General features: G+C 35.2%; 6 protein-coding genes across 9 annotated transcripts; 2 read left to right on the top strand and 4 right to left on the bottom strand.

Moving 5' to 3' along the window:
* Window positions 1-28,499: 28,499 nt before the first annotated feature.
* Window positions 28,500-31,640, bottom strand: LOC108470702 (pentatricopeptide repeat-containing protein At4g32430, mitochondrial). Its single transcript, XM_017772137.2, has one exon. It carries the CDS (start codon window positions 31,328-31,330, stop codon window positions 29,033-29,035), a length of 2,298 nt encoding a protein of 765 aa, XP_017627626.1. The 5' UTR covers window positions 31,331-31,640; the 3' UTR covers window positions 28,500-29,032.
* A 4,045-nt stretch (window positions 31,641-35,685) lies between these two features.
* LOC108474055 (uncharacterized) lies at window positions 35,686-36,312 on the top strand. Its single transcript, XM_017775944.1, has one exon. It carries the CDS (start codon window positions 35,686-35,688, stop codon window positions 36,310-36,312), a length of 627 nt encoding a protein of 208 aa, XP_017631433.1.
* Window positions 36,313-43,052: 6,740 nt separating this feature from the next.
* Window positions 43,053-50,767, bottom strand: LOC108467696 (uncharacterized). Of its 3 annotated transcripts, none has more exons than XM_053030446.1 (18): window positions 50,415-50,764; window positions 49,810-49,999; window positions 49,537-49,724; window positions 49,327-49,434; window positions 48,556-48,620; window positions 47,547-47,652; window positions 47,075-47,158; window positions 46,609-46,755; window positions 46,398-46,526; window positions 45,414-45,481; window positions 45,069-45,102; window positions 44,899-44,983; window positions 44,434-44,501; window positions 44,241-44,354; window positions 44,102-44,137; window positions 43,924-44,010; window positions 43,545-43,636; window positions 43,053-43,426 (listed from the first exon to the last, which is right to left on the bottom strand). In XM_053030446.1, exons 1-18 carry the CDS (start codon window positions 50,571-50,573, stop codon window positions 43,330-43,332), a joined length of 1,857 nt encoding a protein of 618 aa, XP_052886406.1. In that variant the 5' UTR covers window positions 50,574-50,764; the 3' UTR covers window positions 43,053-43,329. The 3 variants fall into 3 exon arrangements, 2 of the variants coding, with proteins under 2 accessions (XP_052886406.1, XP_017623920.1); XM_017768431.2 differs by having other exon boundaries at window positions 49,810-49,927; window positions 50,415-50,760; XR_008285521.1 differs by lacking the exons at window positions 43,053-43,426; window positions 43,545-43,636 and having other exon boundaries at window positions 44,241-44,322; window positions 50,415-50,767.
* Window positions 50,768-50,815: 48 nt separating this feature from the next.
* Window positions 50,816-51,921, top strand: LOC108451766 (uncharacterized). 2 transcript variants are annotated; one of them, XM_017749441.2, is made up of 2 exons: window positions 50,816-51,017; window positions 51,339-51,921. In XM_017749441.2, exon 2 carries the CDS (start codon window positions 51,342-51,344, stop codon window positions 51,768-51,770), a length of 429 nt encoding a protein of 142 aa, XP_017604930.1. In that variant the 5' UTR covers window positions 50,816-51,017; window positions 51,339-51,341; the 3' UTR covers window positions 51,771-51,921. The 2 variants fall into 2 exon arrangements, with proteins under 2 accessions (XP_017604930.1, XP_017604920.1); XM_017749431.2 differs by having other exon boundaries at window positions 50,849-51,017; window positions 51,329-51,921.
* A 116-nt stretch (window positions 51,922-52,037) lies between these two features.
* LOC108451762 (serine/threonine protein phosphatase 2A 59 kDa regulatory subunit B' gamma isoform-like) lies at window positions 52,038-57,128 on the bottom strand. Its single transcript, XM_017749417.2, has 2 exons — window positions 55,192-57,128; window positions 52,038-52,915 (listed from the first exon to the last, which is right to left on the bottom strand). The coding sequence occupies exons 1-2, from the start codon at window positions 56,434-56,436 to the stop codon at window positions 52,526-52,528; spliced, it is 1,635 nt and encodes a 544-aa protein (XP_017604906.1). The 5' UTR covers window positions 56,437-57,128; the 3' UTR covers window positions 52,038-52,525.
* Window positions 57,129-57,957: 829 nt separating this feature from the next.
* LOC108466186 (chromatin remodeling protein EBS-like) lies at window positions 57,958-62,367 on the bottom strand. Its single transcript, XM_017766541.2, has 5 exons — window positions 62,073-62,367; window positions 61,557-61,899; window positions 61,369-61,437; window positions 58,936-59,074; window positions 57,958-58,493 (listed from the first exon to the last, which is right to left on the bottom strand). The coding sequence occupies exons 1-5, from the start codon at window positions 62,143-62,145 to the stop codon at window positions 58,467-58,469; spliced, it is 651 nt and encodes a 216-aa protein (XP_017622030.1). The 5' UTR covers window positions 62,146-62,367; the 3' UTR covers window positions 57,958-58,466.
* Window positions 62,368-72,089: the final 9,722 nt, after the last annotated feature.

The following is a 72,089-nucleotide window of genomic DNA, read 5'->3' as shown; positions in this document are numbered from 1 at the left end:
TGGCAAAGCCACTGATACGGTACTTCTTCCAAATCAGAAACCCTAACCCATGTAGTATGTCGTGTCATAAATATTACGTGTATGCAGTATGTCATACTCAAAACCAGTGATATAAATGTCATACACACATCAATTAACCTACCACTAGGGGGTACAATGGTCATTACATCAATTAGGGGTAAAATAATAATTTTACCCTTTAAGGGTATTTTGGTTATTTTGTCTATTTTGGAGTCTCGATGCAAATAACGACCTCACTGAAGGTCTATAGTCACTTCGAGCATCACAGGTAGCCTAAATGGTCATAACGGTGTAGATGGGCCCAAGGCTAATTACTCGGCCCAAGTGTTCCCACACGCTCGTGTGGCCCAGTTAGCCCAAAGTTAATTATGGCTATGTGATCTACATAGCCCAGTCTAATATTTATCACTTATTGTGAATTTAATCTGTATGGGGCCCACGAGCCCATTGGGCCTATACAGCCTATTTCTGCCCAACGTGGCCTATAACGGCCCAAGTCTACAGAAAAGCTCGTGGTGGCCTTTACAGTCTACCGCCCATGACTTGTGCACTCGGTTTACCCCACGAGCGATCTCATGCTCGTGAGGCCTCAAATGCCGAAGTTTCGGCATTTCAGCTTTTCGGTTTTTGCCAATTCCCAGTCAGATAAGGGTGTGGATACACACCTTTTCGGCTTTTAACAATACAGAATGGTGTATGGTTACACACCTGTTCGTGAAAGCCTACGAACACCCCTTGAGCACCAACCTACAAGCATCGAGATACTACGTTACTCACTTCCCAAAGACAATACTCAACTTATACCAAAACCAACATATCACCATATATTACCTTGATCGAACGAGAAGAGGTTTTCCACTTGAACTGATACCCAAGACTAGAAGCGATTTCCTCTTCTCCAAAACCCTGTATTTGCAAACACTTTTAATAGACTATAGTATACATACAAGTGCTGAAGTAAGGGCACAGTCACTTACCGAGATTAAAAGAGAACTAATCAGCCAAGGCACTTCCAATGCATAAGAGTGTAATATACCGCCTAACACCACTAGAATATTTGAGAACGGAACAAGGGGAGTAGCACACGGTCAGAGGAAGTAAAGAAGAAGAGAATAGAAAATAAGTGAAAGATAAAGGAAAAAGGGATGGATTCGGCCTAGATTGAGACAAGGGAGGAAAAAACGAAATGATCAATAGAACTCAAAGAATGAAAAGGTTCGGCTATAGAGAAGCAAACCGATAGCACTTATGGGAGAAAAAAAAAATGAAAGGTTAGAGGAAAAGAGTAATGTGATTAGGCAAAAAGTAAAAAAAATAAAATTGAGAATAGGGATTTCGACACTAAGAACTTACACTAATCAAATCCCGAAAGAGCACGAAAGGTAACTTGCGAAATTGGCACTAGGGAGAAAAGAAGCCAGAAACACCAAAAATAATAAAACCCGAAATGACAAAGAGGAAATTTGGCACCCATTCACTCACCAATTGTCGAAAATGCACACCAATGGGCCCTTAGCCGAATTTGCATACTCCAAATCCCCCAATCGGCTACAACTCTCCCTAATTTGAATTCCTTGACTTTCTCCTAAAATCTCTCCCCTTATCCCTCGTTGATTTACTCCTTGAATCACGCCTCATCACTCTCCACAACTCTTCCATCATAATTTAACTGTAACACAACCACTGGTCGAAACCAACTGTAAAATAAATACCCCAATTGTGTTGCTCCACGCTCGAACCTCAAACCTTGAACACCATTTCACATGCCACTACCACTGAGCCACAGGCTCTTTTTGTGACATCAATCAGTCGTAATAAAATATAAGCCCTATATACCAACGTCTAGATTCACTTAAGAGCAAAAATTAAAATTCCTGCAAAAGCCAGGACTTGAACCCAGGTTTCTCAGACATTCCCTAATTTACCCAAATCATCCAACCACTCAGTCAAACATGCAATTTTGTCAAATAACTCAAAATTACAAACCCCTTATTTTTAGGGTGTTACAACTCTACCCCCTAAAAGAAATTTCGGCCTCAAAATTTACCTGGTCAGAATAAGTGAGGGTATTGCTATCACATCGCCTCTTCAGGCTACCACGTGACTTCCTTTGAACTGTGATTACACCAAAGCACCTTAACTAATGGAACAAATTTCTTTCTCAGTACTTTGATGTCACAATCCAATATTTACACTGGTTCTTCCTTTAAAGTCAAATCAGAATTAACCTCAATTTTTTTAACTGGCACAATATGCATGGGATCAGAGCGGTAACGCCTCAGTATGGAGACATGGAATATATCATGAATCCTATCTAAGTCTGGAGGCAACTCAAACTGATAGGCAACTAGTCCTACTCGCTTCAAAATCCAGTAAGGCCCGATAAACCTAGGGCTAAGTTTATCCTTCCGTCCAAATCTCAGAATTTTCTTCCATGGTGAGACCTTTAGAAAGACATAATCCCCCACAGAGTACTTGATCTCTTTACTCTTGAAGTCTGCATAAGACTTCTGCTTATCAAATGCCTCATTTAACCGATCTCGAATTAACTTTACCTTTTCTTCAGTATCAGAAACTAACTCGGACCCCAAAACTCGTCGCTCACCTAGTTCTGTCCAACAGGTAGGAGTACGACACCTACACCATATAATGCCTCGTACGGTGCCATCTGAATATTGGACTGATAACTGTTGTTGTAAGTGAACTCTGCCAACGATAAATAGTCCCCCCAGCTACCTCAAAAATCCAATACATAACATCTTAACATGTCCTCCAGTATCTGAATCACCCTCTCAGACTGAATATCTGTCTGAGGATGGAACGCAATACTGAAGTCCAACCTTGTACCCAGAGCCTTGTGTAACTTCTTCCAGAATTGAGATGTAAATCTAAGATCTCTTTCCGAAATGATAGAAACTGCTACCCCATGCAGTCTCATAATCTCAGCCACATATAATTTAACCAACTTCTACAACGAATAATCCGTGTGAACCGGTATAACGTGGGCAGATTTAGTCAATTGGTCTATAATAACCCATACAGAATCCTTCTTAGTCAGCGTTAAGGGTAGCCCACTTACAAAATCTATGGCTACCCTTTCCCACTTCCAAAGTGGAATCTTTATTGGCTGTTGTAGCCCAGAAGGCAGTTGATGCTCAACCTTAACTTGCTGGCATGTCAAGCACTTACCCACGAAATCAGTAACCTTGTACTTAAAGCCTGGCCACCAGTATAGCTCACTAAGATCTCGATATAACTTATTTCCACCAAGATGCATGGCATACGGACTACTATGCACTTCTTGCAGTATAGATTGCCTCAAACTAGCATCCATCGGTATACAAACTCTCCCACAGAAACACAGTACTCCCTCACTATTCAGACCAAAATCCATAGTCTCTCCATTCTCAGCTAATCGGAAACGAGGAACCAATGACTCATCCAACAACTATTTCTCCTTAATTTGATCAGTCCAGGTCGGTCTCACTTGAAGCTCAGCCAACAAGCTACCATCATCAAACAGGCTGAGACGAGCAAACATTACTCGTAAATTAGATACAACTCTACGGCTCAGCGCGTCAGCTACCATGTTAGCCTTACTAGGGTGATACTCAATGGAACAATCATAATACTTAAGCAATTCTATCCACCTTCGTTGCCTAAGGTTCAACTCCTTCTGAGTAAGGAGGTACTTGAGGCTTTTATGATCTGTCTAAATAATAGTCTTCTCACCGTATAAGTAATGCCTCCAAATCTTCAGTGCGAAAACCACCGCAATAACTCCAAGTCGTGAGTGGGGTAATTCGCCTCGTGAGGCTTAAGCTGACTAGATGCATAAGCAACCACCTTACCCTCTTGCATCAACACACATCCCAATCCAATGTGCAACGCATCACTATAGACAGTGAATTCCTTCCCAGACTCTACTTATTTTAAAACAGGGACCTCAGTCAGAACTTTCTTTAGTTTCTTAAAACTCTCTTGCTGCTTATCAGTCCAATTAAACAGTAACCTTTTACGCAGTAGCTTAGTCAAAGGTGCAGCAATCAATGAAAACCCCTGAACAAAATGTCTGTAATACCCAGCCAAACCCAAAAAACTTCAAATCTTAGATACCGTCTTTGGTGGTTTCCAATCCAATACGGCTTCAATTTTTTGAGGATCAGCCCTAATCCCCTCAGCAGATACCACGTGACCCAGAAACGTCATTTCTCATAGCCAGAACTCATACTTGCTGAACTTTGCGTAAAGCTACTTTTCCCTTAGAATCTGCAAAACAATTCGAAGATGTGTATCAGGATCCACATTGGTTCTTGAATACACCAAGATGTCTTCTATAAACACAACTACGAACCGATCCAGATAGGGCTAAAATACTCGGTTCATCAAATCCATGAAAGCTGTTGGTGCATTCGTCAACCTAAACGATATCACTAGAAACTCGTAGTGACCATAACTAGTCCTAAACGTAGTATTATACACATCAGCCTCCTTAACCTTTAGCTGATGGTACCCAAAGGTTGATGGTACCTAGATCAAATATCTATCTTGGAGAAAACTAAAGCTCCTTAGAACTGATCAAACAAATCATATATCCTCGGTAAAGGGTACTTGTTCTTGATAGTCAGTTTATTCAATTACCGATAATCGATGTACATACGCATGGATCCATCCTTCTTCTTCACAAACAACACTGCACTATCCATAGAGATACACTCTGTCGAATGAATCCTCGGTCTATTAGCTCTTGGATTTGAGCCTTTAACTCTACCAGCTCCTTCGGTGCCATTCTATAAGGGCGATGAACACCGGTACAATTCCAAGTAAGGGCTCAATACCAAATTCAACCTCATGGTTTGAAGGCAACCTAGGAAGCTCTTCAGGAAATACATCCGAAAACTCCTTAACAGTTCTGACATCTTCAACAGAAGGACTTTTAGAATTAAAAATGCTGACATAAGCTAAAAACGTCTCGCAGCCCTTGCAAACCAGTTTCCCGGCCCTTAATGCTAAAACTACGTTAGACAGATAATCTCTTCACTCCCTTATCACAGTCTCCTCGTCATCCTCAGTGGACTTTAACACCATACGCTTAGCAGTGCAATCCAATTTCCCACGATGTTTCACTAGCCAATCCATGCTGAATATAATATTGAATTCTCCAAACGGCAATTCCATCAAATCCGCCGAAAAGACAACCCCTTGGACCTCTAGGGGCACGTCTCTGTACAAATTATTCACCCTAACCGACTGTCCCAGTGGACTCAACACATTCATCTCACTAACAGTATTTTCAAACTGAATACCCAGCGTCTCAGACACAGTTCATGCAACATATGAGTGTGTAGACCCAATGTCAATTAAAGTAGTGTATGGTACATTATAAATCAGGAACGTACCAGTTATGACATCGGGGGTGCCACCATTCTTTCAGCGACGAGCAGCAGAGACCAAGGCTGGCTGTCTCACTTCATTGTTACCGGCACCTCTGCCTGGTACTCCACGGTCTCACCCCAAACTATTTCCATCCCTGGCCTATCCACAGCCTCTCGATGGCTGCTGACCACCTCTCCCTGACTGAATTTGGCCCTGACCTGCAGCTTGCAACTGAATAGACCTCTGAGTACAATTTTTAACCTGATGATCCGTAGCATACACCGGAAGCACGCCCCAGCTCGTTTCCAACACCCACCCTGGTGAGCTCTTCCACAATCAGCATAAGGCTATGGTCTTGCAGCAATAACAAAAACTTTTTGGACTGGCCCATCAAATCTAGCCCTCTTTATAGGCCTTCCAAAAGAACCCAAGGGTTCAAAATCCCTCTTATTTCTGCCCCTATCTTTCTCGCGGTTCTGGCGCTTAGAGCGTTTCACATCCTCAAAAATTTTCGCCTTTTCTATAAGGGCAACAAAGTCTCGCTCCCTCTGCGGAGCTATCAACACACGTAACTCATCTCGGAAGCCATTCTCAAACCGTACACAGCGTTCATACTCAGTTGCGACTATCCTACGAGCATACCGACTCAACCATAGAAACTCTGCCTCATACTCTGCCACCGTCTTATTCCCCTAGGTCAAGTTCAAAAATTTCTTCCTCCAGGTGTCCATATAACTTGCGCCCACATACTTCTCTGAAAAGGCTGCTATGAAGAAATCCCATGTCAAATGGTCGGCCTGTGTACCTTCTCTCATGGTGAGCCACCATTGGTAGGCCTCATCTCGTAGTAAAGACACTGCTCCCTTTAATTTTTGCTCTATAGTATAGTCAAGGTCGTCCATTATCCACTCGGTAGCCTCCAACCAATTTCAGCCACATTTGGGGCTACACTAGAAACACCCTTGAAAATTTTCACTCTATTAGACCGGAGTCGCTCAGAAATTGACCCCCGACCCACTGATCCAGTACTCGCTCCAGCAACCCTTTCAAGAACACGTAGCATTGCTTGAGATAGAGCATCACCCCTAGCTGCTCAGTCATGAGACCCTGTCTCAGTTATTGGTGAGGCTGGTGCCTCCCTAGCAGGCATGTAACCCGATACTAAAGACCTAGCTCTAGCACTTCATCGGCCTCTACCGCGGCCTCGTATACCCCTTCCGCGAGTACCTCTTATGTTTATTTCGATAGTGAATTATCAGTTTTAAAGTCTTATGAATTAGTTATAATTTCAGTAATTATTAACAATATGTTATGAACGGCAGTAATTAGGGTTTGTTTCCGCAGAACAGAATCTTACTACAGTTTCAGTCTTCTATAGTCTCAATTTACCCTACTTAAAGAGTTTCAGTGTAGTCCTACTACCTACAGTAGTCCCTCAATAATACATTTCAGTATATAGCAATATACAGTGTCAGAAAACTTACAGATTTGATGTCGGAGACTCAGTGGGCCACGTTTCCAATCACAACGTTTAAAATTCAAATTTTCAGAAACCCATTCCATAGCCGAGTTTTGTAAACCTGACTCTGATACCACTAAATGTAACACCCTAAACCCAGCCTAGACGTTATGGCCGAATCAGGCGTGCCACATCGAAGAGTCTTTTAAAAACTGATCTTTTTGGTAAAATTCGTTTCTGAGTTTAATTCCTTTTATTGTTACTTAAAAAAATAGTTCTTGCCTTTACCAATTTATTTGACTTTGGTACATTTATACAACTTAAATCATAGAAGTATTTCAAAAACTTTTTTATTGAAAGCTCCTGTTCCTTAGAAAATTGTGACGATTTGAAAACTCGTGTTTTCCTAGACTAGCAGTTTATTATAGAAATTTAAAAGTCCAATTAAAACTTAAAACCACCAATGGCCTTATTACATAATCAAAACCCCAAAATGAAACTTAAATAAATAAATTTAAAAGTAGAACATTCGTAATCATGTGGCCACTTCCAAGTCTCTCGCTGCACCAAACCGTTTAAGGATGGGGATTACCTGCACAGTTAAAAGAAAAAGTGAGTTTACGAAAACTCAGTGTGTAATCCCTTATCAGTCAGACAGTAATAGCATGCAATAACAGTCTAAGCCTTAGCCCTATACAATAACAGTATGCGCCTAAGCCCAATTCAGTATCAGTATAGTGCAGTCATGTAACCCACCCCAATCCAACCAACACACCACTCGTACCAACCAACACACTATGTGGGGATTAAATTGATCCACCCAACCAACACACCAATATCGTAGCAAAGCTGCTAAGAGTAACACAGTAATGCTGCTAATAACAGTAAACGTGGCAAGCCACCAGAGCAGTATCTACGTGGCAAAGCCACTAATACGGTACTTCCTTCAAATCAGAAAACCTATCCTATGCAGTATATCATGTCATAAATATTACGTGTATGCAGTATATCATACTCAAAACCGGTCATATAAATGTCATACACATATCAATTAACCTACCACTAGGGGTACAATGGTTATTACGTCGATTAGGGGTAAAATAGTAATTTTACCCTTTAGGGGTATTTTGGTTATTTTGTCTATTTTGGGGCCTCGGTACAAATAATGACCTCTTTGAAGGTCTATAGTCTCTTAGAGTGTCACAGATAGCCTAAATGGTCATAATGGTGAAAATGAGCCCAATGCCCATTACTCAGCCTAAGTGGGCCCACACGCTCATGTGGCCCATTTAGCCCAAAGTCAATTACGGCTCTGTGACCTACATAGCCTAATCCAATAGTTATCATTTATCATGGATTTAATTTGTATAGGGCCCACGAGCCCATTAGGCCCACACGACCCATTTCGGCCCAACATGGCCTATAACGGCCCAAGTCCACGGAAAAGCTCATGGTGGCCTTTACAGTCTACTGCCCATGATTTTTGGGATCGATTTGCCCCATGAGCTATCGCACGCTCCTGAGGCCTCAAATGCCAAAGTTTCGGCATTTCGACTTTTCAGCTTTTACCGATTCCCAGTCAGATAAGGGTGTGGATACACACCTTTTCGGCTTTTGACAGTACAGAATGGTGTATGGTTACACACCTTTTCACAAAAGTCTACGAACATCCCTTGAGCACCAACCTACAAGTATTGAGATACTACGTTACTCACTTCCCAAAGACAATACTAAACTTATACCAAAACCAATATATCACCATTGTGATTTCCTCTTCTCCAAAACCCTATATTTCCAAACACCATTAACGGACTATAGTATACATACACGTGCTGAAGTAAGGGCACAGTCACTTACCGAGATTAAAAGAGAACTAATCGGCCAAGGTACTTCCAGAGCACAAGAGTGTAATATTTGGCCTAACACCACTAGAATATTTGAGAAAGGAACAAAGGGAGTAGCATTCGATCAAAGGAAGTAAAGAAGAAGAGAATAGAAAAAAGTGAAAGATAAAGGAAAAAAGGATGGATTCGGCCTAGATTGAGACAATGGAGGAAGGAAGAAAATGATCAATAGAACTCAAAAAATGAAACAGGAAAGGTTTGGCTATAGAGAGGCAAACTGATAGCACAAAGGTTTGGCTATAGAGAGGCAAACTGATAGCACTATGGGAAAAAAGAAAATGAAAGGTTAGAGGAAAAGAGTAATGTAATTCGACAAAAAGTAGAATAAAAGAAATTGAGAATAAGGACTTCGACACTAAGAACTTACACTAATCAAATCCCAAAAGAGCATGAAAGGTAACTTGTAAAATCGGCATTAGGGAGAAAAGAAGCCAGAAATGCCAAAAATAACAAAAACTCAAAATGACATAGAGGAAATTCAGCATCCATTCACTAACCAATTGTCGAAAATGCACATCAAGGGACCTCTAGCCGAATTTGCATATTCCAAATCCCCCAATCGGCTACAACTCTCCCTAATTTAAATTCCTTGACTTTCTCCTAAAATCTCTCCCCTTATCCCTCATTGATTTACTCTTTGAATCACTCCTCATCACTTTCCACAACTCCTCCATCAAAATTTTACTATAACACAACCACTGGCTGAAACCAACTGCAAAATAAATACCCCAATTGTGCTGCTGCATGCTCGAACCTCAAACCTTGAACACCATTCCACACGCTACCACTGGGACACAGGCTTTTTTTGTGACTTCAATCAGTCGTAATAAAATATAAGCCCTCCATACCAATGTCCAGATTCACTTAAGAGCAAAAATTAAAATTTCTGCAAAAGTCAGGACTTGAACCCAGCTTCTCAGACACTCCTTAAGTCACCCATATCATCTAACCACTCAATCAAACATGCAGTTTTGTCAGATAACACAAAATTACAAACCCCCTATTTTTAGGGCGTTACACTATTTGATTTTTACGATTCAACGGGCATTCTGATAAACGAACGACTATGTGAATATGTATCCAATTCAAGTACGTTTGAAATGTAGATCATTTTTTAGAATGAAAAGTAAGTATATGTGCATTTGTGGACATATGATATATGTATGAATTATTATTATGAGAATGAGATGTGTTATATGTAACTGAATTATGATCAAATGAGCTATATAAGACATATGGATATGTGATTGTATTTTTCCATGAGCTACATGAATAAATTGGTTTAGAATTGTGTTATGTGATAAGTTTATTTGTTTATGGCTTACTAAGCTTTTAAAAGCTTATTTTGCGTGTTTTTCAATTGTTTTATAGATTATCAAAGCTACCGGAAGCTCAAGGATCGTCGAGGATCATCATCACACTATCGAACTCTATTTTGGTACCTTTTGAAAATATGAATATTGAAGTATGGCATGTATAGGCTAGAAGTATTTGAATATGATTTGTGAAGTGTATATCATGCCATGTGATATGGCTAGATTAAAGTTGCTATTTGGTTTGGTTTCTGGTATATAAGTTGTGTTAAGAAATGGTATGTTTTGAACTGCATAATTGACCTAGTAAGAAATGGTCAATTTGGTAAGTTAGTTATTTGAATTAGTTATGGAAATGGTATGATTTTGATATGAAAAATGGATGTGAAAAACTGGGATAATAACATGTATGAATGAATGAGTTTGATATGTGATTTTGGTATGTTTTAGTTTGAATGATAAGGATGATATTGGTTGGTGATTATATGACATGAAGGATGTATGTTTTGTGATTGAAATTGATTGAAATTATGGTGTAATTGTGTTTTAATTTATTACTTGTAGGGATGACCATTAAGGGTGGCAAATTGGCTTTGCAAATAGCTTATTTTTTTCCACACGGGCAGAGACACAGGCGTGTATCTCAGCCGTGTGAGACACACGGTCATGTTACATGACCATGTGTCCCTTGGGGTAGTCCTACAATTAAAAGTCAATCTTGAGCACGGCTTAGACACACGGGCATGTCTACTGGCCGTGCGAGTGGCACATAGGCTGGCACATGGGCATGTGGTTGACCGTGTGGCCAAGTTAGTAACCTCTCTAATTTTTACACGGCCTAGTACACGGGCGTGTCTTGTGGCCGTATGGATAAGTCAGAATGTATGCCTGGTTTTGCCACGGCCTAGACACACAGGCGTGTCTAATGCCGTGTGAGGCACACGGTCTGTTCACACGGGCGTGTGACCTCTGTAACTTTGAAAAAATTGTTAAGTTTTGGAAAAATTTTGTATGTGCTCGGTTTAGTCTTGACCCTTCTTAAAGCATGTTTAAGGTCTCGTTGACCTTAGAAAGGGACTTTATGATGATGTTTGACTATGATGCTATGATGTGTGGATGATGTATGTGAAGTGATAATAAAATGTTTCGATATGTCCGGTAATACCTATTAACCCTAATCCGGCGACAGATACAGGTTAAGGGTGTTATATTTGGTTAGTATCAGAGCTACAGTTTAGTCAATTCTAGAACTAACGCAGCGTATGTGAGTCTAGCTATACATGCCATATTTATAAACTGCGATAGTGTGATGAATCTTGACAGTTAAAAATGTGTTTTTATATTGTAATTGGATCTCAAACGAGCAGTAGCTGACGATGTTGAGAGTAATACATCTGCTCCCGCTCAAGGGGCAGTGCAATCTGATTCTAGACCTGTTATTAGTAGCCACAAGGGAAAGGCTAAGTAAGCCTTTTACCAAATGATGAATGATTGGTTCACTCAGTATATTAGAACCAATCCGGCTGTTCCATAACTTTCACCCCCGCTTAATTCTTCACAAGTCCCTGTCATGCCACAAGTTGTAAATCTGATTCAGTTGAGTAAGCCACCAGTTGATAAAATTAGAAAGTATGGGGCTGAAGAGTTTTGAGGTACTACTGATGATGATGCTGAGAGAGATGAGTTTTGGCTCAAGAATACAATACGGGTGTTTGATAAAATGTCATGTACTCCCGATGAATGCCTTAAATGTGTTGTTTTGCTTCTGAGAGATACGACGTATCATTGGTGGAAAACGTTGATATCAGTGGTTCCGAAAGAACAAGTCACTTGAGAGTTCTTTCAGACTGAGTTTAGAAAAAAGTATAACAGTCAAAGATTCATCAATCAGAAAGGCAAAGAGTTTCTTGAGTTGAAACAGGGCCATATGTCTGTTATGGAATATGAGCGAGAATTCGTGAGATTGAGCCAGTATGCACGACAATGTGTCTCAACTGAAGCAATTATGTGTAAGAGATTCGAGGATGGCTTGAATGAAGACATCAAATTGTTAGTCGGGATTTTAAAAATAAAAGAGTTTGTTGTGCTTGTTGAACAAGCATGTAAAGCTTAAGAACTCGGGAAAGAGAAAAGAAAAGCCGATTTAGAAGCTAGAGACGTATAAAAAAGATCATCGAATAAGTCATTTCATTCGACATCAAAGAAATTCTAAGATGATTACAGCCGTTCAAAGGCTAATGTGGGACATTTGAGTAGAGATCATACTAGATCACATTCGAGCTTCAGAGCTCGAGCTACTTCTATTGCAAGTGTTGGTAATGTCCGATCCGAACAAACTGAGTGTAGACACTGTGGTAAAAGAAATTTGGGAAGTTGTAGATTGAATGACCAAGCTTGTTTTAGATGTAGATCCTTAGATCACTTTATCCGTGAATGTCTTGAGTCTATAGAGCAAGAGATTGTGCAAAATCTAAGGTCAAGTGGCAATACAGCTCGAGGTAAACCACTTAGAAACATGGGTAATGTGAGTGGCACACAAAGAATGACTAAAGACACTGCTGTTAGATCTGAGGCTCGAGCACCAGCCAGAGCTTATGCTATTCGCGCTCGCGAGGAAGCTTCATCTCTAGATGTTATTACTGGTACTTTCACTCTTTATGATACTTCTGTGATTGCATTGATTGATCCTGGATCAACTTATTCTTATGTATGTGGGACTTTAGTAAACAGTAAGACTTTGCCTATAGAGTCTACTGAATTTGTGATTAGAGTATCGAACCCCTTAGGCAGATGTGTTCTGGTTGATAAAGTATGCAAGAACTGTCTGTTGATGATTCGAGATAATTACTTTCTGGCTGATTTGATGTTATTACCATTTGACGAATTTGATATAGTTTTGGGTATAGATTGGTTAACACTGCATGATGCGATAGTGAACTGTAAACGAAAGACGATTGACTTGAGATGTCAGAATAATGAGATAATTCGGATTGTGTCTAATGATTTGAGTGGTTTGCCAGCAGTGATTTCTTCGATGTTAGCTCAGAAATATATGAGAAAGAGGTGTGAAGCTTATTTTGCTTATGTGCTTGACACTAAAGTGATCGAAAAGAATATTAAATCAGTACCTGTTGTTTGTGAGTTTCCTGACGTGTTTCCTGAAGAATTACCAAGATTACCTCTGATACGAGAAGTTGAGTTTGGTATTGAGTTAGTGCCGGGAACTACTCCGATATCAATAGCTCCATATAGAATGGCTCCGATCGAGTTAAAAGAATTAAAGTCTCAGTTGCAAGAGTTGACTGATAGAGGATTCACAAGAACGAATTTCTCACCTTGGGGTGCTCCCGTTCTGTTTGTAAAAAAGAAAAATGGCATGATGAGAATGTGTATAGATTATCGTCAATTAAATAAAGTGACTATTAAGAAAAAAATATCTCTGTCCAGATTTGACGATTTGTTTGATCAGTTGAAAGGAGCTACCGTATTTTCAAAGATAGATTTGAGATCGGGTTACTATCAGTTACGAGTTAAAGACTCTGATGTGCCAAATACTGCTTTCTGAACAAGGAACGAACACTATGAGTTTTTAGTTATGCCTTTCGGATTAACGAATGCACCTGTTGTTTTTATGGATTTGATGAACAAAATTTTTAGACCATATTTAGATCGATTTGTAGTTGTGTTTATAGATGACATCTTGATATATTCTCATAATGAATCCAAGTGTACCGAACATCTGAGAATAGTGCTACAGACTTTGCGTGATAAGAAATTGTATGCAAAGTTTAGAAAATGTGAATTATGGTTATGAGAATTCAATTTTCTAGGACATGTTGTGTCAGCATCTGGTATCCGAGTTGATCCAAGCAAGATTTCATCTATTTTGGATTAGAAGCCTCCGAGAAATATTTCTGAAGTCTGCAGTTTTCTAGGACTTGCTGGTTATTACCGACAGTTCATAAAAGGCTTTTCTATGATTGCGACTTCGTTGACGAAATTGCTTCAGAAAGATGTGAAATTTGAATGGTCTAAAAAGTTTCAGAAAAGCTTTGATCAGTTAAAAGCCCTATTGGCTGAAGCTCTAGTGTTAGTACAATCAGAATCGAGTAAAGAATTTGTGATTTATAGTGATGCATCATTGAACGGTTTAGGTTGTGTTTTGATGTAAGAAGGCAAAGTTATAGCCTATGCTTCAAGACAGTTAAAGTCGCATGAAAAGAATTATCTGACACATGACCTTGAATTAGTTGCGATTGTGTTCACTTTGAAGATTTAGCGTCACTATCTATTTGGTGAGAAATGTCACGTGTTTTCAAATCATAAAAGCCTAAAATATCTGATGCCTCAGAAAGATTTGAATCTGCAACAGATAAGATGGCTAGAACTGTTAAAAGACTACGAACTTATTATTGATTATCATCTAGGAAAAGCAAATGTTATTGCTGATGCTTTGAGTCAGAAATCATTGTTTACATTACGTGCGATGAATACTCATTTAGTTCTGTCTGATGATAGTTCGATATTAGCCGAATTGAAAGAGACACCGTTATTTATTAGCATATTTACGAAGCTCAGAAGGTTGATAATGAGATTATAGCAAAACAAGCTCAATGTGATTTGGATTCTGATTCTAAATATTGAATTGACAATGATGATTGTCTGAGATTCCGAGGTTAGATTTGTGTTCCGAGAAATTCAGAGTTGATTCAGATGATTTTGAACAAAGCTCATAACAGTCATTTATTAGTACATCCGGGTAGTACAAAATATATAATGATTTGAAACAGCATTACTGGTAGTCTGGAATGAAAAGAGATATCTCTGACTTTGTTTCAAAATGTTTGATCTATCAACAAATTAAAGCTGAACATCAAGTGCCATCTGGTTTGTTACAACCGATTATGATTCCGGAGTGGAAATGGGATAGAATAACAATGGATTTTGTTTCGGATTTACCCTTATCTCCAAGAAAGAAGGATGCAATTTGAGTTATAGTTGATAGATTGACAAAATAAGCTCATTTCGTTCCGGTTCGAACAGATTACTCGCTTGATAAATTAGCTAAGTTATACATTTCTGAAATTGTGAGATTGCACGGGGTTCCAAAGTCTATTGTGTCAGATAGAGATTCGAGATTCACTTCTCAATTTTGGAAGAAACTGCAAGAGGCTTTAGGTACGAAATTGCACTTCAGTACTGCTTTTCACCCGCAGGCAGAAAGTCAATCTAAGCGGATTATTCAAATACTCGAGGATATGTTGAGATGTTGCATTCTTGAGTTTGAAGGTTCTGGGAACAGTTTTTGCCATTGATTGAATTCGCTTGTAATAATAGTTTTCAATCGAGTATTAAAATGGCACCTTTCAAAGCATTGTATGGTTGGAAATGCCATACACCTTTGTATTGGACTGAGCTCAGCGAGAATAAGATTCATGGGGTTGATTTGATAAAAGAGACTAGACAGAAAGTAAAAACAATCCAAGATAGTCTGAAAGCAACTTCCGATCGTCAGAAATCATATGCAGATTTGAAACGAAAAGATATTGAATTTAAGATTGGTGACAAAGTGTTTCTGAAAGTATCTCCATGGAAAAAAGTACTTCGATTCGATAGAAACGATAAATTAAGTCCGAAGTTCATTCAACCGTTTGAAATCATAGAGCGTGTTGGGCCAGTTGCGTATAGATTACTATTGCTACCTGAGCTAGCAAAGATCCACAATTTATTTCATGTATCGATGCTTCGACGATACAGATCTGACCCATCGCATGTAATTACTCCGTCCAAAATAGAAATTCAATCTGATATGACTTATGAAGAAGAACCGATCTGTATTTTAGCTCGCGAGGTTAAAGAACTGCGAAATAAGAAAATTCCGTTAGTAAAAGTAATATGGCATCAAAACGATGTTAAAGAGGCTATGTGGGAGCCCGAAAATGCTATGAGACAGTAATATCGAATCTGTTAAACGGTAAGATTTTCGGGGACAAAAATCCCTAAGGGGGGAGAGTTGTAATAGTCCGGTTTAAACTCTAGTTGGAATAGTGGTTTTGGAACCACAAATTTGATTTAGAAAAATATTTTAATATTATTTTTCATGCTTATAATATGCGAATTAATAGGTGTGGAAGTTTCGTATAAAAATTTGATCGTTTGTGTGCCTAATTTTGATAAAAGGACCTAATTGCGTAATATGCAAAAGTTGCATTCTATATGTTAAAAGTGTCTATTTGTTATGGCTTTTTAATTATGAGGTCCTTATGTTGTGAATAGACCATTTTAAGCTTGAATGGACCATTATGGGCATGTATTAATGAGTTTTCATGAATTAACATAAAGGTTAAAATTGGAAATTGATATTTATGTTAATATTAACAAAGAAAAAGCCAAAATTCATGCATTATCATCTTGGTTTGCTGAAATTGAAAAGAAAAGAAAGCATAAAAGCTTGCTAGGGTTCGGCTATGGTTTTGGCTTAATTAAGGTATGTGTTTTTTATCGATTTTTGATAATTTCTATGTTTTTATAATCATTATCAAGTGTTTATCAAGCCTATGTCTCAATTTAATAAATTGATGAAGATTTTGAGTTGAGCCATTGATGAAATTGTGCCATGATGTTAATTGATGAAAAATGAAAGACATGTGTTAGATTAATATGTTTTGTATTTGAATTTTTGATGAATTTGAGTAATTTGGGTTAAATTGTGAAAATGAGATTTTGAGGAACTAAAATGTGAAATAAATGAAAGATATGGGCATATATGGACTACATGACTATTCGGCCAAGTATGTGTATAAGGAAATTTTGTGTATTTTGTGATTTTGTTAATTAGGGACTAAAATGTCAAAATATGGTAATATGAGGGCTAATTTGTAAAATTCCTTAAATATATGTTTTTGAATTGAATAGAATGAGTTGTGAATAAAGGAGTTAAATTTGAATGTTTATAGATCAAGGACCAAAGAAAACAAAATTAGATCGGGGAAAATCGAAAGTAGTTAAATAGCTGTTTATTTTCGTTCATTCCTGTACGAGGTAAGTCTATATACAAATAAATGTGTTTTGAATTGAATTTTTATTTTTTATATGCTATTGAATAGTGATGAATGGCTATTTGAGTTGAATATGAGAAATCCAAGAAAGTTTCGATAATGTGGCGACGTCCGAAAAGTCCCGTACGAACCATATGAATAGTTAGGATACATATGTCATAACATAGGATTCTGATATGTAATTTCGTGTAAGACCACGTCTGGGATGTTGGTATCGATTTGAGATTTACGAGTAAGACCATGTCTGAGACACCGGCATCGTATTTGATTTCGTGTATGACCTTGTTTGGGATAGTGGCATCGATATTTGATTGCATGTAAGACCACGTCTGGGATGTTGGCATTGTATGAACTTTTCAAGCTGTCCGCGTATCCTATTTGATTTTGTTCGGTTCAACGGGCATTCCAAAAAATGAATGACTATGTGAATGTGTATCCAATTCAGGTACGTTTGAAATGTAGATCATTTTTGAAAATGAAGGGTAAGTATATGTACATTTGTGGACATATGATATATGTTTGCATTATTATTATGAGAATGAGATGTGTTATATGTAAGTGAATTATGACTAAATGTGCCCTATGAGACATATGGATAAGTGATTGTATTTTCCCATAAGCTACATGAATGAATTGGTTTAGAATTGTGTTATGTGATAAGTTTATTTGTATATGGCTTACGAAGCTTTTGAAAGCTTACTTTACGTGTTTTTCAATTGTTTTATAGATTATCGAAGCTACCGAAAGCTCGGGGATCGTCGAGGATCATCACCACACTATCGAACTCTATTTTGGTACCTTTTGAAAATGTGAATATTCAAGTATGGCATGTATAGGCTAGAAGTATTTGAATATGATTTGTGAAGTGTATATCATGCCATGTGATATGGCTAGATTAAAGTTGCTATTTGGTTTGGTTTTTGGTATATAAGTTGTGTTAAGAAATGGTACGTTTTGAAGTGCATAATTGGCCTAGTGAGAAATGGTCAATTTGGTAAGTTAGTTATTTGAATTAGTTATGGAAATGGTATGATTTTGATATGAAAAATGGATGTGAAAAATTGGGATAATGACATGTATGAATAATAAGTTTGGTATGTGATTTTGGTATATTTTGGTTTGGATGATAAGGATTATATTGGTTGGTGATTATATGACATGAAGGATGTATGTTTTGTGATTGAAATTGGTTTAAATTATGGTGCAATTGTGCTTTGATTTTGGACATGTAGGGATGACCATTAAGGGTGGCAAATTGGCTTTGCAAATAGCCTATTTGTAACACCCCGAACCCGAGACCATCGCCGGTGTCGGACGCAAGGGGTTAACGAGCTAAATCCTCTTAAAGCACCGACCAATTTGGCATTTCCAGACAGGCTGGAAAACTGTGTCACTGTCGCCTTAAAAATCATATCTCGAGTTTCAAAACTCGGAAACTGGTTCCGTAAATTTTCCCTGAATTTAGACTCATATATCCTTCCATGGATTTATTTCTAGGATTTTTGGTCGGGCCAATTGGTACAGTTTATTAGTTAAAGTCACCCATATTACAGGGATCGACTGCTCTGACCTTCGCGCGTTACAAATTGAATATCTCTCTGTACAGGGCTTTAATACTGATTCCATTTGTTTCTAATGAAACTAGACTCAAAATGGAATCTGCACATATAAGGCATGACTTCTAATTCTTTCTGGATGATTTATAGTAAATTTTTAAAGTCACGACAGGGGACCCAGAAACCGTTCTGGCCCTGTCTCACAATAACTTTAATAACTCTTAACATGTAACTTCTATGACTGTTTCGTTTCTTCCATATGAATGTAGACTCATCAAGGTTCAATTACATAACTTATTCACTATTTAATACCATTCCTACAAATTTTGGTGATTTTTCAAAACCACACCACTGCTGCTGCCAGCATCTGTTTTCAAGGTAACCTTTACTAATTTCATGATTTCCACGATTCAATTGGCCCTTATTGCATACATAGCACAAAGTGTGATCATGATTAACCATTCCAATGGCTAATCTTTTCAAAACAATTCCATACCCCATAATTATCATCATACAAACGATTATAGAATCATACTAAAACGTATATAAGCCATTTTCGCATGGCTATCCAAGCTTACACAAAACCGAAAGGTACATGACTTCAACAATAGGGTAGTCCTATACATGCCATTTCAAAGTTCAACCAAAATTATACCAAAATGGAGGCTTTGATAGTGTAGATGACTTCGACTTTAATGATCCCGAATCCGATCGCTAACGAGCAAAATCTATAAAACAGAGAAACAAAGGAACGGAGTAAGCAATTTGTGCTTAGTAAGTTTGAGCCATAATTTACACACAACCAAAGTATAGCATTCAAGTAGCTAAACAATAATTCATATGCACAATTTCTCAATGACATGCTTACTACACAATCCCAACTCTTATATTCATACACAAATAACGGCTTAGTTAAGGCCGATAACTCGTTTATCATTGGAGCAAATATTCATACGCACTTACTCCTAGTGTGCAAAGCACACACAACACATACCTTGTTGTTGGGAATTTCACAAGTGCATTAACTGAAAATTTTCCAGCAAGCTTATAATTTTCAAATCACATACCTTGAGTTTAACGGATATAGCTACTGTTCAAACGCCTTGGGACATAGCCCGTTATGGTAACCCGCACAAAGGCCTTCGGACTTAACCCGGATATCACAATTTGCACAATTGCCTTGGGCTTAGCCCGGATATCATAACTCTCCCAATTGTCTTGGGCTTAGCCCGATATCATAACTTCGCACAATTGCCTTGGGCTTAGCCCGGATATCACTCGAACATTCATACACATCTTTGTTTCAATTTCATAACACAACTTTTATGCACAATTCACTTAGCAAAAATATCATTTCGGCTCAATGGCCACATACAAAGGCACAATTTCGATTGCTTATTACTTCATTCAATCGAATCAAAATCTAAGTTTCGATACTCGAAAACTTACCTTGGAGATTATCGAGCGCTTCCAACGGCTATTCAATCACCTTTTCTTTTCCTTTATTGGAGCTAGTTCCCCTTTGCTCTTGAGCTTAATGTTAACAAATAAATTGATTTAATTGTTTTGAATATCAAAAGGGGAATCCAAGGTACTTAGCCCTTATAAGGCCGCACACACTTACATCCACATACTTAAGCTCAATAATTATAACATAGCATCAAGCACTCATATGGCCGATTATACTTAGTCATACTTGCATAAATCAACAATAAATTTGAGATTTTCACACCATATAAGTACTAGGCGAATATACATGCAAGTTTCACAAACATTCTTCAACCATTTCTTCTTTAAACAAACATATTTATCATTTACTTCATAACCAAATCATCATGTGCAAACACATATATACATATAGGTGCAAGGCAATTTCAAGGTGTTCATAACCATCCAAAACACAAATTTTAACTAACATGCAAGAAACATAAACCATGCTCATGAGCATGCCATGGCGAATACCTCACACACCATACTCCTTTTAAATTTTTGGTCATGGTTAAACAAAGGACTCAATGCCCTACTCAAGAATACTAAAAGAAATTTCAAGAGTAGTCAATCCATCATTGCATGCATCATCATCAAGCTTCACATTTAGCATGCAATGGCTTTATCACAATATCAACTTTGACCAAATACCACTTCCATGGCATAACAAGGATTTGAACCATGGCTAACATGAACATCAAGTTGGCAACTAAAACATGCATGAATCTCATGACACAACCTCATACATACCTTAATCTTGATGCAAGTTTAGCCAAATCTCCTTCTAGATCTCTTCTAAACAAAGAAAATGAAGCAAAAATCTCTTCTTCCTCTTAGTATTTTCGGCCAAAAAGGAGAGAACAAGGATGAACAAAATTTTTTTTGTTTTCTTTCTTAGTTGCACGGCAATGGGGGGGGAATGCTACACTCTCACACACATTTTTTTTTGTTTCTCTTCCCACATCTAATTATTAATCATTTCTTTCATGCTCCATTAACAAAACATGTTTCAACATGTTTTCTTTGCCCATAAACCATGTCATGGCCGCCACCACCTATAAAGGGGAATTTGACATGCAAGTCCATTGTTTTGCATGCATGCTTTAATTAGTCATCACACATTTCCCTATCGTACTTTCAAAGTTCACTACTAAGTCCTTTCTAGTGGAATTCACCTTTATAACACTAAATCAATCATCAAAAATGTCACACATGAGCACACACATATTATAGGCATCAAAATAAATTTTAAATTATTTTTATGCCTCGGTTTTGTGGTCCCGAAACCACATTCCGACTAGGGTCAATTTTGGGCTGTCACACTATTTTTGTCCACAAGGGCGTGTGTCTCAGACGCGTGTGACACACAGTCATATTACACGGCCGTGTGTTCCCAAGGGTAGTCCTTCAATTAAAAGTCAGTCTTGAGCACGGCCTAGACACACGGGTTCATCTACTGGCAGTGCGAGTGGCACACGGGCTGGCACATGGGCGTGTGGTCGGCCGTATGGCCAAGTCAGTAGCCTCCCTAATTTTCACGGCCTGGCACATGAGTGTGTCTTGTGGCTGTGTGGATAAGTCAGAATGTATGCCCTGTTTTGCCACAGCCTAGACACACTGGTGTGTCTAATGCCTTGTGAGGCACACGGTCTGTTCACACGGGCGTGTGACCTCTGTAACTTTGAAAATTTTGTTAAGTTTTGGAAAAATTTTGTATGTGCTCGGTTTAGTCCCAACCCTTCCTAAAGCATGTTTAAGGTCTTGTTGACCTAAGAAATGGACTTTATGATGATGTTTGACTATGATGCTATGATGTGTGGATGATGTATGTGAAGTGATCATAAAATGTTCTGTTATGTCCGGTAATACCTCTTAACCCTAGTCCAGCGACAGATACGGGTTAGGGGTGTTACAGATAATGTACCGCATTCGGTACTACTTGAAGTGTAAGAATGGGTGGGAGTTTTTAAACCCTAAATGGAGTGTAAGGATGGACAGAGATGGTGTGTAGAGGCTGGTGGGTAGGACTCTGTTACTAGTTACTGTATGCATGACTATTACTGTGATGGGGTAAGGCCCTAGTGCATAACTGATACTGAATACTGAAACTGAACTCGGCTAAGGCCCAAACTGCTACTGGAAATGTAATGGGCTTAGGCCGAGATTACATATGATTGTTAACTACTAATTGACTGTATGCATGTTTTCTGTGGGAATTACACACTGAGTTTACGTAAATTCACCCCTTTCTGTTACACTTTGTAGGTAATCCCCAGACTTGACGGTTCAGTACAGCAAGGACTCTATGGTGACCACTTGTTTATCGCATTGTTTAAACTTCATTTATGGTTTTATTCTCTATTTTTATGGGTTGTTTAATGTAATTTGGTCTGTTTGCTTTTGTTTTGGGTTTAAACTGTTTTCACGAGATTTTGAACTGCAACGAAAACTCAGTTTTATTTAATCAACGTTTTCCTAAATGCGAATGATTTTCTTCAACTATCACAGTTTAAAAGCTTTTGCTACGAGATATATTTTTAAACGAATCAAATTAGCGAGGAAAGAAGTTTTGAAATTGACGAGAGATTAATAAAAGCTAATAAACGGAAACAGCTTTAACTTGATGAATTTGATTTTCAAATTTCATTCCATGTGACATCGCCAGATTCGGCCATAACATCTAGGCCAAGTTTGAGGTGTTACAAAAGCTATGGTTTTGAGATAAAACTCAAGGAAAATTCATGGAATTTTTTTTCTTTTCTTTTCTTTTATTTTTGCTGTCCCAAGATGCTGCTATTTAGCCTTCCATATGTGTAGAAAATTCTACACATTTCTTTTTATTTCAATTTAGTCCATATTTCACCAACCAATCAAATTTCACCACATTTTACCCTTAATTTCCAAAAATTCTAATTTAAAAGGAAAAATTACATTTAGGTCCCTCTTCCATAAAATGGGAAAATTACACTTTGATCCCTATACTTTTCACTTTATTCAATTTAGTCCTATATCAATTTTCCAACTTCACATATCAATCATAAAAAAATATTTCTTAAATTTTCACCCATTTTTCAAAATGGTAAATTTACACTTTTAGTCCTCTAACTTTTAAAATTTTGAAATTTAGTCATTACTAAATTTCATCATTCATACTTTCTTTCCAAATACTTAATTCACCTTTAAAATACTTGTTGTTTCTTAGAAACTAAAATTTATGGGTATTACAAGCTACCCAAAAAAAAAATTTAATACACTTCACAACAGGTTTTAGTATCTATTACAAAAAAAAGGGGAGTATTTCCATATTTAGCCCATCCAATTTTACATGCTCTTTGGAAGCTTTTTAGCATGCCTAATTAAAAAAAGGGACTTTATGTGTTTGGACCCTAATTTCTTTAAATTTTCTTTAAATACCATACTCATTTTGAGAATAAAGTAAATTTGTATTTATAATTTTTGATAAGGTAAATTTGTAATTTATACTATCTAAATTTTTTTTATTTTGTCCATATACCTTCTCAATTAATCAAATACACATTTACATTAATTATTGAAATAATATTTTTATTTTTATTTTTATTTTTATTTTCATTAGAAAGAAAATATAATAAAATCATTACAGTATTTAATAAAATTATATATTAACATGAAAAATTTTATTTACTTTTTAAAATCATATATAATATTTTATTTTTCTTTTGAAACATTAAATAATTTTATACATATTTTAACTATTTTTAATTAGAATTTTTTTGACATTTAGACTTTAATTTTTTAAAAACATATTTTACATCTGCAATATGTATAAATATTTTAAAATTCAATTTTGTATATTATTAGGAAACTTATATAGGTTTAAAATCATAATATGCCGACTGAGTTGTAGTTGGTTGGTATTGACATTGTTGCCAATACAAGAGAATGTGGATTTGAATGCGTTGAAGTACATTTTTTCTCTTATTTAAGGTGCATTCAAATTGCTTTGTATTAATTTTATTTCAAAATATAGTTAATAATTAAAAATAAATAAAAGATTTCATTTATATAATAGATTGTTAATAATGACTACAATTATATATAACTATTGTTATATCATAGATTATAATAAAAGATATAATATTACATAATATTATAATTTTTAATCATTGATGCATGTATATAAACTATTAATATATTATATACTATATGAAATGATATAACATTATATAATATAGTAAGAAGGTTAACTTTCAAAACGCGTCTGAAAAATATAGGGACTTAGAGCATATTTCAACTAGTATAATAACAAACGATGATATATAATAATAATTAATATATAATGTCCTACTATTATATATAACTATGATTATATTATAGATTATAATAAAATATATAGTATTGATATTATAATATTTAATCATTAATGCATATACATATAAACTATTAATATATTATATACTATATGATATGATATAACATTATATAATATAGTAAAATGGCTCACTTTCAAATGTAGGAAAGTATAGGACTTAGAGCATATTTCAACCAATATAATAAACAATAATATCTGATAATAATTAATATATTATGTATTACTCTACTATTATAGTATGTGGTATAGTATTATATAATGAAATAATATATTTTATAAGTATTAATATAATAACTATTATTATATAGCATCAATAGTTGTGTAATTTAGTATATTAAAATACATGTTTATAATTATAATTAACAATATATAAAATATTATTAAAATTTTAATATCTTAATAAATTATCATTTTAAAATTAGATTTAAATTGAGCTTTAATTTTTACAAATTGTATTTGGGTATTGAGTTTAACTTCGTTTTATTTTGGACTTGAGATTTAGGCTATAATTAGTTTATTTTAAGTTCGGATAATAATGAGTATAATATTTGGGTTTGAGCTTAGTATAATTTATTTGGATTTTGAAATAAATATTTTAGAATATGAGTATTAGGTTTATAAATTTAATAAGAAAGATAAAAAGTTATTCAATTGTTAATGTAATATAATAATGAACAATAAAAGATATTTTTTTAATTTATATAATATTATAAAATAATAAATTTTACATATAACACGCATTTAATTGTTTTATGAAAATAACTTTATTAAATATATAATTTATGCTTTTTATAAGGCAAATTTGAATTGTGTTGTCATCGTTTGAAAGTAAAGTAAATTATTACATTCAAAATTAAAATATTTATAACTTATAAAATTCAAAATTATTTGAATACGTCAGAGCCTGCTCGGCTCGATCCGAACCCGAATCTGAAAAAATCCAAGCTCGAAAAAATTTATTTCTAAAAGGGCCTGAGCCCGAGAAAATCCAAACCCGAGAAAACCTGAGCAAGAGTTGATCCAAGCACGAGAAAATTCGAATCCAAAGTAAGCCTAATCCGAACCTACTCGTTCGCCAGCTTTAGAAAAGAGGACTAATTTTCTTTAAAATGAATGTGAAAGACTAAATTCCAAATACACAAATTGTATAGGATTTAAAGTATGTTTTAACTTTCAAATTTTTACTCCATAATTTCGTAAAAAATAAAATCAACTTAACACGAAGTACGATAACTATACTAGTTTAGAAATTTTTTTTTTTTCATTTCAGTTGAGCAAGTTACTATATAAACTTGAAACAAAATCAATAAATAGCATTAATTTAGAAATGCTTTTCTTTTTATGTCACACCTCGAATTTTGGGGTTAGAAGTTCTTAGGTTTTATGGTTAGGGTTAGTGAGAAGGTTACGCTAATGTGTTTAGTTGTGCATTTAAGTGTCAAAATGGACTTGTTAGTTTAGTGGTTGAGTGGGTATTAATGTACATTAAGATTCTAAGTTCAAGTCCTTGTGCATTTTGAATGTTATATATTTATTTATCTTTTCTATTATTAAATAGTGGATTGTTTGGTGTTTTAAAATAATTATTTAATTTAAGTATTTGGTATTTATTTTATTTTTTTTGTTATTATTTAATTTATTATTTTTCTTTTCTTTTCTTTTTTCTTTTGCACATTTTTTTCTCTTTTTCTTGGTTTGGTTTTTTTTTTAATCGGTGGTGTGGTAGTCGGCAGAGCTCCATTTTTCTTTATCGTCGAGTCGGCATCAGGACTTTCGATCATCAAAATAGGTGTGGGTTCTGAACCTTTCTATTTTATTTGCGAAATCTAATTCGAGTTTGCGAAAAGTCAACTATGGATGTGTTATCATTATCTTATGCTTGGAATGTTTATGGTTTTGTATAATTTTGATCTAATGAGGACCGAAAAGGATTTCGTGGTTGAAAGCACGTGTTTCAAGGCTATTCTAGGGTGGTTTCGTGACCACACAAGCGTCCACACAGGCGTGTGACGACTCACACAACCGTGTGCTTTTGGGAATTAAGGTTCCGAGTGAAATTTGGGTACCACATGGTCTGGCCACACTATCGTGTGGCTGATTTGGGGATTTTATCGATTTTCACACGACCGTGGCCGTGTGTGTTTGGAGATTAGGATTTAGGGGGATTTGGTGCCACACGGCCTAGCCACACGGCTGTGTGGCTGATTTGGGGATTTAAGGTTTTTACACGGGCGTGTGTTTTGGGCACATGGTAATGTCTGGTGGGCACACGGGCGTGTGAGACTCTCATACGACCGTGTCAGCTCTATACTCAAATTTAGTGCAATTGGACAGAGAGTTACACGGCCTATTCCCACGGCCATGTCCTTGGTTTACACGGGCTTGTGCTTCAGGCATACGACTGTGTGCCTCTCTTCACACGAGCGTGTGCCCCTTTTTACACAGGCATGTGACCTCCCACACGGCCAGGGTAGACGGACGTGTGGTCGTAAGACACTTATATTGGTTCTACGTGCGGTTTTGGTCTAAAAATGTGTTTGCGTGCTTTAACCATTGGCTAAGCTTAAACAAGGGCAGTTAAGACTCTATTTTGGGCTACAGCTTAAGTGCTATTTGTGATCGATGAGTGTAATGTCTGACTCTGAACTTGATTAAACAGGGTGTGTGTGTGTGTGTGTGCATATCTGTTCTGTTTGAATGTTTGATACTGTGTCACTATTCTGTGAGATTGAATCCATACATGCACTTGCATAAATTGTTTTGGGTTGGGTTGTGAAGAGAAGGAGACCGGTTCGATCGATTTGGCGCTTCTCTGCAACTTATCTGTATGACGATTTATCGTCTTATCGCGCATGCGTCGACTTTACTACGCACTATTATCTAATCTGGCAGTTTAACTGCAACATGTCTATACAGCGGATTATCGCATTGCACCGCACTGTATGCACGTTAGCTATGCTATGTACCACTATTTGATCTGACAATTAAGCTGCAAATTACCGGTATAGCGGTTTACCGTATTGCACTGTACCGCATGTACGTTAGCTACACTATGTATGTATATCTGATCTGGCAGTTCAACTGCATTTTGATAAGTCATCGTTGTCGGGCAACCCGAGATGAGCTTATATGGTGTGTAGGGTTGGATGGGCCCACTTGGTCCTAATTAATGTGTTTGGTTGGATGAGCTTTAACAAATCTTTTGGGGTGTGATCGAGGGATGAAAAGGTGTGTTGGCTGAATGGGTGGGTTTTTATTTGACTGCATTTCATCCAGATCTGTCTGTGAATTCTGACTGAAAGACTAGTTGTCTGTGATCGGTTTGTTTGATTAGCATTTGTGATGAAACTTGGTGTGAACTTAATGTGCTCTGATTGTTAAGCGTTGTTTGGACATTAGTTCCAGGTATGCTTTCTGGTTCTGTGTGTATTTGAAATTCTATTGCGCTTCTGATTTGGATACTCTATTTCTATCTCTGTTTTTTATTCGAACTCACACTGAGCTCGAGTAGCTCACCCCCTCTTAGTGTTCTCCTTTCAGGTACTCTTCTGAATTCTGACGCTAGGTTCGGTATGCGGAGGTCTCAGACAGTCTCGGAGTAGAATAAATTATCAGTTTGTATTTTCAGTTTCTAATTGATATTTCAGTTTTGAACTGTAAGATTTTATAAAAATGAGGTACAAATTCCGTTTTAAGTTTTTAGTTTTAATCTGATGATTTATATTACCTCAACTGTAATTTTACTGTTTGTATTTTTAAAGATTAAATGTTTCAGTTTGACGTGACAACCTGTTTTTAGGCCAGATTTAGGGTGTTATATTTCATTTCATAATTAATCTAAAAAATTAAGTTTGAGTGATAATACATTCATGACTTGAGGTGAAAAAATTTGTTTAGACGTTTCGAAAAAAAAAAACACTTTGCTTAAGCAATAATATTGTTGAATTGAATGAGAAAATGTATCATCGTATAATTTGTAGATCGTTAAAAAAGAAAAATAACTCTTCAACTTGAGGAATTACATACCACAATCTAATCCTGCATTTATCGATTTAGTTAATTGTAATAAATTGTACCTGAATTATATAAATTGAAGAATTACATACCAAACTAGCTTTTGCTCCCTAATAGTCATCTATCAAATTAAATTAAAATGGAATTGTAGGTGACACAAATTATGAACAGCTCCAATGTTTTCCTTGCTTCAAAGTGCGCAGTTTAATCTGTCTTGGTTGGCTTGGGATGTCTGAGCCCATATCTAGTTTGAATTGAGTTACTTGTAAGGTAGAGATGGAAGATGTTTTTCTTGCAAATCTATCTCTGTCAAGAAGTAGAAGTGGACTGAAAGAATCCATGTCGGCAAGTGTATTCTGTTTTCATGCAAGAGCTGGAATACACGTAGTTTGGTCAGTTCACATGTAAGCAAATAATATTCTCTTCGAAGAATGCACAAGAAGAGAAGACATTAAGAACTAGTGCAAGTACAAAAAAGGATTCCCCAATGGCTCATGTTATAATCTCATTGGCATTGCCATATATTCTCTGCCTGTTTTTCCCTCTCAAAAGTTTCATTTGTAATCCCAGGCATTCTGCCATTTTGCATATCTCTTCGGACCGCGGATGGGATCGGTCTCCTGAGGAGAACCCATGCAAAGACATTGAACTCTTGACGTCACCAACATCCACCCAACTAAACCCCACTTCTTTCCTTACTCCCCTTTGTCTCATCATTTTCCTCACTTTCGCTACCTTCTCCCACTTCCCCTTCTCAGCATACAAGTTTGACATCAACACATACGGGCCAGACTCATTTGGCTCCATTTCCATCAAAGTATCAGCTACCCTCTCACCCATCTCTAGATTTCCATGTATTGTGCAAGCCCCAAGAAAGCTTTGCATCATAGACAATCCTGGCCCTCCGGGAGTGCAGCCCATTAGCTTCTCCGCCTCTTCCAATCTACCTGCACGGCCCAACATATCCACCATACAAGAATAATGCTCCGAGGATGGTTCAATCTGATACTCTCTCAGCATTGAGTCAAAGAGTTGTCGACCAATATCAACCATTCCGTTTCTGCCACAAGCTGTTAGTATGGAAAGAAAGGTAATTGAGTCAGGTTTCACTCCTTCCCTTTTCATCTCTTTGAATGAAGCCATCACTGAATCATAGTTTCCATGCCTTGCATGAGCAGATATAAGTGATGTCCAAGCAAACTGGCTCTTTTGAGGAATCTCACTGAAAACTTTTTCAGCCTCAGAAATGCTCCCACGTTTTGCATACATATCGAGCAGAGCATTGGACACTATTGGATCAGTATTCAATCCAACCTTTATTAGATGTAGGTGGCACCACTGACCATGTTTTAGAGATACGTGTTCACAAGAACCAATTGCATTCAAGACACTACCAAACGTGTATTGATTTGGCTTACATTCTCTAGCTGCTGACAAAAATGTCCTCAAAGCTTCTATCAACATTCCATTTTGAACATATCCCGAAATTAAAGCATTCCATGAGACAATCTCTTTAGATTCGAGTTCCTTAAAAACCTTAATAGAGTCTTGTATCAACTCAAACTTAGCATACATGGTGATAAGGCTGTTGCAAACGTTTGATTCTATCAAAAAGTTACCCTTTATACAACACGCATGAACCATTCGGCCTTCTTCCACTAATTTCCCAGTGGTTATGGCATGGATCAATCCAACATATGTAACATCATTAGGATAAACAGAATCTGATCGCATTTCATTGAAGTGGTGTAATGCATCTTTTTCATCAACAGAAATCATTGTAGTCCATGAGATCACGTTCCGCTCATTCATTCTTCTGAATACCAATTTTGCATCTTCAACAACCTCACACTTTGCATACATTGACATCAAAACATTACAAACGGAAACATGTGGACCGTGCCCTCTCTTTATACAGAGACCATGAATCTGTCTTCCCACCTCTAAGTTCCTCTGATGACTGCAAGCTGAAACTGCACCAGTAAATGATACATTATCAAGCTTCATTCTTTGTTTCACCATTTCAATAAATGTACAAATTGCTTCTAACCCATAACTATCCTCCTGGCTATACCCCGAAAGGATCGCATTCCATGAAACCAAATCTTTATTTGGCATCTCATCAAATATCCTTCGAGCTTCCTCTAAACGCTTCCACCTTGCATACATAGTTATAAGGGCATTTCCCACAAACACCTCGTTATCTAATCCAGATTTCATTACAAAAGCATGCAACTGCAACCCTAAAAGAAAGCCTTCGAGGTCCAAACAGAAAGAAAGGGCAGTGGTACAAGTTACAGCATCGAAAGCAACTCCATTCAGATTCATTCTCAAAACAAAATTCAAGGCTTGTTCACTTTTTTGAAACCCAGAAAGCAAAGTATTCCAGGAAACTATATCGGGATCATTTAAGCCCTCAAAGACGCACAAAGCCTTATCAAACTGCCCAGATTTAGAATACATATTCATTAGTGAATTTGGTACCGTAATGAAGGACATGAGACCAGAGGTGATAGCAAATTTGTGAACCTGGGCCCCCTGTTTTGAATCACTGCACGATCCCTTGAGAGCCAAAGCCAGTGTAACTTCATCGATGGCATTAAATTGGGCAGATTTAAGGAGTAATTTAAACCTTCTAAAGGCGTCAAAGGGGAGATTAACAGGGTAAAAGGGGGTTGGGTTTGAGTGAGGAATTTCGTCGAGCAAGTGGTGAACATATTTAGATGAGTGCAAGTTTGCTAAGAATGTTGACCTATGGTTGGTGAGATAACGGAATTGGCGAGCAATCATGAGAGGTTCATAAGAGACAGTTATTGAAATCAAAAGAAAAATTAAAGCTAAACCTTAAACCCTTCTAAAACCCTCATCCTCTTTTTTCTTCTTCCAACAATCTGAGCCATGGAACTAAACTTGTTAAGGCCTAACCAATATCCCAATGAAATGGGATTTTGAATGATGCTACGAGTTTTCCATCAAATCGAATAAAATTTTTTTGAATTAATTAAGCTAACAAATTTTATTTTATCATTCTAATTTGATTTGAAATTTTCTTAAATCGAGTTGAGTGAGATAAAATCAAATTAAATCAAATATATTTGTTCGAGTTAATTTTTTTTAAAAAAATAATTTTGGATCATTATAATCATTGTCACCCACCATAATCAGATTTGTCAATCGTAATCAAATTTATTATTAATTTTCATCCCTCATAATTTATTTATTAATATTTTATATACGGATTAGCTTCTTTACTTCATTAATTATCTTTTGATTATTGTCATTATGTATTTTGAAATTAAAAATATATTAAATCTAAAAAATGTGATTTTAATAAAAGTTATCTTAAAAGATAAAATGTGAAATTAATATCAACATAAAATTTTAACACGAATATTTGAGGACATCATCAATAATCCAATTTTAACAAAAATATATAAAAATTCAATATGACTAAACAATTTAATAATATAATAGTACAAAATGTGAAATTTAATTTAATAATATAAATAGTAGATAAAAATAAAATTATTACTATTTTAGGTTTAAGGATTTTTTTTAGATAATTTTAAGTTTTGATTTGGGGTAAAAAGTGAGAAGTAAAAATTTTGGAGGGAAATAAAAAAATTTAGGGGTTGAGGGAGTAAAATTTTGGGAAGGGGGAAATGGATTTGGGGTAGAAGGGAAAGAGATGGGAAGGGAGTAAAAGTTTTGGGGAAAAGTAAAGAGGTTTGGGAGTTTGAGTAAAAATGTAAAATATTATAGTTTGGTATTCGATTTATTCGAATTCGAAAACCAAAATCGATTCGAACTCGAAATTCGAAAAAGAAATTGAGTTGACTTGAATAATTCAATTAATTCGAATAACTCGATTCGTTTAATTTGAAATTTGAAGTTTTTTTTTTTTATTTTTTCTAATTGAATCAAGTTTTGCTCACCCCTAATGCGCAGTTTGGTTTCTAGGTATCAATTGACTATATATGCTGTTTCAAAAAAATTTATTTGCATTTTAGGTCGATTTTTATAATATTTAAGGAAATAGGTCGATTTTGAAGAGAGTGTAAAAATGCGTCCAACTAAAAGCATTTTTTTTGCACAGTTAGCAAGAAAGCACATCTAGCTAGACGCTTTTTCCCTTTAAAATGCATTTTCTAATTTTTTAAATAAAATTAGTTATATTGGTTAACAGTTTTGTCATTGAGTATTGGATTTGATTCCTTTCTACTCATATTTGTATTTTTTATTTCATGTTATTCTAAGTTTTTTTTAATTAATATTTTTAATACATTAGCTCCTTTGATTAAATTGTTTATTAATAATTTCATTCTTAAGTCTCAAGTTCGATTTTTCCTCTAAACATATTTGTAATTTTTATTTCATCATGTTTCAAGCTTTTTTATTTTTAATTAATAAATACATTGATTTCAAGTTTTTTAAAATTTTTATTCATCTTTTTAATTTATGTCTCTTTTATTTTTAAAATCAAATAATTATTGCAAATATCATTATTTTTAATAAATATAATTTTTATACTGTAATATTTATTTTTCAATCAATATCATGAGTATAGTAAATTTTAGTATTATATATTTTGTATATATATTTAAAATATTTCACATAGAAACATAATGACATTTGAAATAATTAATTAAAATATTTCACGTATAAAAATATTTGAAATATCGACCCACAATGTAGATGAAAAACCAATATTTGAAATATTTTACAAATAAAAATAATAATTATACATGAAATAATTGTTTCATTTTAAAATATTAGAAATCACCATACCCACAATATATGTGGGAAAAATAAATATTTGATATATAAATATTATATATAAAGAAAAATATATCAAAAAAAATTAGTTGATGTTTATATTATATATAAAGGAGTTATTAATTTCAAATATTTTTAACATAATGATATATATAATATATTTTTATTATATAATTATATAATTATTATTTGATTTTATAAATAAAAGAGAGATTAATTAAAAGATAAATAAAAATAAAATAAAACTTGAAAATAATATATTTATTAATTAAAAAATTGAAACAAAATGAAATAAAAATTACAAATGTGTTTAGAAGAGAAATTGAACCTAAGACTCAAGAATGACATTATTATTAAACCATTTAACTAAAATAGTTGATATATTAAAATATTAACTAAAAACCCTTAGAAAAACACGAAATAAAAAATAAAAATATGAGTAGAAAAGAATCAAACCTGAGACTCAAGGATAAAACCACTAACATTTAATCATCTTACCAAAGCAATTGATTTTATTAATAAAAAAAAGTCAAAAAATACGTCTAAGGGAAAATGAATCCAGTTGGGCGCTCTTTCCTACCAACCGTGCATAAAACACTTCCAACTGGATGCATTTTCATACTTTTTTTTTTAAATTGACTTATTTTCTTAAATATTGCAACAATTGCACGAAATATTTGTTTTAAAACGATGCAATTGAACCGGTTTCTGGAATTAGAAACTGTTTTTGTTGTTGCTGTTTTAATGAAAAAAATTATTTGAAAAATTAAAGAAAAAATTGAAAAATAAAAATAGAAGCCTATTGTCTTATAATTATGGTTACAATATCATTATCATTTAAAGTTTTTTTTTCAAAGATAATAATTTGATGGTTTAATTAGTAGAATAGTGAAGGTGGTGGATTAATTAGAAAAATAGACGAAGTTGGCCTCTGAAGGTGCCGATTTGGAAGTCAGTCCCTAGAGGTGTAGACTTCACTGTTTAGTATTTTCAAACAATAGCATGAACACTTGAGCATGCATATAGGAAAATGCAAGAAAAAAAAAAGGAAAAAGTAGAAGCCTTGAAAGCATGCATGAAGGCAGAAAAATGCAATGTTTTATTTACATGAAGCAGAGCAAAGAAATAAAGAAGCCCATGCATGAAAGAAGCAAAAAAAAAAAAAAACAAGTATACTAACATGTAGAAGTAATGAAATTATTGAATAATCCTATGTGATGACATGATGATTTAAAGTGTTCATCGTTTTAGGTGTGGCCTGAGTTTGAATCGCATTACTTACATTTATTATTTGGGCTTTGTCCTCTTATTATAATTCACTAAAAAAAATTTATTAAAGCATACAATATGAATTAATTATTATTTTTAAATATTATGCAATTTAATCCTTATAAATTTTGTGTATATAAATGGACAACGGCTCTTCTTTTATTTTTTTTATATATAAAAAAATCTTCTATCCATTTGAGTGGGTATAAAAAAATTCAAAATTTCCCATGTTCGATAAGAGCTTTAAAAAAAAGTCAAAGGGGAAAAGAGAGTTATTCTTATAAAACAACTTACCCAATTTTCTTAGATTAATGTTATTAATATATTTTTTCCTCATTGATAATATTGCTTAATCTTTTTTTCTCATTGTTAATATTTCTCTATATTAATGTGATTAATGAGTTGAATTGCAAGCATTAGAATATATCAAGTTACAATCTCAATCCTTCATTCATTAAGAAAAGACATTTAAATCGTCTAAGTTTGTTAAAGGTGGCAACAAACAGCAGTATGTATGTTACCCGGATGAAATACAGCAGCTACAAATGTACGTATGTTGTTCGAATGAAGTACGTTTTTATAACAAGCAACCTGTATATGATTTGACAGAAAACTTTTTGACTGGATAAAGTTGGTCAAGTATTTTCCAGTTTTAGACAGGTCCTAGGTTATCATTAGGATGTATTTAATGTTTGTTCACTTCTACAAGTCAAAAATATTGTTGTAGCTCTATATATGTACATCATACATTTGATGAATTAATGTAATGAGAATAGCCAATTCTTGTTCTCTCAATTTCTCATCCCTTTTGCTTCTGTTTTTTTGGTTGCTTTCCTTGTAACTCTCATTTCTTTGAATCTCAAACCTATTTCATACTTTATCCGGAATTATTGCTTTGTTGCTCTAGCTTCAACAAGAGCTTCATATTTCATCCGGATGATTTTGTTCTATTTTTCTTCTTGTGTGAAAAACCCAACAAATGGTATCAAGAGCCTAAGTCTTTGAGGACCTTGGTTGTGTGTTGTTTGTGAGTAACTTGTGTTTGAGAGAAAAGAAGCATAAGCTTTTTCTTTTTGTTGGTCTGTTTGTTTGTTGCAAGGATGAGTTTTACACCACCACCACCACTTTCATTTGCTGGAGAAAACTACCACATCTGGGTAGTAAAAATGAAGACATATCTCCAAGCACACGACTTGTGGAGTGTTGTAGAAAATGATGCTGAACCACCTCCATTGAGGGCCAATCCAACCATTGCACAAATGAAGCAACACAGTGAAGAGTGTGCCAAGAAGCATAAAGTAATGGCCTGCTTGCAAAATGGGGTATCTGATGTGATCTTCACAAGGGTAATGGCTTGTGACTCACCAAAGCAAGCATGGGAGAAGCTAAAGGAGGAGTTTATGGGGTCAGACAAAACAAGACAGCAACAACTGATCAACCTTAGAAGGGATTTTGAGAATCTAAAGATGAGAGAGTCAGAGACCATTAAGCAGTACTCTGACAGAATAATGGCCATAGTCAACAACATTAGGCTCATTGGCGATAATTTCAGTGAGAGCAGAGTTGTTGAAAAGGTCATTACAACTCTTCCAGAGAAGTTTGAGTCAAAGATTTCTTCATTGGAGGACTCGAGGGATTTATCAGCCATCTCATTGTCTGAGTTGATAAAATCCCTATATCCACTTGAGCAAAGGATGGCCAATAAGCAGAAAGAGCATCCTGAATGAGCTTTTCAAGCAAAGGCCAAGGAAGGCTCAGATTCTGTTCAAAAAGGGAAAAAACCTTGGGTCGATAGAAGGGAGAAATCAAGAAGAGATGCAGGGAAGAAGAGGTTTCCACCATGCATTCACTGCAAGAAGACTTCACATTTGGAGAAGAACTGTTGGCACAGACCAGATGTTTAGTGCATGAGCTGTAAACAGCTGGGACATGTTGAGAGGGTGTGTAAAAACAAAGGGAAGGCACAAACTCAGCAGAAAATGCAAGCTAAGGCTGTTGAGGATCTTCAAAATCAATAGGAGCATGTTTTTACAGCCTCCTGTTTTGCAACCTCGAGCAAGGTCAGTGATGACTGGCTAGTAGATAGTGGCTGCACACACTATATGGCAGCTGATGAAAGGTTGTTTAAGGAGCTCGACAGAAGTTTTGCCTCAAAGATCAAGATTGGTAATGGAAACTTGATTGAAGCCAAAAAGTAGGGGCAATGTGGTGATCAACACAAAGTCAGCTAACAAAGTGATTTCTGGTGTACTTTTTGTGCCTGACATAGATCAGAATCTACTTAGTGTTGGTCAGCTTGTAGAAAAAGGTTACTCACTTGCTTTAAGAATGGCTCATGCATTGTTGAAGACTCTTATGGTCAGGAGTTGGTCACAGTAGCAATAACAGACAGGTATTTTATGCTTGATGTTAATCAACTTGAGAAGAAGGCTTACACCAGCCTTGTTGATGATGCTGGTCTATGGCATAGGAGATTAGGACATGTGAATTACAAGTCACTTGATTAGTTGTATAAGTTGAACTTGGTTGAAGACATGTTGAAAGTTAAAGTCAAAGACACTGTCTGTGAGGTTTGCCAGCTTGGTAAAAAAACCAAGTTACCTTTTCCAGTTGCTGTGGCATGGAGGGCTCGAGAAAGACTTGAGCTAGTCCATTCTGATGTCTGTGGACCAATGAAGACCTCTTCCTTGAATGACAGTAAGTATTTTGTGCTATTTATTGATGATCTGACTAGGTTTTGCTGGGTCTATTTCTTGAAGCGGAAGTTTGAAGTATTTGAAGCCTTCAGCAAATTTAAGGCATTAGCTGAAAATCAGTCTTGTTGCAAGATTAAGGCTTTGAGAACTGACAATGGCACTGAGTACATGTCTAAAAGGTTTCAGAAGCTGTGCGACTAAGAAGGGATTCACCATTAGCTAACAACAGTCTATACTCCTCAGCAAAATAGAGTATGTGAGAGGAAGAATCGAACGGTACTTGATATGGCTAGATGTTTGCTATTTGAGAGCAAGCTAACAAGCAAGTTTTGGGCTGAAGCTGTCAATACCTTAGTGTACCTGCTCAACAAGTTTCCAACCAGTGCTGTGAAGGAAAAGACTCCTTTTGAAGCCTGGCATGGAATCAAGCCTTCTATTTTACACTTAAAGGTGTTTGGCTGTGTTTGCTATGCCCTTATTCCGGTTGAAAGGAGAACCAAGCTCGAAAGAAGGGCAGTTCCAAGAATATATGTTGGTTACAGCGGCACCAATAAGGGCTACAGGGTGTATAATCCCTCGACAAAGAAAATATTGGTGAGTAGGGATGTGAAGTTTAATGAAGGTAGAGTATGGAGCTGGAATGATATTGATGCAAGGTTGACTGATGAAGGTCAGCTGGACAGCAGTTTGGAGCTAACTGAAGAAAGGCTAGTTGATGATAATTTCAATGAAGCACCTGTGAGAAGGACAATGACTATTGCAAACATATACCAAAGATGTAATGTTACAATAGTTGAACCTTCAAATTTTGAAGAGGCTGCTAAAGAAGAATGTTGGAAAAGAGCCATGAAAGTTGAAATGGAAATGATCCATAAAAATGACACATAGGAGTTGGTTGATAAGCCAGTAAACAGGAAGATTATAGGTGTGAAATGGGTGTTCAGAACCAAGAACAATGCAGATGGGTCTCTGAACAAGCACAAGGCTAGACTAGTTGTAAAGGGGTATAGTCAGCAGCAAGGAGTTGATTGCTTTGAAACCTTTGCACCTGTTGCAAGGCTAGATACTATAAAGCTGTTGTTTACCTTAGCTGCTTAGAAACAGTGAAAGGTGCATCAATTGGATGTAAAGTCAGAATTTTTGAATGGATTTCTCAGGGAAGAAATCTTTATAGAACAGCCTGAAGGATTTAAGGTTGCTGGTAAAGAACACAAGGTTTACAAGCTCAAGAAAGCTTTGTATGGCCTAAAACAGGCACCAAGGGCCTGGTCTGATAGGATTGATGCATACCTGTCAAAGCTTGGATTCGAGAAAAGCATAAGTGACCTACACTTTATTTGAAGATGGCTGGAGAAAAACCTTGTTGATAGTCTCACTTTATATGGATGAATTATTGGTTACTAGTTGCAGGGGTAAGCTGATTGAATATTTCAAAAAGCAGATGCAAGATGTGTTCAAGATGATTGATTTAGGTTTGATGACCTACTTCCTTAGTATGGAAGTTAATCAGAATGAGCATGGCATTTTCATAAGCCAGCAAGCATTTGCATAGAAAGTTCTAAGCAAATTCAGCATATCAAGGTGCAAGCCCGTTAGCACTCCTATTGCACTAGGAGAGAAACTCTCAAGCACCAGTGAGCATGATCGAGTAGATGAAAAGAAGTATAGGAGTTTGGTTGGCTGCCTACTTTACTTGACAACAACGAGGCTAGACATCTAGTATGATGTTAGCCTTCTATCGAGATTCATGCACTGCTGCAATGTTGCACATTTTAAAGCTGCTAAAAGAGTCCTAAGGTATGTCAAAGGCACCTTAAGCTATAGTGTGAAGTTTGAGAGAGCTGAAGAAATGAAGCTGGTTGGTTATTCAGACAGTGATTGGGTTGGCTTAGTTGATGACATGAAGAGTACATCGGGATACTTCTTCACTTTAGAATCAGGAGTTTTCTGTTGGAGCTCAAAGAAGCAACAAAATGTTGCTCAATCAACAGCTGAAGTAGAGTATATTGCAGCTGTTGCAGCCATTAATCAAGGTATTTGGCTTAGAAAGTTGTTGAATGACTTGAATGTTGAACAATTAGAAGCAACAGAGATCAAAGTTGACAATCAGTCAGCTGTTGCAATTGCCAAGAACCCTATGTTTCATGGCAAAACAAAGCATTTCAAGATCAAATACCATTTTGTGAGGGAGGCAGAGTTGTCAAAGGAGATCAACTTGGTCCATTGCTGCTCAGAAGCTCAATTGGCAGACGTTTTGACCAAGCGATTAGCTGCCACCAGGTTTGAGTATTTGAATAAGCAAATTGGAGTCTGCTATTTGTAGCCAAGGAGGAGTGTTAAAGGTGGCAACAAACAACAATATGTATGTTACCCGGATGAATACAGCAGCTACAAATGTACGTATGTTGTCTGGATAAAGTACGTTTTTATAACAAGCGACCTGTATTTGATTTGATAGAAAACTTTTGACTGGATAAAGTTGGTCAAGTACTTTCCAGTTTAAGACAGGTCCTAGGTTATCATTAGGATGTATTTAATGTTTGTTCATTTCTACAAGTTAAAAATATTGTTGTAGCTTTATATATGTACATCATACATTTGATGAATTAATGTAATGAGAATAGCCAATTCTTGTTCTCTCAATTTCTCATCCCTTTTGCTTCTGTTTGTTTGGTTGCTTTCCTTGCAACTCTCATTTCTTTGAATCTCAAACTTATTTCATACTTTATCCGGAATTATTGCTTTGTTGCTCTAGCTTCAACAAGAGCTTCATATTTCATCCGGATGACTTTGTTCTGTTTTTCTTCATGTGTGAAAAAGCCAACAAAGTTCCTCTTCAGAGTGCCTTGAATATTGAGACAACCATTTCGATTATGACCTTTGTTTCTACAAAACCCATAATGCTTACATTGTTGTTCCTCTTTAATATCCATTTCAGTATGGATATCAGATGATTTCTGATGTCCCTTTGGATTTCTACATAGCAACAAGTTTGGTAACAGTTCCATATTATTTGGAATAGTTTTCCAGTATGCAACGTTTTGTAGCCCATCTAACTCCTGTTAGTATATTTTAAGGATTGTCTCTAACTTGTAAATCTCGTTGACATAGCTCATTGGATCAATACGAAAACAAGCACGTGCTGCAACTACATGTGCACATGAGAATCGAAGAGCTTGAAACCTCCTATAATCATACCATCTTTGATTCAAATATACGAGGTATGTTCTCGTAACAACTCTCTCATGCGGACTTACCATTTTAACAACTATGAAAGTTTGATCCATTCGAGTAAATCCATGCACCAACATCGAGTTTGTCATATTAAGTTTTTTCTATAAAATCGATAAATATTTTACGCCATGATAAATCATTGCCTCAAACTGCTTCCCCATTGTGACAAAAAGAGTACTCATCCTGTAGTAAGTCTCTTTTACTATACCATTTATATGAAGATGGCGTGTCCGCTTCAAAATGGAGTTAGTAGCCTCGGCAATGTTTGTAGTCATGTGGCCATAGTATCGTCCTCCATCGAAACATTGAGCCCATTGCTCAACCTCCATTTGAGCCAACCATGGTCTGATTCTATCTTCATATGAGCATAAAGTCGCGTACCTCTCCTGAGATCGAGGTCTAACAAGTTTATATATTGTTATACAAATAAAGAAATGTGTTATTAACTGGAATCTAAACCACATCTCAACTGTACCTCAAAACATAATAAATAAATCATACCAACATTAACAACTTTCTTATGTCAATCATTGTTCCTGAACTCTTTCATAAAGTTTGCTCCAATACGTCAGATGCAAAAAACATGGTAAGCATGCAGAAGAGTCCATCCATTCTCTTTATGTTCCACAACAACAATTATACCGAGGGCTCTATCAAATATGAGGCACACATTGTCCTTCTTAGCAACATATAGTCATAAATTCTTTAGAAAAACTTCATTCCTCAATTGTTTTACCCTTGATAATGGAAAGGGCTAATAGGACAAAATTTTGATCCCATCTTGTGATAGCGCCAAGAGAAGAATCTAATTGTATTTCCCATATAGCCACGCACCATCAATTTAGATAATGGATTTACAATACGAAAACCCTTTGATGCAAGACCTGAATGTCCAAAAAACGCGACCGAAAATTCTCTTGCCTCGAGCTAGTTAGTTGCTATCATACACAAGTAGAGTCTCCAGCTCAACTATGGCACTCGTGCCTGATACATGTTATTGCAATGTCGCCAACAACCTTGGTAATTTTCTATATGCATCATCTCAATCTCTAAACATCTTCGCTAGCGCCTTTTGCTTTGCCTTCCATTTGCATACAATACTTGGTATCGGGAATGAATATTCGCAATTAACACCGAAACTGAAATCCTTTGACTTGCTATCATATCCAAGCTCAATTTACAGTGATCTTGGGATATCATTGGAATCGTGCAGGTGTGACTCATACCCACCACATACATTCATCATTGGATTTTACACATGTTCCTATATATGTTACAGTTGTAGATACATTCACTCTGTAATCTACGAATATCTTAACATTGTACTCTTGAATGGCTAATACAATTACCTCTTTCATTGGAAACTGAGTACCAATAGCCAATTGCCCTAAATATGTACTGGTCGAGGTGGTATAACTGTGATATGTAGATACTCCAGGAACTCAAGTCCTCTCATTCAGTCAAAGTTAACTTCCAGCATACAGGCTAGAGGTTCTAATTCCAAATTATCCTATCCAACATCACTAGCATTTACAGGTTCCCCAATCTTCGAATTAACATCGCTAAAATTACTAATAAATTCTCCAAACAATAATCCGGTCAAATTCTCAGGGACTTCTTGCTCTAGTTAGGAATGATGTATTCCAACAGAAGTGGACAGCCCCTCATGTTATTGGGAATGGTGTATACTAGCAAAAGTTGACGACACATCGTATGATTAGGAGCATCACTGAATCTGGATTCTAGAATTTGCAATGCAAAATATCCTTATTACATCTTCGTCTAATTGTATTCATAAGAGATATATAAGGAGTTTCTAACAACAATATGAAGGTATTAATCCACCCGTATGTCGAGTTTGGTGTTTCCATTTGTGAATCCACTAAAGGGGTCATAGACAAGCTTGGAAATCACCCCCTCCCCCATGTCCTTCTACAATGTTGTCGAGCTCGACATATTGCTCAATTCTTCCAATACCATTAGACTCATGAACTGCAATCATTGTCTGTATATCATCATTATTCACTAAATGAATTGTTGAATATATGATTTAATCGTCACAAGTAATAAATCTATACCTAAACAGCCCAATCATAATTTCAATTTTTTGATCAGTTTTTCGTCTCATCTCCACTAACTTAACATTCAGAGACTGAATCATCACGGGTAATAAATATATACCTCAACAACTCAATCGGAGTTCCAATTTTTTGACCAAATTTACGCCTCATTCCACTAACTTGATATCCTTTCTAAATATCATGTTAATCGGACTTTTGAACTCAAAGATTACATAAAAGATTACATTGATATCCAATCTGACCATTATAATTTACCACGACATAAAATATGTTCCTCATTTTGTAGCGGATTGAAAATAAAAAGCAAATTTCCAGAGAAAAAAAATGTGTTGCCAGCTCTCCTTCCCAAAAAATAAAATATAGCATAGACCTCTCCAAGTCCAATTTAGCCATACAATTATTACTAATTAAAAATGAAAGCAATTTAAAAAATAAATAAAAAACAACCATTGTAACTTATTATTAATTAAAAAAGGTCTAACTCTGAATTTATTAAATCCATTTAAAAATTCTGTACAGCATTTCCATGCACAAAATAAATTAAGATGTCAAGAATCTGTGCAAGCATGCAGAATTTTCAATGAGTTTTTCATTTCGTGGTTGATATTTCAAGATGAAATAGATCAGCTACATAGTTGCACGGACAAAATTTTCAATGAATTTCAATTGCTGGTTGGGTGATCTTTCGAGTTAAGTTTGAAAGCTGAAAAAGAGCATCAATTCAACTAGAAATTCATAGCCTGTAATCTAAACCAGATCCATATTTCCAAGCCTCAAGGTGCCTCTTCCATTCATACTTCACCTTCGATGGCAAACCATTTAACCATGACCTTGCAACAAGGCAAAGAACAGATTGAAATATCTAAGCAGATATCTTTAAATCTGTTTTAAGTGATTGAATTTTTTGGGATCTAACATAACTCTGTAGAAACAAGGCCGAAATATTACCTTATAACAGGATCCATGTAGGTCGAGAGAAACGTATAATATCCGAGCATGAAAAAATGTCGAGACCAATTGATGAGAACAGGGATGTCAACCTGTAGATGAACAACATCGCAGATCTCGGTTAAGTACAACAGAATAGTATTTATTAGTTGCATTCCTTTTCCGGCAGTGGTTTTCTTAAATAAATGTATGACAAGGCTATGTTAGAAAATGCTATTGCCGTTAAAAGAGGAAAACATTGTATCTGGCTAAAAATTGAGTTCTATCAAAGCTGGATGAACTCAATTCATTGAAACCATCAATTTTACACAGTTGAAAAGGTGTGTCCTCACTAAGTTGAAGAAAGGGCCTAAGGAGTCCCTCTTCCGTTATTAATTACCTGCTTGAATATCGATGGAAGAATTTGAGGCTTAGTTAGCATCACGAGGCCTAATGTCTTGGCAAGAGGTCCAAACTGTATGACATCCTATGTCACAGCATAGCCGGCAATAACAAATCAATGGCATTGCTTTCTTGACCCAAGCGGTGCATATTTGAAGGAAAAAGTAGGAGCTAACCTGAAGAAACGGTCTTAGCACAGGGTCTCCAAGCCTCTAGAAAAGAGGAAGAAAAGTTCATTAGGAAATGACAAAACAAATATGTACATGAAGCAGGGTGGATAATTCTCGGCCTTAGCACAGAAAATAATCTTCTTACCTCCATACTCTTGAAGTTTATGTCAAGAAGCTCGTTAATAAAATCCGGTGGAACATTAGACTGTTTCTTTGCAGACATTGCTCTTTGAAATAACCATGAAGCACTCAAGTTAGGCTGCAGCAAACAGATTTAGATTCCGAAAACCATAAGGGAAAGCCACTTAACCTATAGCCAAAAAGAAAAGGTTACTGACCATGTAAGGATTCAGCAGGGACAAACTGTATGAATCGAGAAAATCCCCATCAATTGCTTCGTAAATCCCTGCTCTTGAAAAAGGTAAGACATTTTAAAGCTGTCTCACGTCTACAAATTCAAATATATAGCACCATGTTGAGGAGAATAAATCAGCTTATTCTTTCCCCAAGGTTCCGATTACCATGTAAATCTTCCTTCTTGAAATAACTAAAAATACATGTTTCCCAGTCCTGGTGCAGTCCGGAGGACAATGGAAGAAAAAAGAAGAAAAATGAAACTAATTGAAGTCAAGTGCAAGGTGCGCCGCAAACTATCCATGAATGGAAGGAGCTTATGCATTGTGATATGGTTTACAGTTACACACATCTTAAAATTATATAGCTTTTCCTGAAATGATTTTGCTTAAATCCAAGGAAACCAGCAAATATTACAGGCTAGCAAAAATACAATAACAGGAAAGTACCATTTGATAATCTTCCGAGGTGCCTAGTCAAGCTCCCGAAACCACCAAAAGAGACAGGTGATTGTATGCCACTAGCATCACCAAACTGCAAAACATAAATTCATGACACATGTATTCTATTTCAGATGAATAATCTATTGGAAGATTTCAAAGTTAATAGAAAAAATAACCTGTAAAACACGATTAAATGCTGCTGGCAATGGACTGTCAAGTCGATCCTCCCCCATTAAGAATTGGAAGGACATAAAACACTCAGAGCATATTCATGTCAAGTGAAAACCAAGAAAACAGTATATTGATTGGATGTAAAGATTAAGTTGGAAAATAAAACTGCTAAAATTTATTAAGAGAATAGGAAGACAAAATCTATTATCAAGTCAATACTCTATAACAATCCTCAAGTTTGATGCTCAGTCTTCACTGTGAACATATGACTGATATTACTCTGAACTACATAGGATAAAAACATTTGTAACCCCATTCAAGTAGAATTGACGATTAATCAAAATCATTACCTATCACGATAAGTTGGGAAAATGCCATATATAACTCTCAGTATCTCCAGACTATCCATAGAAACTCCCTACAAAAATAGAAGTTGTAAATTGTTGATCCATATCAAGCCTTTTGCAAACACACTATCATTTCTAAAGCAAGAATATTAACAGAATCATACAGCAATCTAGAATGGTGCAAGGAGACCCCATAAAGCATTTTTTATAGGTGAACTGAAATAGAAAACCGGTAACAGTGAAGGATAAACTATTTGAATCAAGAGCCAACTTTTATGGAAACTAGAGAAGAGCATGCACTTCTCTCTTGTTTTTCTTTTATCATTGATGTTGACTTACTTTGTTTCTTAGACTCGGATGTGACCCTAGTATGTGTCTGACACAGGTATGTCCATTTTTTTTCAAATGTATTAGGATTGTCATTGGAGGAATATATCCACATACTTATGTTTGGATATGTTTTGGATATGGAAGAAATGAAGAGTCGGAGCAACATAGATTGACTAAGTCATCACATGCATTTGCTGCGGGGAGAAATTTAAAGGTTTTTTCTCTTTCATTTAATTCAAGGGTAGTCAATGCTTTTCATAAAAAGTATTTCTAGAAGTTAAACTTACACCCTGCCTCGTTTAAGCACACTCATCAGCATTTGTCCAAGAATAACTATTCTCGAATTATACATCAACCAGTAGTGTCAGATGTGACACTTTAGCAAGTTGACAACTTAGCCATTGGGAAATTGGCTGAGTCGATCATGATGAGGGTAAATCATATGTCAATATGGTAGACATTACATGACACACAGAGGCACGGAGAAGAACATGCTGTCATCAACATAAAAAATTAAGCATGCCTTATTATAATGTTGCAAGGTAGGAGATAAAGCACATGACAGCAAGAAAAAAACAAATGATCCAACATCATCAAGATGCAGCAACATAAAACCGAAGCAACAATGTAATAGAATTTACTGATCAGCAAATGAACCTGATATTTCGGCATCAAATCCCAATAGTCTTCCAATAGTTCTTCCAGTTTTGGGGATGTCGGTTGAGGATTGACATATGTAAACATATAAGTAGTGCGGTCTAACGGACCAGACCCAGCTGGAAATGCCTACAAAATATGAAATATATAAAATTATCAAACACTTACTATTTGCATTTAATGTTAATGCTACTGCAAAGAACCAATTTACCTCCCAAAAGTATTGCACTTCCGCATTGCCAACTTTCTTCACTGATGAGCTACTATATATGACATCACTTGTAGAGTTCTCCTTAAATCCGCGAGCACAGGACCCAACAACAAGACAAACGCCGTCTGGTTTCCTCCCACCTCTAATCTATAGATCAGAAAACAGACCACCGATATACGGCTTAAGCCAGCCTGAGCATATTCTAAAGAAACTTGATTTTCTCTCATTCACTGGTAAGTCAACAATCCAAAAGTTTTGTAGGACAAGTTCATATGCACACGTTTTTGAATCTCAAATGTTCAACCATAAATGCAGGCACATGCATACAAATTAATAAATGAATGTATCATTACAAATGTAGTTATTATGTCTATTAGTCCTCCAGTTCCAAATAGTAGGAGCATATTCAGTAACTATGTGAGATATACATGAATTATATATAAGAAAGGGAAGTAGGGAACCTAACCTGTTTCACGACAGGAGAAAAATTTCCCATGGCGTCAATGATGAGACGAGATGAAAGAATGTTTTCTTCAGCAAGTTGCAAGATCTATAAAGAATAGGTGGCAACATGTAATCATCTTAGTTGTTTATTATCAAAGAAATATAATCCAAGTTTGCAATTTATTGAACTTCTTTCAAGTTTTGAGCAACATTACATAGTAATTATTTTAGTTGTTTATTATCAAAGAAACATAAGAGAACAACGTTTTATCAGGTATCCATATGGCAGAGTCCCTGCCAAAAGGAAACATGGAAATGCCTTGTACCATCATGGTACCCTGTCTTCTAACTGGAGTGTTTTGACTCTTATCCATCAAATTTAAGAAAGATAGCAGAATTAATCTATCAGTTCAACTTCATTGCTAGATGACAGTTTAAAGTCTCAATAAGATGCAACAACAACTATACAACTTTGTAAATATCATTATACTCACAGCTGTGTCGTCATAAATGCTTATGCTGGACACACTGCAACCCTCAAAGATAACTCCACCAAAGGAAACAAAACGTTTCTTCACAATTTCTATAAGCTTTACAGGCCTGGAATAATGGAGCAAAATATCAATTGAAGCTCATCGTTATTAAGTTCTGAAAATACAATGAGCAAAATATTTGTTAATAACATTAATCTCAAGCTTTTTTCGAAAAAAAAAAAAAAGAAGAAAGAAGATAATAAGCTTCTAAAATTTCATAATCAACCTTCATCATTTAATGACCTAGATCCAAAGAATAACTACAGTGACCAACTACAGTGGCCTCTGTTTAAAAGAAAAAAAAACAGGAGTTACTTTAATTATTATCACAAGTCTACAACAAATGAGACTCCTAATTATTCAAATATGGATGAAAGTTTTTAAACAAAAACTGATGTTTGCACAAACTTCTGCCTCTGCTATTAATCTTTTCATAAAAGATTTCCTCAAATCTTTTGTTGCACCTAGAAGGTTTTAATATTCAACCTACATAACGTTCCACATTTCCAATCTTCAAGAGCTGTTTCTATTCGCTAAATTATAGCTTATAAGAACAATGGAAACCATTTTCTGATGTTATAAAAAGTAACATAAATGAAGAACGGAACTTTCAGTTCAATAAGGAAAATAACCGGTGGCTCAAGGTACAAGCTTTAATTTCTAGAAAAAAATTTATTCAATGCAAAAACGAAACAATAAATAACATGACCAGCACATTTGAAGCATTTCTTTTTTAGCTTGCTAGCAGCAGCACAGTTAATAGGTAGTCATTTCTTTTCATGTTAAAAGCAACTTTGGTCCAGGGAGAAGATGTTAGCAGAATTTGCATTTGTAACTTTCTTTTATTTAATGTCACAATGATCATTTACAACATGGTGCAAATATTATGTACATAAATAAGGACCAGGAAAACTGATATACTTTCTGATTATTTATCTATAATGCAGATTGGAAAAGGAGAATTACTCACGAGACACCCAGGTTAAGAATGTCTTCTACCCAGATCTCACCCTTATTCTCAAATCCGCATCTGTTCTGAGCAATTAATGAAAAGAAAGAAAAGCATAAGTATAATAACAATGGTACTAAAGAGCGGTAAGTGAGATTAAAAGGGAGGAAAAAGAACAGATGGGGTTGGGGGGGGGGTTGAACGATAGTTTCAAGAATGGAACAATGATTGCAAAATAAAGAAAGTGCTTGCTAATGGTAAGTTTTTTGAGATCATGTTTGAGCAAAGCGTAAGGTTCACTTTCCCTTAAATGAAACTTTAATTTATAAAATGCAAACCTGAGTACACCATTCCTCTCAATTCTCTTAAACGAGTATCATTCAGTCATAATTGTAGTAAGCTACTATGAAAAGTTCAATGCAATCCAGCTTGGTGATTGTAGAAAATCTAGGGGGAACATCACTAGATATTTGCCTTTCCAGGGTTTGCTATCATTTTAATGACTAAACTAGGTGATATGCTCCATATGTGTGAAAATTGGTATTGCGGCAAATCATACCACAATGTTCTAAGCGTTTTAGAAAGAATGATGGCAGAGCAACCGCACTCTTACATTCTTTCACAGTCAAAACAAAAACTGTTCTTTTAAGCGCCTGATATTTAGTTGTTTACAGTTGCTCATGTGGACTAATTTCTACCTAACTTTTCAATGTGTCAAATGGTAAGTAGAAATCACATACACCAAACTAACTTGAGAAACACTAATCGATTCATGATGTTCAGGAAACTTACAGGATTGAATGACACGGCAGTAACTTCTTCAATGTCATCTTCATCCAAAATGCCAGCTTCTACAAGTTCCATCAACTCTTTCCTTGAGATATTCCATTCTTGTTCCCTCTAAAATCAAAATGTTTTTAACATCTCTTTCAAGAAAAGTATTTTGAAGCAAATTATTCTTGCTATGAAGACCCCTACTATAAACTCCATCGAAAACCTTACCCCTTTTAATATATTTCTTTCCACAATACAGACTTTAAGACCTTTGGCGATCAAGGCAGTAGCAATGAAGATTCCCAACGTACCCCCGCAAACAACCACATCACATTTATCTAATTGTTTTTCAGCAAGAACAGAATGGCTAGACACACCAGGAAAGCTTGAAACTACCTGCTGAGGTGCTTGCTGAACTGCAAAGACAAGTGAAGGCTAGTATTCAATAATTTTAAAGCACAACTTAACACTTTAAACTCGCCTGAATAAAATGTGACATACCAGTCTGAGTAGAGCAAATGCTTGACCAAATTCCGTCCAACCTCTTCAAGGCATTATAGGAGTATGCACCACCAGCACCACCAACCTCACCACTAACTGAAATGCTCTCCATTATCCTCTGCACGATTGAAATGTAATGATTCAGAAACAACTCGCATGCAAAGAATATAATAGTACTCCTTGGCACTCCCTATAGAGTTGGCAAAATGACCCGAACCAGTCAGATTTCCACTTGACCCTATAGGGGCTAGAGTTTTGAGTAAAATTGCTTCGAATCAGGTACAAGTACATAAACTATCCAGCACTCTATCAAACAAACTACAGTATGTTGATATTACACCAATATTTATGTTACAAAAGAAGCACTACAACATCATTATTTAACTACACATTATTCCTTTGAACCAACGTATCAATTTTGTTTATACAAACAGCTAAATCATTCAAGTAAAGCGTCGGTTCAAGACAGTAACAAACAATTGGCTATACAAAAACATAAAACAACCATAGCTCTCATAAAATACATATATCCCGAACTTCCTTTAATGAGAGAGTGTCATGTTCTTGGGGAACAACCAGAAAATGAAATAGAAAGGTAAACTGACCTGGGTTCTGGAAGGAACTGCTTGTGTTTGAGCACTCATGTAAATGGTACCCCTTAGAGCTGTCTGCCTGTTTCTATGAACCAATGAATGTTTTGATGGATACGGAAAGACCCCATTAAAGGGTCTCAGCGAGACCATCATCGTGGTTCCAGAAAGCATGTAGAATAACTTTCTGAGACTCTTCTATTTATTTATTTATTTATCAAGTATTTCAAAATGGAAAGGTTGATATAACTCATATATGTGTGTTAAACAAAAAAAAAAGAAAAAAAAGATTTAACTCATTTGTGTAAGAGAAATAGACACGTCTGTATCATAGTTGTCTTTTAATCTGGTTTTGAAGGCCCAAAAAACCTAAAGGAAACAAAGAAATGACCGAGAGAACCAGTTGTAAGTAAAGGAAGTAAAGACCGGCGGGTGACAAATAAAGGGTCACCACCAGGTGAGGTTAGATATAAGTTTATGTTTTCGTGGATTTATCAGATAAACCTCAGCTGAAGCCCAAAAAGGGGTTTTAGAAACCGGTTTCCACTCTGTCGTTTAATCTTCATCTTCATCTTTGTCTTGGGTTGTACAAGTTTCCCTACATAAATACTTCAACAGGTAAAATAATCTAGATTTCTTTTCCCCTTCTTTTAGGTTCTCTTTTGATTTTGTTGTTCTGTTTTTGGGTTTCTTTTCTTTTCTTTTCTTTTCTTTTCAATCTATTCCTCTGTTTGGTGGCTAAGAAAATCTGGGAAAGTGGGGAGGCAAAAGGCCTTTTAACTGTTTTTTTTGGGTTATAACAATAGGAACCCAGAAATGTATTTGAAGATAGACTTAAGAAATTGAAATTTGCTCTGATATTTAGGAAATGCTGCCTTTGATGTAATTCTGTGTCTTAACTGTTGAATTTGCTTCAAATTTGCATGTAGGAAATTAAAGAAGATGGCAAGCATGATATCTACAGCAAGTCTTGGCTACCTCTCTTTCAAGAGACCCAACAGGTCCAACAATGGTGTTGGGGCAACTTCAGGCAGTGGAGTAAAAGCAATGCGAGCGGAGAAACCATTAGAGGAACTTTACAGTGTGAGGGTTGAAAGGAAAGTGCCAAAAGAGCGACTGACAGAGCTTGGGGTTTCAAGATGGTCAGTATGGAAGACAGGGAAGTGTAAATTGGCATGGGACTGGCAAGTTGATCAGCTGGTCTACATAGAGGAAGGGGAAGTAAGGGTAGTCCCTGAAGGCAGTGACCGGTTTATGCAATTTGTTGCAGGGGACCTTGTTCGTTATCCCAAGTGGTTCGAAGCTGATCTTTACTTCAATGGTCCATACCAAGAGCGCTATAGTTTCCGAGTTTACGGGGATGATCAGTAATACCTTCAATTTGCATGCTTGCTTAGGTTCAGTATCTCTTTTTCATTCCACCATTCATGTTTTTGTGTGTCATCATGCTCTACTTTTCTTTTCTTTTTTGTTGTCTTCATTTCGCTTTTAATATTATAAGATCTACTCCCTCCTATAGAAATCAGAATAGTTCACCCAATCATATCAGAAACAAATATAGGACAATGCACAAACACATTATAAGAACAGTTACAAGAACATGCCATAATCTACCAAAAAAGACTTAAGATGCCCATATTTATATAAAGGAATGTGATGAAATATATATATAACATGACATATGGATTGTCAAGTCTATACACTGAGCAAATAGAGGGAAAATATATATATATATCCTTGCATCATTACAGGAAAAAAAATAACAATAATAAATAGTAAATCCAAAGAAATGTTTTTATAAACGAAATCCCTTATGTCATAATACATAAACTTGCACCTCCATCATGGAAGAGGAAGGCAGAGGGGGGATAGAGGGAGAGAATGGGGGAAATGAGGGAGATAAAAATATGCAGACAGAAGAACCAAATTAAAAAAAGAAACATGCGTCATAATCAGAGAATCCCACCACTTGCCATTCAGGAGGTCAGAGACTTGGATGTTAAAAACCGAAGCGACATCAACCAATTCCCGTGGTGCTTCACCATTTCAGTTACACCCTGAGCTGGAAGATCATTTAACAGTGATGGATTTGACTGGTTGCTTACAAACTGCATTCACTGCATCTCTCATCGACTTGCCGTTGCCTTTGGAGCTGTGCCCCTGTCAATGGCAATGGAAGAGATGGATTTTGAAACCATTACAGCCTCATTGCTTACAACTTTAGATGCAGCCACATCTTCCAACCGCTTCCAGGTTAGTTCCCGCTTCTCCTGCAGCTCTTTTTGCTTTGCTTCATCTTCTTGGTATCTGGCCAAACATTCATCAAAGATCGCTTGATCAGCATCTGAGAATATCTTCCGGACATTCAATGTAAGGCTCTGAACAGCTGGATTCCAATGACCACGTGTGTTTCTCTCCAACGCTGGGAAGATTATTGGAAGTATTACTGTGCGGTTCTGGGTGATGAGGTTTCTTATGTGATCATTGTTCCACAAAAACAATGCACGTTCTGCTACCTGCCAAGATAACATGTTATAACAAATTAATATTGTCCATGAATCTCACAGAATCAAAAAATTGAAAGTACAAAACTCTACTCAAATCAAAACAGATACCAGGCAACTATAATTACTAAAAAATGAAATTCCAGCAGAACAGATAACTCTCTCCTTTAGTTTTCACTTTAAACCCCACATAAACAGAACTACTTTACACAGTGAGTGTGCGCAATTACTCAAAAGTTCCTTGCTAACCTCTCCAGTAGGGATACTCAAATATAATCAGTTATCTATTTCTAGGTTTTGCAGCAATGAAATATAGATAAAAATATAGACCCAAATTTGCCAGCATAGAACATTCATTTTCAGCAAGAGTTCCCTCATCCGTGACAATTGCAAAGTGCTTTCACGGCTGTCAAATCAGAAGCCATTTAAATTTATATTTCTCGGAGAAGATGCAGCTGGGTGTAAGCATTGAGCAGAAAGAAAGTAGGAAAAAATATAAAATCGGTTGCTAGCAGACTATTTATGAAAAAATTATCAGTTAGTCGCATAGTGAGGCATGAATGCCTGGCAACTACCTTGTGTTTCCTTTTAGTTATAGGCTAATGTACTTTACCAATAATTCCATTTCCTTATTATATCTGTAAATTTTCCCAAACACAACCCAGTCCAGTTCAATGCTTTCCTTGACTCTGAAACTAAAATCAACTTAGATAAACCTACACCCTTACCTCGCCAAAAGATCCTAAATTATATCATTAATGCTTGAAACTTTTTGTAGCTTCCTCTAGAACTCCAGACAACTTTTGACCAAACCAAATTCTAGTAACATTTACACTTATAAAGGAGCTCAAGTTCAACAATACTTATAGAAGGTGGAGATTAACCGACAGGGATTGTTTCAAGTGCAAAGGTTTTCAGGTAAACAGATACCAACTTTAAACAAAAGGTATTTTGTGCATGACCTATCTTCCATAACTGCTCAATTCCTAACACGTGTTTTATAATACGGACCATAATGCTCAAACCATCAAACTCTTGACATCCTATATTCCAACCAAACTGCCCAACTAAACTGAATGGGTTTCCATATATGCTATAAATGAATGGTGCCAGTTTTCTACAAGTGAGTGTACCAGGCCAAGATAGAAAATCATGACCAAAGTCTAAAACAAGTATGCTGAATGAGAGAAAATCAATTTGGATAAATATTCCAATTGATCAAACGATCATTTTCCCACAAAGAACAGGACACAAGCATCTATGTGTCCATAAATCATAACAATATCCAATCCAGCATGAAACAATGCCCAAGAGATGGTCACATGGCTTAATACTTCAAGCTTCTTTGCCTTAGCAAAGCGAATTGCGTGATCCTAGATGAAACATTGGCTCTCTCAATGGAAAGCAAGAGAATAAAAAAATGAGGCTTGATCATTCATGATTAAACAAGCATATCTTGCTCAACAATTAACATAAATGTATTTAAGTACAAACGTAAAGAGGAAATAAAAGCAGGTGCAAAACACATACAAAGCATCTAACACCATATTGAAATTGGACTGCTTCTACATATGCAAAATGACAATTGAGGATTGAAAATGGTGGAGGTGTGGCTTTCAGAACGACTTAGGAGACCAATCTTAATTAGATCATATAAAGGAGTAATTAGGTGATTAAGGAGAAAAAAGAAATCTGTGAGATGAACGACATGAAAATGTCAAGATTGAGGGCAGAAGTATATTCTAGAATGGGGCAAATTTATCCTAAAAAGAAAAGGTAATTGTAAGGGTGCATTACATTAAGTGGCAAGAACGTGGCTTTAAGTGACATAACCCCTTAATATAAAACATATCAAGATCAGGCCATGATAAGTTTAAAGGTTCTGGCTTGAGCCTTATACTGGCCCGACCCTCAAGTAAAATTCAAATCAATGCCAGCAACAAATAAAACCCAAAAGTCAAATTGATAGATTTCTCTGTTGACCCAACGTCAATATGCCATCAGAATAAAACAGTGGGCAAATTATATTATAACAATAAACTATAAAGCACCAAGTGTAGTAACTCCTGTTGGAGGGGAGCATTATCTCACTAAGGCGTGGGAAAATTCTCCACAACAGCGATATTTGGGGAAGAAAAATAGCAATCAAATATCTCAAGAAATTTTTTTTTTTTTTTGGGGGGGGGGGATGCGATGGTGATGAAGCATGGAATAAATCAGTCATAGAAGGAGGTAAGACATTTGTAACAAAGTGAGTGGAAGGAATAACAAGGAAAAGCTATAAACACCTGAAAATGCAAGCTGTTGAGGCATCGGCCAATCTGTCGGAAAAGAGGAACCATGCAGCGTTGGAATTCTGCTGTCTGAGTAGCTTCAAGAACTTCTTCCAACTCTCCAAGGAACATTACCTCCTTTGAACTATTAGTTACAGGCCAATACTTTAGAAGGCCTCTGATGACGGTATCAGCCAACTTGAAGTCTTTCTCAACAAACTGAGTAATGCAATAAGAAAGTTGCTGATGGTACATAGACACACACTTAGGCTTGTGAAGAGGAATGAGCGCTCGGACCAAGAAGAGCTTGTGCTCTTCCTTCAACGGCAAAGCAAACCCATTTATTATGCTGCCCAAGATTTCAAGCAATTCAGCAATACCATTGTGCTTTTCTGTCTCAAAAATAAACCTGTAGAAGATATTGTTGATGGCTTTTCTAATGAAGGGCCGATGGACCATGAACTTCCCATAAATCCGATGTAAAATCGTCTTTAGATACTCCCTTTCTCTTTGATCATCTGAATCAAACAAATCCAACAGTTTCAACACAAATGGATGGTCGACGTATCTCTTAGCAAGCTTAGCATCAGTCTCTGGTGAGACCACAAATCTAAGTAGAAGTTCATAGACAATCTGAAGATGCGGCCAAGCAGGATCCATGGCCGGTTCTTCATCTTCCATATCATACATTTCTAAAATCTTGCTATCATGATTCGGAGATGGGAATGTTCGAAATAGATTAGCAGCCACCATTCTCGTAACCTCTTGCATTGCGACCTCATTGAACTTGGATGAAACAGACGATATATAATCAACAAGCTCCAACAACGTCTGCCTTTTTATCTCCTTTTCCCTAAGGTTCTTAGAGGGATCACTAAAATCGAAAACCACATAACACAGACTCAGCTTCTTAAGGAAAAGATTCTGCTTTTCTGAGCTAGGGACATCCCGGAAACTGGGCAAAGCCTCATAAACCCCTGAAGCTGATATAGGACCAGCTTGGCTTGCAAGAGAGGCTGTTTTCTTCCCGTGATTCGATTTATTTGAAGTGGAAGAATGTGAATTAAGAGGCCCATTGTTGGAACGTGATGAATTGGAGGGCTTGGAAGAAGCCGAACCGGGTTTTGAATTGTTCAAAGAATTGGGACCTAGAGCAGAATTCAAAGAGGAATTATCATGGACTCCTCCATCACCATTTGAGTCATTGTGGGATGATTTGGATGGTTTTCGAGGTAGCTTTCCAAATATTTGCTTGATCATATCTACAAAAAGCCCTAAACCTAATCCACAATTATCTAAGGTTCCAACATGAAAGACTTCAGATTGTAAACATTTCTTTTATACATCATTTACAGATTCAAGCAATGGAAGTAAAGATTTGCATTTAAAAGAAAACAATGCAAATAAATATGTACCCAAAAAAAAAGATCTATTCAGAATATAATGCCTTTAAAATTACGATTCTCTGGATTAAGAAATAAAGGTTACAGAAATGAAGGAATTGAAAAAAAAAAAAGACGAAGGTTTTTTCAACTTACAATTGATGAAATAATTGAAGAGATCCGAAAAAAAAAGCGCGAGAAAACGAGATAAAGAGAGAGGAAAGAAGAATAAAGAAAATTAAAGCCCCCTAAAACGATCTACGATCATATAAACCCTAAAAACAATTTCGATTCAAAAGAGAAAAATAAATAAATAAATAATACTGGGCGAAAAACGGAAAGAGACAGAGAAATTAGAGAATGCCTAGCAAACAAAAACAAAATAAGATTAAAAAAAAAAAGGGTAAAGAGATTAAGATGGTTCCCTCTTCAGCTCTATCGAAATGGGATTTTAGTTTTCTGTTTGGATGAAGAGAAAAGAGGAACGGAAAAAATCACGGGAAATTGAGGTTTTCGGACAGGACTGATGGGAGGGGCAGAAAAGAACTTTATGACAAAAAAGTGATATTACAATAATGACCTCCAATTTAAAAGCTTGACCAATGATAATGATTCAAATGGACCCTATTTTAGAGGCGATAATGGATCCGATTAGATTTTTCCTTTTTTGAAGTTGTAAATTTTTTATTATTTTTATTTCATAAATGAAGTTAGCAACATAAAAAAGGCAAAACTCATAACATTTTCTTTTCTAATTTCACGTGTGCAGTTTTAATTTTTAGCACTTGAATTCACATCTTTTTTAGTATTTAAATTTACATTTTTTTATATTAACATTTTTACATTTAAACTCATTTTTTTATATAAATTAACAATAATGTAAGGTCGCATTTTTACAATGCGTTTGTGGACTGTCTTTTCATTTATCTTAACTAACCTTTCTTTTTTTCCTCTAAAAATCTCAATATTATATGTATATATGTATATATATTTGTTTTGAGTGGCTCCCCTTGCACCTGGCTTGTAGTTGCAAAGTATAATGCAAGGTTTAGCATAGTTTGGTTGACTTTATTTTCTAGCATCGCAATATGCAATATTTAAATCCAAATTCTGCCATATACTCAAATGGCCTCAATTTTTATATATATTGACAAATTCATATGATAATTTCATCTTTTATTATTATATTTATGTCCGACCAAGTCCGTCCTTCCTCCACTCAACAATATAAATCTTTATTTTATACATTTCATTAACCTGGTCAATATAATACCAATAGTTATAACATTTTCTTCCTAAAATATATCACAAAAGACCCTTAAATTAATTAATCATAAAACATGTGATAGTCTGATTATTTCGTCTACCACATCAATTTTTAACAATAAAATAAATAAAATTTAAAAAAACTAATTTTCTTTTTAATCTATTGTACAAGAACTAATTTGCCCATTATTTTAATAAAAATTGCAAAATGCAAGGTACTTCTACCCATTTTTGTTCTAGTACATGCACGTTGATGGTACATGCATTTTTGTTCCCATAGACCTGGTAGAATATCATTGAAGCACCATCATAGGAGACTAGAAACTATCGACATAACCAAAGAAGAGAGAAGGTTGGTTTAATTCTTAAGTTTAAGCAGCCATTGTTAATGGTTCTTGGGGGGTCTTATATTAAAGATTTGTCATTTTTGCAGAGACTGCACTCACAAGTCCAACCACACATACAAACATGAGAAGAACATGGTAAATTATGAAAGATAGCCTTCCCTTTTTTTTTTTTTCCTTGGCGTGCAAGCACAGAATCTTCTATGCACTGTACAATTCCACAGCACAAACAAGAACAATATCTGAGCTAATGTGCTAGAAAATCGGTACCTCCTCATTCCGCATTACAATGATGGGGTTATCTCTTTCTACGCTTCGGTTCCACCTAAAAGCCAAAAGAATGAGATACAAGATCAAATGCATGGCTGTATTACATTTGCTAAGACGGAAAGGGAAAAGAAAGAATAGTTCTTCAACAAGTAAAATGAAACTTACAACCAAAATATGTTATCAAGGCTGTTCATCTATTGTAATAATTAAATTATAAATAAAAATATTAACTAATTAATTATATTTCGTTACGAAGGAAAGTACTAGAAAGTTATCCACAATGCCAAACTACAAGCAAGGATTGATTGATTGCAGTTTGGTGTTGCAGGTGAAAGAACTTGGAACTAACAGCTGCATTGCAACAGCATCATCAAAAGATATCAAATGTCAGTCTAAGTCAATATATAGCAATCTGCTGATAACTGAACGGAGTAAAATAAGAAACAAGAAATATATTTATGTATGCACGCTCAAACCATGAACATGAATGCTCTAACCTTTGGCTCAAGGGATGCTGATACTCGGAACGTATTCATAGATCTTTTGGCATCATCCTCTGAAGTACAATCAGAACATAAAAAGTGATCCAATCTTTTTGCTTCTTCGATGGTCATCTCCATGCAGGATGGATGAAACCTGAAAAAGATTAATGTTCTAATCAGGAAAATATGATAATCCATTTTCATGTCAAAGAGGAAGCACCATATCACAACACATTCGTGTGTGTGTATACATACAGTACAATGGAATCACTGGCAAGGAACCGAGAGAAAATACTAAAGATACTAGCAGACCTTGATAACATGTCCTCAGACCAAATATGTTTTTCATTTCCAGTAAAAATACTCGGCAAATAACTCATACAAAGTCCCTTGAAGTCAACATGACCATTAGATTGTTTAAACAAAAATCTACCTACAACTAGCCGGTAGCACTTCCAACCCATATGTGCTCAGAAGTAACGAGAAGTACAACTCGATGCTGAGTTATACTGGCAGACCAAAAGTAAAATATAAAATAAAAGCTAAAAAATATATGTTTAAAAGGTTACATACACCCCCCCCCCCCCAAAAGGCACACAGAAAACATTTCAGCTTTTCCGGTCTTATTATCAACAAGTTAAACTCATTTAAGTTCGTAGTGGATAAGAGCTTTAGAAATCTCTGAAAGGCTCTTGTGAAATATGTTTACTTTCTTTATCTACAGACCAAGAAGCAAGTCCATTGCAGTTTTCATTGTAGTTTTAGCTTTTGTGAAGGTTTAAGCTGCAATTTTTGAGCTAAAACAGTCAAAGGTAACATTGTTTCGCGGTGCAAGCTAAACTACTATAATTTGTTCACTTATGGTATTTATATAATCTAGTGAAATCTTAAGTTTTAAGATCTAAAAGAACAACGCTACATTGATTCACATAGTCTTTTATGTGTTTATTAGGCCCCTTCCAGAGTTTAAGATTCAAAATTCACATTTTTCTATATAGACCATTTAGTCAATCATATGTAAACTTCTTTTCTTTTTTAGGTATAAATGTAAATGTTAATATCCATTTCCACTCTATTTTCTCCATCCATCTAATATCTTTTTTAGGGTATAAACGTAGTCTTTTGCTCTTTGTGACAATTTTCCCTTCATTTTCCTTAAGGTACTCATGTCTTACACTATCAAACATATGTTCAGACTTGTGCAAAGGGATATGATCTTCTAAATATATGGAAAATCTCAGAAATAGTTGTGCATGCCTGTATCCGCCATTCAACCCCAAACCTGGTTATCATAGCTTAAAAAACTTCAAGCCATCCAGTCACCTTTCCTTCTACAAGTCACCTGAAAGTCTCCACACTCCACTATCGGCAGATATTACCTGAAGCTAAATCCTCCTTTCCAGACACTCTTTTTCAATACAATATCAATCAACTAAAACCTTATTGACATTAACATTCATCAAATTATAGATCATAAAATTGCTACCATTTACACGTTGAATAGCTGACTTCAGATTATTGTAGAATGTTAATATGGAAATGAACTATGTCTGAAGACAACAGAGTAATGAAGTTAGATCAGATGGCATTAGCAGATCAGCTTAAAGATTCCTAATGGGGAAATGAAAAATTTTGCATCTTCAATTGAAACTGATGTTGATCTCGCTAATGAATCTACCATTACAGCTGCAATACCTTAAATTAATTGCTTTCAGTCTCTACAAAACCACTGCTTCATAGATACAATACCAAAAGAGAAAGGACCCAGAAAGTCTTTATTGGGGAAAAAAAGTTTGGATGCTACAAACTTATTTCCAAGGCCATTATTAAGTCAAAGTACACTACCCCAGTACTCAACAATGGAAAATCATTCATCATTGTATTTTCCATGAATAATGGAACTCGGAACTAAAAGCATTTGCTATGGAACAAAACAATATACATACAAATATCCTTTTGCTTCAAGAGCTATCGGTTATCCAAAAATAGCCAAACTTGTTAACAACAACAACCTAGTAGGATTAAACTCAATAGTGGAAAAATCACTCATCAACAGATGTTCCGTGAATAACGGAAACAAGGAATTAAAAGTGTTCTCTATCAAACAAAACAAAATGCATGCAAATATCCTTTGCTTCAAGACTCAAGAGTACCAATTAATCGAAAAAGGAAAGAAAAAAAAAAGCAACTTTTTCATGGTAACAACCTAGTAGGATTAGCATATTATATTTAAACATCCGAAGTAGCTGAGTTAAAAACTTAGGCAGACTTAAATTAAAACTAGAGCAAAAGTAAGTGCAACATTAGTGAGAAACCCTTTCAGCTCACAAATCAATATGAAACCACCAAAAATAAATGAATTTAATCTCCAGTTCTACACACACAAGCACAAGGAAGGTGAACAGTTCACATTGATTGCAGAATGAAATAAGTGAGCAAGGAATTTACCAATCCTTGCATCCTTCGCATTGCACCATAAGGTCATCCGGGTTATATGGCATCTCACATTTGCAATACCTTCAAAACCGAAACCCCGAAGAGTTAGTGAACAAACTCGAAGAACATATAAGACACTGGAAAAAGAAAATTACCCTAAACTTAACCCCAAAACATAAGAAAAAACCGAAGGTACTCACACTGCCACCCGGTCCGGAGTGAAACCACCGGTGGCGGCCTTATATTCGAACCTACAAAAGTAATCTTCAGCACCAACATTTTCAAGCTTAGTGTAGTTTTTGAAAGTGTGGACGATACACTTTCCTTCAATGGTGTGGGCACTTTGCACATCATAATGGTCTGATAAAAAGAGCTCCTTGGCTCCATGGAACTGTCTTCTCCCCCCAATAGACTCCTCCGGCCGATAGTACCATCGAACTCGAACCTTCACATTGTTCCGATGGTCGGCCTCGATCTTCTCTACACGAGCCACGTACGGTGGCTTATCGGAGTCCGACGGTCTCATCAGCACGCAATCACCAGCTGCAAAACAAACCAAATATAAAATATATCCAACCATTTCCCAAAATCCAAACACATTTGCGAGTTATAAATTTTAAGACAAGAAAGGTCTAAGAAAAAACGAAAACGAATTTTGGGATGTTTTTGAAATGTAAAAAGGAAAAAGAAAGAGATGGGTTTAGATAGAAACATACGACGAACAACTTTGTTGGTGCCTTTGATAGCGTAGGAATCAAGGTCCTTCTTGCCAGGTTTGGTCTTGGCCATGAAAGGGTTGGTTTGTGAATGAAAATGTGAGGAAGACTGAGATTTTCGTTGATGTTTTAAATGGTGAAAAAGAAAAGGGAGAATTGGGGGATGGAAATGAAGGAATCGAGAGAGAGAAGAGGGAGACAAAGAAACAAACCCTAACAACTGGGAGATAATAAAAGGACTGTTTGTAAGAGAAGATCCGGAAGCGATCGAAAAAGAAAAAAAATAGACAAATAAAAGCAGTAATTTTTATTTTTTTTGGAATAGGACGACACGTCAGCATATCAATGTTATACACCCGTTGCACTTTTAGGGGGAGCTTCTATCAAATTAATCAGTCAGGAATTAATAGAGATATTATTATATAAATAGATTTATTCACCAATTTTATTTATTTTATTATTCATATATGTTGAAAAATCATAATATTATTCCTTGGCATTATAAATTTTACAGTTTTTAATTAAAAATATTTTAAGAATTTTTATAATGTTGATTTTTCAATAAGACTCTTAATATTTACTTAGAAAATTGTATTTTCATTAGAAATTTGAGTCAATAGTTAATGATTTTAATAGTTGTTAAAAAATATTGTAATTTGTGAGATATTTTGTTACGTGTCATATAAATAGATGATGTGGCATGTTGACCAGTCAATATCGGTCAACATTTGGAGTCAACGTTTCATGTCATCGATTCACAATCTCTTTATATGACACATAATAAAATATTTTTTAAATTATAATATATCTCATAAATAATAGCATTCTCTAACAATCAATAAAACCATCACTTATTGACTCAAAATCCTCAAAGTACTATTGGAAACTCAACTTTATAAAATTGTAAAAATTGTTAATTAAAAATTTTAAAAATCATAAAAATTATAAATTTTTTGGCATTATAAATTTTTCAATTTTTAATTAACAATTTTTAAAAAAATAAAGAATTTTTATAAATTTGGGTTTTCAATACAATTTTAGTATTTAATTAGAAATTTGTGTTGTTGATTAGGAATTTGAATAAATAATTAATGATTTTGGTAGTTATAAGAAAATATTGTAATTTAAGGAATATTTTATTATATGTTTCAATAAAATGCACTTTTAGGAAGCGCTTCTTATTAATATGTCATAATTCTTGGCTTAGTGGTTAATGTTGATGTTGTCATGTTGTGACTTTTGTTTAATTCCTTCCTAGCCATTTTTGTTTTTATTTTTCTCTATGTTGCTTCAAACATTTTCTTTCCTTTTTTAAATTCTTAATTAATAAAATTGTTGTTATCAAGTTATTTTATTTTATTTTTAATTTATGTTTTAATTAATAATTCCTTTATTTATATAAACAAAATAATTAATATGTAATTATATAATTAATATCATTATGTTAAAAAAATTTACAAGTTTCAACTAATTTTTTATATATTGTTCCTTGTATATAATTTTTATATGTTAAATATCATTATTTTTCAATTACATTGTGGGTATGGTATATTATAATATCATAAAATCAAATAATTATTATAATGACTTGTTTTTAGTCAAATCGAAAGCAGTGATTTTGGGACCATAAATTCAAGGTAAAAATATTTATTTTATTATTTTATTAAAGTTTACAACATGATAGAATTACTGTGTGAAAGTTTCGTAAAGAAATTTTACTATTTGAATGCTTAATTCGGTAAAAAGGACTAATTCGCGTAAAGCGTAAAACTTGTGTTCTATTAGCTAAAAGTGTCCAATAGCTATAGAACATTAAATTAAAGGTCCTTAAATGGTAATTAAGCCATTTGAAAGGTAAGTGGACATTAATGGACATGTATAAATGAATTTTAATGTTATATACTTAAGGTTAATATAGTAAATTAGTTATTAATTATGATAAAATACTAAAAAGAAAAAGAAAAAGCTTTCATATTCTTCAATTGTTCACCGAAAAGAAGAAAGGGAGACTCCATTTTTGGTGTTTTAGGGTTCGATCACTTTGAGCTTCAATTGTAAGTCCATTTTTTTCGGTTTTTAATGATTTTTACGTTTTTGAGATCATTGCTTCGTATTCTAGCTAGCCCGTACCTTAGATTTCAAAATTGTTAAAGATTTTTCATGTTTCCATTGTTGAATGCTTGAGTAATTTGATGATGTGTGATAGATTTGGAAGGTTTAATGTTAGATTGATAGCTTTTGTAAAGTGATTTTTGACAAAAATGTTAAAAAGGGATTAAATTGAGAAATTCTAAAATAAAAGATATGGGCTGCTAGGGACTCCATTAAAATTCGGCTAAGTGTGGGTTTATGATTAATTGCATGAATTTGCAATTTTATGTGATAGGGACTAAATTATAAAAGTGTGAAACATTAGGGGCAAATGTGTAAATTTACCAAAATATGAATTAAAGGCTAAATTAAATAGATCGGATACTGAATGTGCTAAATTTGAAATATATATAGATCAAGATAAGTAAGGATTGAATCTAGATTGGGGAAAAGGAAAGGTTGACGATTAATCGATATTTGTTATCCAAGTGATACGAGGTAAGTTCGTATAATTAGAATCGAACTTTTAAATACTTATAATTATTTGAAATGAATGTATGTAATTGAGTAAATGATATATTCAAAATTCAAATGCTTTATTAATATAGTTTGATGGTTACCTAACCCCGTTTGAATCGTAGGAATTCGTAGGATACGAGTGACATGTCACTAAGGTTACCATTTAAGTCAAGATCCTGCATGTGTTGCGAACTCACCTCAGCTCGTATGAGCTTACTGATATATCAGCTTGTAAGAGCTTATTGTTCTCAGCTCATAAAAGCTTACTGTTTCCAGCTCGATAGAGCTTACTGTTCATTAGCTCAAAATAAGCTTACTGATCATAGCTCGAAAGAGCAAATACAATGATGAATTAACGGATTACCGATTAATACACTTAATGTGTATCACCCGTGTATCTATCGATATTCTGATAGGTTCAATGGGCATAATTCTTCTAATGATTATACAGATGAATTCCTGATTATATAAATGAATTGTCGATTATATGAATGAGAATGAATTGTTACATATGTTATACATGTTACATGAAATTAGTATGATATAATACATTGATGTATGAAATTGAGATAAAGGTTGATTATATGTAATTATGGGACTAGCTTATTGATGAATGCTTATGTATAGGAATTTGGCAAGTGAATTTGATATACTTTGTTTAATTGTTTGATTATGTATAAATGGTAAGTTAAATTCTGAATCATACGGGCTTACTAAGCTATAAAACTTACTTTGTTTCTTTTCCGTGTTTTATAGAGGTTTGATAGCTCGCTCGATTCGAATTGAGTCGGAGTTACGCATCACACTATCCAGTTGTCGATTGAAACCTTTGAACTTATGGATATATGTAAATATGGCATGTATAGGCTAGTTATAAAGATGATAGTTATAGTTACTTGAGATGGTGATTTTGGTACATGTTGTGGCATATGTTGAAGCCTTGTGATTTGGCTTAACTTGGTATAATGTTTTGATTGTGTATAAGTATTCAAATATGGTATGTTTTGGCAAGTAGTAGATGGAAAAGAAATATGCAATATTGTCTGTGATAGGATTATGAATAGAAAATGCATGATATTAATTGGGTATTTGAATACTATATCTAATTGGTATAAAATGTGTATGAAATGTTGTGGATTGGTTGCCTATTGAGTTATAAATGTTGCAAATTATGCTTGTGCAGGTATGTAAAAATAGGGTGGCAAAATGGCTTTGCAAATAGCCTATTTTTGTCCAAACGGGTAGAGACATGGGCATGTGTTTTAGCCGTGTATGACACACAGTCATGTTACACAGTCGTGTGTCCCCTGGTGTTGATATTAAAATGAAGTCAGTATGCTCCACACGGTCTCACACACGGGCGTGTGACTGGCTGTGTGGTATAAGTTAGTATACCCCCTAATTGGCACACTGCCTAGCACACGGGCATGTGACTTGGCCATGTTGCATAAGTCAGTATACCCTACAGGTTTGGCATAACCTAGCACACGGCCTGGCACACAGGCGTGTGTGGCCACTTCGAAGGGCACACAGGCTAGACACACGGGTGTATGGTTGGTCGTGTGACCCAAGTTAGTATATACCCCCTGTTTTCACACGGCTAGTGACACGAGCGTGTCTAGTGGCCATGTGAGACACACGGCCTACCCACACGGGCGTGTGCTCTGTTTTGAGAAAAATTTTCATAGTTTCGTGAAAGTTTTATAAGTTATCTAGTCCCGAACCACTCCTAAAGCATGTTTAAAGCCTCGTAGGCTATTATAAGGAACAAATTGATTGAGATTGAATGATGATTGTATGAATTAATTGAATGCATGAGAAAAGTACAGTTATATGTATTATAAGTCTAATAATGCTCCGTAACCCTATTCCGGCATTGAATACGGGTGAGGGGTGTTACAATTATTTCAAATATCATTATTATTTTTATATGTAAAATATTTCAAATAATTAATTCAAGTTTTTTCATATAACAACTACAAAAATCTATAACTATAGTGAAAATACAATTTTATAACCAAATACTCAAATTCTTATTGAAACCCAATTTTGTATCCAAATACTCAAATTTTTAATGAAAAATACAATTTTGTAACTAAATACTCAAAGTCCTATTGGAAGCCCAACCTTGTAACCAAATAATTTGTAAAAATTCTTAAAAATGTGAAAAAAAACAAATTGTTAATTAATAGTTTTAAAATTGATAATGCCAAAAAGTAATTTTATATTTTTATGATTTTTACAATTTTTAATTAATTTTTTACATTTTTAAGAATTCAGTCTTTGGTTACAAAATTTGTTTTTTTCTCTAAGAATTTGAGTATTTCAAAAAATTAAGCAAAAATGTCAATTTTTAATAATAAAAAAAATCAAGGAATTAGGCTGCTTTCACTAGGATGCAGTGCCACATGGGCGAAAGTGTACCATGCTGCTGGATGTGTTTTCATTGAAAACATGTCCAGCAAAGCACACTTTTGCTCAACAGATTTAAAAAAATAATAATTTCAAACCGTTGGATGCCAACGGTTAAAACATCATGGCTCTTGATATTTTAACCATCAACCTAATAATTAAATAAATTTTAAATAAAAATTAATTCCAATGGTAAAAAAAATTGCCCTAAAGTCCCTAAAATCACTTATATATACCCAAACTAAATTTAATGTTTTCTCACTCAATTCCACCATTTCCAAAATTTTAAAACTAGTGGATAATTCAAAATTGAATTAAACATACAAAAAAATTGATAAAATGTAAAGAAATAAATTTATGATGTATAAAAATAGTACAAATATAAATGGAAGCATTAAATATATAAATAAAAAATTAAAAGTTAACAAACTAAATGATGATGTACATAAAAATTTTAATATGAAAAATCATCCCTGTCGTTGGACCAAATGTGTGCCACAACTTGGCAGATATCGATTACGAGGAGGATTTCATCGTGGTTGAGGTTCCAGCTAATTATCACCGTCATCTTCATCGTCCCCATCTTCGTCATCATTATCATCATCTCCATCTCCATCTCCATCTCCATCTCCATCTCCAACGTTATCTTCATCTTCATCTTTATCTTGTTCTTCTATGCTTGATTGCATTTGCATCCTAAGTTGCCATTGTATATCACCAGTTGTATTAGTAGGTGGTTATGAAGATGACCCACTTCTGAAGAGAAGTGATTTCGGTGGTGTTTGTGACACTATCAACAAAGAAATATATGGTATCAAACTACTTGGTTGTGCGTAAAATGCTGGAATTGTAGGTGGTTCTGGATACAATGGTTTTTTTTTTACGATATTTGCTTGTAATGTACTCTTACAAATGGAGGTGGTGCAAAAAAATATTACTGGGGAAGGTGTTGATGCATGGTATGATGAAGAAATAGATGGCAAGGAATATCTCGATGATAGTGCATAATTCAGTACTTATATGAAAAACATAAGGTTATTAGTAAATGTACTAGAAAAATATGAATCATACTGACCTGGAGATGCACCTATTGGTATAGGATTCAGGGTTGGAGCTAATGATGAACGCGATGCATATACTCCTAATAGCGACCTATTATGGGGTCGTGTTGGCCTTCTACAATGAATGTCTACTCTTTTCCTCTTCCAAAAATAGATATGGCTTACCATTAAGTCTAAACCATGTCATGTAATTTGAATACGTTGCCAAATGTGATTTGATAATTTATTCGCGTATAGGTAGAAAATCGTACCTATTTGCTCAGAAGTTGATATACTTGGCATGGAATCTAAATCAGTCTTCATCGGTTCTCCCTCACAAGTCAATGTTGTGAAGTTCATTGAGGTTCTGAGGCGAGCGCTGAATATTTTTACATGTAACACCCCTAAAATCGTTATGCTATAAAAGTAGTATTAAGTGAGAATCGTGTGTAACACCTTTAACCTCGTCCTATTACCGGAACAAGATTATAGAGTATTAACAGTCATTATAGTACATTTGCACATAAACAAGTATAAATGCAATATTATCCATCTAAATATAACTTTAATGGGTCCACAGTACTTTACAAGTGTAATTAAAACAAACCGGGATTCGATCGGAAGCTTAGGAAACTTTTCGTGAAATTTTAAATTTTCTTCTTTTGAACAGTACCACACGCCCGTGTGGCTAGTTTAACATGCCCATGTGGCTTGGGACACGCCCGTGTCCTCAACCCGTGTGCAACACTGACTTTTAAACACGACCGTGACACACGTCCGTGTGACCTGCCCGTGTACTAAACTGACTTTAAGACATGGTCGTGGCAACCAAGGCACACGCTCGTGTACTAACTTGGTTATAACAATTTAAGCGCAGGGGACACACGACATAACAACATACCCATGTGCAAGCCGTGTGTCTCACACGGCCTGGTCACACGCCCGTGTGGCAAACCATGTGAACTCAAAATGAACCTTGTATTTTAAAATTTACCAATCTTGCAAATTTTAGACAACAAGCATTTCAAAATTTCTCCATTCAATCAGTCCAAACATGATTAAACATACTTATGACATTCTAGGTACATGCCATTATCAACAATTAACATACTTTACCTTATTGAGTTCGGGATCGACCTGGGATGCTGATTCAACGATCTGACTTTAACTTAACCTGCGCATGGAAACAAACCGTACGCTGAGTATGTGCTCAGTGATATTTCTATAATCCGAACATTTAAAACATAATATACACTTATTATCCTATAATAATCATAAATATTCATTTATTCATTTCATAAGTAATTTCATTACAACTCATTCAACCTTCATTATCTAATAACTTGATTAACTTTTTCATTTAATTTACTACAATAATATTCTCTATTCATATGTCTTACTTATGTTTCTGTTCACTATTCAATATTAGTAAACATATTTCAGTATCGGTTAATTTATCAGTTTCTTTCAGTAACATTTAGTCATTCGATAACAATTAGTTATCCAGTAACGATTATTCGTTCAGTAGCGATCCTTTACTCAGTATCAATCAATTATAGACAGTCAGTATTTTTTAATAACAATCATTTAATCATTATTATTCAGTATCAGTCATTTATTTATTCAGTAACAGTCAAATATTCGGTAGCAATAAATTTTTTAGTACCTTTATTTGCCCCTATTAACATGACTCGGAGCTGGACGGATACACGGATCCAACCCACACACCAGGGATAGTATATAGTGTTTCATCGGCCGAAGCCGAAATACACCGTGAATCTGATAAATGATAATAATGTGATGGCGGTACATAGAGTACCTCATCGGAACAAATCTGGAGCGATAATGATATGATCGGTCTGAGTACCTCTTGAATGAATTCACAGATCCACGATGAGTCGACACGTATAGTGTCTCATCGACACAAAGTCGGAATATCCCTGAACACTTCCAATCCTATGGCATGCCAACTATATCCGACTAGCCCGATACAGTTAATAAGGTATTCAGTGAACTTTTAAATTTTCAATTTCATTTGTAATTTAATTTCAATTCAATTTAATACATTTTTCCATATCAATCCACATGCAATTTAATTGCAATACAATATACATTTTGATTCATTTCAATAATCATAAAACACAATAATACTTACCTAATTACTTACCATAACATTCAATCAAAATATAATAATTAATAATTAAAATTTACTTTTCAATGCATCAACCTGCACATTAAATAATAAATTCAACAATTATATATTAAGTTCGGATTATAAAAACACAAACCGTGATTTCCGAGCTAACCCTCGTTGACATCGTCTTTTCCTTTCTTAACCGAGGATTTTCCGGCACCCCGTTAGCTATGAAATTAATACAATTTATAATCATTAATATAGTACAATTTTTCACATTGAATGTTTTAATTTTTATTCAACTTTTATCTAAATTCCAATTTAGTCTTAAACCGAGACTAACTTTTATTATTCACGTTTAACTCAATATTTTCATTCAATTTTCACTTTAAACTAATTTCAGCTCTCTAATTTCAGCATAAAACCATAATTTTGAAATTCTTTCAATTTAGTCCCTACTATTCAAAACTTATGAATTACTTTACAATTCAATCCTTTAATCAATTCTAACTTGAATTTCTATCAATTTAGTTCTTAATTCATCTTTTTGTTCAACATGAACAATGTCTAATAATTAACTATATTTCAAAATATCAACTTAACTTCATCAAAACCTTGTTCCAATGCTTCTAAAACATCAAAATTAAATAAAAAGGGCTTGATTGAGTTACCTATTAAACTTCCAAGCTTCAAACCTTTAATTTTTCCTTTCTTCTTTCTTTCTCCTTTCCTTCCCTGTAACACCCCTATCCCGTGACCGTCGCCGGAATAGGTAAGGGGCATTACCGGACTTGTAACTCATGTCAGAACAGTAAAATTTTGAACTTCTTCTTGAAATAAAGATCATTCATTTAAATAAGTACTAAGCACAGCCAGGGATAAAATTTAAACTTCTCTAAGTAAACATTCAAAAGATGCCATTTTCGCATGGCTTATATACATTAACCAAAAATATTCTTCCGCTACTAGTCTATTCTACACATGCCATAAGATAATCCAAACCATAGCAGTACCAAACAGTGGATAGTTATAGTGTGACTAGTTGCTGACGATCCCCGAGCCTGTAGCTTCCAGATGAGATCTATAAAACAGAGGAAACAAGTAAACGAAGTAAGCATTACAATGCTTAGTAAGTTTTAAGCAGTGTCAACAGATAACAACCAAATTATAACATAGTTGTTCGTATTTTTATTTCACTCTTCCTTCGGGCATACCATCCCTTTTCCGAATATGCACATCTCATCATATATAATAGGCGGATAAACTTTCACATAAAAGTGAGCTCATGTGACATAGATATATTGTATAATTTCACATAACCCCTCACACTGATCCGATGTCACATAATCATAGGAATAGTCTCATAGATTGCTCACGTATGCATCACATAACTACCTTATGATTTAGTTCAAATCAAGCTCACATATAAACTTGAAGTACATACCTGTTTAACCTTTCGCATTGAATATATCTACAAGAAATTCTTATTGCGAAGTCTTATAGCTTTAACCTCTACTCGGATTATCAGCGAGACCTTTAGCTCAGATGAAATCTCCACACGAAGTCAGCGGGTCTTAACCCAGACATAGTCACCACATATGGTCATCTGGTCTTTAATCCCGGGTTTACATCATAGAGTTTCATGCATTTTTATTCACATGTTACAACATTCACATCGACTATCATATTTGTAATTTATTTACCTCATCAAATATCTAATATCTAACAAAACTCACCTTCCGCCGTCTGTCATTTGGCCACAACGTATATATATATACACATCTCATACATATCTCACATTAGCCATTTGGCTTTACCACA

This window comes from Gossypium arboreum, chromosome 7, assembly GCF_025698485.1.
Source record: "Gossypium arboreum isolate Shixiya-1 chromosome 7, ASM2569848v2, whole genome shotgun sequence".
In the NCBI taxonomy this organism is placed as follows: Eukaryota; Viridiplantae; Streptophyta; class Magnoliopsida; order Malvales; family Malvaceae; genus Gossypium; species Gossypium arboreum.
This window is presented reverse-complemented; position numbering and strand designations above follow the sequence as displayed.

Coding starts and splice junctions, on each gene's coding strand:
- LOC108470702 (XM_017772137.2), bottom strand. CDS start 31,330: ATGATTGCTCGCCAATTCCGTTATCTCACCAACCATAGGTCAACATTC.
- LOC108474055 (XM_017775944.1), top strand. CDS start 35,686: ATGAGTTTTACACCACCACCACCACTTTCATTTGCTGGAGAAAACTAC.
- LOC108467696 (XM_053030446.1), bottom strand. CDS start 50,573: ATGCTTTCTGGAACCACGATGATGGTCTCGCTGAGACCCTTTAATGGG. Junction 45,482..46,397: donor ATTTGATGCCGAAATATCAG/GTTCATTTGCTG, acceptor CTATTTTTGTAG/GGAGTTTCTATGGATAGTCT. Junction 44,138..44,240: donor TAAACTTCAAGAGTATGGAG/GTAAGAAGATTA, acceptor CCTCTTTTCTAG/AGGCTTGGAGACCCTGTGCT.
- LOC108451766 (XM_017749441.2), top strand. CDS start 51,342: ATGGCAAGCATGATATCTACAGCAAGTCTTGGCTACCTCTCTTTCAAG.
- LOC108451762 (XM_017749417.2), bottom strand. CDS start 56,436: ATGATCAAGCAAATATTTGGAAAGCTACCTCGAAAACCATCCAAATCA. Junction 52,916..55,191: donor TCAACAGCTTGCATTTTCAG/GTGTTTATAGCT, acceptor TTATCTTGGCAG/GTAGCAGAACGTGCATTGTT.
- LOC108466186 (XM_017766541.2), bottom strand. CDS start 62,145: ATGGCCAAGACCAAACCTGGCAAGAAGGACCTTGATTCCTACGCTATC. Junction 59,075..61,368: donor TGCGAAGGATGCAAGGATTG/GTAAATTCCTTG, acceptor AATCTTTTTCAG/GTTTCATCCATCCTGCATGG. Junction 58,494..58,935: donor CAGCATCCCTTGAGCCAAAG/GTTAGAGCATTC, acceptor TTTGGCTTTTAG/GTGGAACCGAAGCGTAGAAA.